The sequence below is a fragment of the Carassius auratus genome, chromosome 32, assembly GCF_003368295.1.
Source record: "Carassius auratus strain Wakin chromosome 32, ASM336829v1, whole genome shotgun sequence".
Lineage (NCBI taxonomy): Eukaryota > Metazoa > Chordata > Actinopteri > Cypriniformes > Cyprinidae > Carassius > Carassius auratus.
Genome location: NC_039274.1, coordinates 18,646,396 through 18,718,484, shown reverse-complemented (window position 1 = coordinate 18,718,484; position 72,089 = coordinate 18,646,396).

Genomic DNA, 72,089 nt, shown 5'->3' with positions numbered 1-72,089 from the left:
GCCTCGGCCGCAACCTCCCCCCCTGGAGCACCGAACAGACGAGAGAGGGCATCGGGTTTGGTGTTCTTAGATCCCGGCCGGTACGAGAGGGTGAAGTTGAACCTGGCAAAGAAGAGTGCCCAACGGGCCTGGCGCGAGCTCAGCCTCTTGGCTGAACGGATGTATTCGAGGTTCTTGTGATCCGTCCAGACCAAGAAGGGCTGCACTGACCCCTCCAACCAGTGACGCCACTCACCCAAAGCCAATCGTACCGCCAACAGTTCTCTATTGCCGATGTCATAGTTACATTCTGCAGGGCTGAGACGACGAGAGAAGAATGCACAAGGGTGGAGCTTCCCATCGTGGAGGGAACGCTGAGATAGAACTGTGCCAACCCCGACGTCTGAAGCATCAACCTCAACAATGAACTGGGCCTCAGGATCTGGAACCAACAGAACAGGTGCAGAGACAAAACGGGACTTTAAAATGTCAAAGGCTACCTGCGCTTCCCGGTTCCATCTGAAGGACACCTTAGTTGAGGTTAGGGCTGTGAGCGGTGCAGCAATCTGACCAAAATTTCTGATGAATCGCCGGTAGAAGTTGGCGAAACCCAGGAATCGCTGCAGAGCCTTCCGGGAGTCAGGAACCGGCCACTGGGCAACAGCTTCAATCTTAGCGGGATCTGGCTTGATCCCCTCCGTAGAAATAATGTGGCCAAGGAACGTAACAGACTCAGCGTGGAATTCGCACTTCTCCGCCTTGACAAACAACTGATTCTCTAACAACCGCTGGAGAACCCGTCTGACATGCTGGGTGTGTAATTGGAGAGAAGAGGAGAAAATCAAGATATCATCCAAATACACAAAGACAAATTGATTGATCATGTCACCCAACACGCTGTTGACGAGTTCCTGGAAAACGGCTGGAGCATTGGTAAGACCAAACGGATGAACCAAGTACTCGTAGTGTCCCGAAGGGGTGTTAAATGCCGTCTTCCACTCATCCCCCTCCCGAATGTGCACCAAGTGGTAGGCGTTGCGCAGGTCTAACTTGGTGAAGACCCGAGCTCCCTGTAATAATTCAAAAGCAGAAGACATTAAAGGTACGGGGTACCTGTTCTTAATAGTAATGTCATTCAAACCTCTGTAATCAATACAGGGGCGCAGGGAGCCGTCCTTCTTCTGAACAAAGAAAAAACCTGCACCAGCGGGAGAGGAGGAATGGCGGATGAGCCCAGCTTGAAGTGACTCACGTATATACTTGTCCATGGCCTCTCTCTCAGGACCCGAAAGGGAGTATAACCGACCCTTAGGCGGAGAAGCGCCCGGGAGAAGATCAATGGCACAGTCGTAGGGGCGATGCGGGGGTAGCGAGGTGGCCCGGGCCTTACTGAAGACCGCCTGAAGATCATGGTACTCCGCGGGGACACCGGACAGGTCAGAGGGATCCTCCTGAGGAACACAAGACACAGAGACAGGAGGAAAAACAGCACCCAAACATGACACGTGACAAGACTGACTCCAGGCTAAAACAGCATTGTTGACCCAGTCAATGTGTGGGTTGTGTTTATGTAACCACGGGTGCCCCAGGATTAAAGGAGCCTTAGGGGAATCAATAATGAACAGTTCAATCAGCTCGCTATGGCTGTCAGCAATATGAAGGCTTATCTTGGGGGTGATGTGAGTGATGGTGGTAAGGGGACGGCCAGCTAAAGACCATGCTGATACGGGACTAACCAGAGGAATAAGCGGTATTTTCCAACGTTGAGCAGAAGCAGCATCGAGGAAGTTCCCCTCAGCCCCTGAATCCACAAGGGCGAGCCCAGCGTGAGATCGACTCTGGAAAGAGAGTTGGAACGGCAGCTGAGTCCGTGCTGCAGGAGAGCTTGAATTAAGAACCGTGCCCACCAGGACTCTCCGCCTCACTGGTGGAACCTGGCTTTTAACGGACAGTGAAGGGCGAAGTGTCCTCCCCTGCCGCAGTATAGACACGCCCCCGACGACAGACGCTCCTGCTTCTGTTGTGGTGTAAGCCGTAAACGACCCAACTGCATGGGCTCCTCCTCCGAGGGCTGTCGGCCGGCAGAACTGGCTGAACTGACTGAAGAGGACTCTAGGTGGCGCCACGGGGCGGGCGCTTGCCGTTGTTTGCGGCGGCGGCTGAGACGGCCCTCAATACGGAGCGCGAGATTAATGAGATTATCCAATTCCCGCGGGAGCTCTATGGCCGCGAGTTCATCAGAAATGTGAAAATCCAACCCCTCAAGAAAACGAGCGCGCAGCGCGCTCTCATTCCAGCCACATGCCGCCGCTAAAGTCTGGAACTGGATGGCGTAATCCGTGACAGAGCTCCTCCCCTGAGTCAGACGCGACAACTGGGCCACCGCCTCGTCTCCCTGAGCTGAGCGATAAAATAACTTTGCCATCTCTCGACTAAAATCAGTGAAGGTAGCACAACAGGGAGCCCGCGATCTCCATACGGCAATTCCCCATTCGCGGGCACGGCCCGAAAGAAGTGTAAGGACGTACGCAACCTTGGCTTCCTCATTTGCGTAACGCCGGGGCTGCAGAGAAAACACCAGCGAGCACTGGGAGAGAAATGCTTGACAGGCGTTAGGATCGCCATCATAGACCGGCGGATTGTTGGCATGAGGTTCGGACTCGTGGGCCATACCGGTGTGAAGAATGGACCCCCGGTTTGTTGCCTCTCGCTGAACGTCGTCCACCCGTGTGAGGAGCTCGGAGACTCGGGCACTGAGAGCGTCCACATCCTGCGCGGTGGTGTTGAGCTGGGTGGCATGCTGTCCTAACAAAACTCCCTGCTGCACGAGAGCCGAGCGGAGTGGATCAGATCCCGCTGAATCCATGATCTGGTCAGACTGTTCTGTCAGGAGAAAATGGGCAGGATTCAGATGCGGGTTTACGCAAGGCTTTATTTAAAGCAGAGGAGGCAGATCAGATGAGTCATGTTCACAGGATTACTCGTAGTGACTGGAAGAATAGTCGAAGCAGATGAATCAAACCGATGAGTAACGTTCCACAGTTATTTGTATGACCACTGAGACCGGAGGGATGACACTGAAGCTTCCAAGAGCTCTGCGCTGGGGAACAGGGGGCAGAGAAAACAGCTAAACACACTGGAGCCTGAGGACAAGACACGACAAAGGTGAGTGCCAAGAATAGCTAGAAGATCGGAGCTATTGATACGAGTAACAACAGTCTGACAATAGACAGAGAAACACGGGGAATGATAAGGGGAAAAAATTAGAAGAACATAGAAAACAGGTGGTGAGTAATTAGGGTTCACAACACTGAAACAAGGAGGGCGGGGAAAACTCAAACAGGTAGATGCGGTGAGCTGACAAGAGACCCAAACACAGACAAAAGGCAGGTGATTAGCCCCGAGACCCGACAGTAACATAATTAAATAGTGCTGGAATTACTGAACAAACTAATAGTAAGGTGTATATATATATATATATATATATATATATATATATATATATATATATATATATATATATATATATATATATATATATATACAGTTGCAATCAAAATTACTCAACCCCTCAGAGACTGCAGTACTTTACAAATACAAGCTTTTCTGAAGATCCAGGATATAATAAAACTTGCATCTATAACAGTTCACTGGCATATTAAAAGTGATATTGTCAATATGTAATAATGTATATAATATATAATGTAATATATTTATAATATATTTGTAATATAATAATGTAATATATTTGAGTTATAAGATTTTTTAATAATACTGCTATGTCATAATTATTCAAACCCTATTCAACATTGCTGTTTTTAAATCACTTATTTGCATGGTGGGGAATAAAACAGTCTCAAAACACAATTAAGCCTTTAGAAACTCTATTAAAAAACAGAATTAGCTTGAGCTGTTACACATACAGTTTGGCCCATGCATGTGCTGAAGTTGAGTAGCAAAAATGTCAACAGAGATCTCACAAAAGCAAAAGAGAAGAAATATTGTATTACTTTAGAAAGGCTAAGGCTATATGATAATTTCTACAATATCATAAAATATTTAATCAGAGCAACTGAGAAAAAACCTGCAATGTACAGCCAAAGACTTGCAAGATGACCCGATGAAAGGAGGAAAACCATTTCAATGCAGTGTGTAAGAAGAACACTAGACAAGTATGGCCTTCATGTTGAGACATCTCGATAAATACCACTCTTGATCAAGAAGAACAAAAAGCCAACTTGAACTTGATCAAATTCATCTGTGTGGAGCTCTGGAGGAATGTTTTATGGAGTGATGTGACCAAACTGGAACTTGAACCCATAGATCAGCGGTATGTCTGCTGCAAAACAGGCAAAGCTCATAAGCAGAAGAACACCATCTCCATCGTCAAACTTGGTGGTGGATCAGTCCTGTTATGGGGTTTCTTTACTGTAGAAGGAAGTGGAAATCATGTCTGTATGAAGGACATCATGGATTCTTTGAAGTATCAGGCTGTTTTGACAAGAATTGTGATGCCTTTGGTGCAAAGACTGAAGTTGATGATCAGAGATTTTCCTGCAGGACAGTCATCCCAAAGTGCACATCCAAATCTACTTCTGCTTGGTTCAGGGATCAGTCATAGAATGTACTTGAGTGACCTGTTCAGTCTCCAGAATTTAATTCTCATTTGCAAATATCTGGCTGAATTTTAAAAAAAAAGCAGTGTCAATGTGAAAACCAAAGATTATCAGTGATCTGGAAGCTCTTTCAGGCGAGGAATGGGCCAGAACTGTAGTAGAGAGGTGAAAGAAGCATCTAAGCACTTACAGACAGCGTTTATTGGTGATTTTAAAGAATAAAAGATTCTGCAAATAATGGTTGAATAATTTTGAACATGAATGTTTAGAGCCAATTTGAATATCATCATGATTCATCAATTTTCCATTCTCAGAATCACTCAAAAGTGTATTAACAAACTTTCTCTAATACTTCACTGATGCCTTTGTTGAACTGAATTCATAAAATGTCGTTCTCCACAACAAAATGTCTTGCAGGTCAAGGGGGTTGAATAATTTTGATTGCAACTGTATATATATATATATATATATATATATATATATATATATATATATATATATATATATATATATATATATATATATATATATATAAAGAAGAGCATGAGACACGCAATGCATGTATTACATTGTTCCATTTTTATGTGAGTTTTTTTCTACACCAGACCGTGTCGACTCGTCTGGTTGTTGACTTCATTTAATTCTAAGGAATAAAATGACATATTTATCTGAAGTTAGATGTACAGGGGCTCTAGAGATGTAATTTCTTGTGTGAGAACACGTGTGTACCGCTCTTACTCTGAGGAGGTTAAGGCGGTCAGGGGCTTGCTCGGTGGAGCAGTCCCAACCGTGTTCCAGCCCCTCGTGCTGGGGGTGTCACTTTTGTACTTTTGAGTCAGAGTGGTGTTTCCAGGCCAAATGCTTTTCTGTTGGAAATGAGTTCTTCAAACCGTTATTTTCACTGGATAGCCTTCATCATAACGTTCTGACGCCTAAGGCCTAGGACGTTTTGAGGGCCAGCTCCCTATGGGGAAAAGTGATGTACACCACATTACACGGTGCCCGTCTCTCCTCAGTGCCCTCAGGAGATCGATCTGCCAACCCTGCCGGTGTTACAGGGTGCAGCGATCTCCAGTGAGCGCTTCTCTCAGTTACTGCCCGGAAACGTAGCGGTGCTAAGAGGCTCGCGACCTCCTGGGAGGTTTCCAGAGCAGCAGCAATAGCCTGCCTTGCCCGGACAATACTAACAGACCCAGAGCTCCCCCTCAACTTCCACTTCACTCTCTTGCCCTCTGGGCGAAGATACAGGACCCTAACATGGGGAAGGGCTCGTTTCAAAAAGAGCTTTGTACCATCTGCAATTTCAATCCTTAATAGGCTACAAAGTTGAATATTCACCTTTTTGTGTTTTTGTTGTTGCTGTTACATGTGTACATGTATGTATGGATTTGCCAGTTGAGTGTGCTGTATGATAATCTGTGAGAACAAATTTCCCGTTAAGGGATAATAAATTATCTATCTATATATCTATCTAGCTATCTATCTAGTTTGGCCATCTCCTGCGGGTGCGCCGCTTAAGGGCACCAAGCTAATTGCTCTGATGCCACCAGAGATCAGTCTTGAGAGTCTGATTCCCTTAGTAGACTATTTGTCAGCGTGAATCCAGTTCTGGTGGGCCACAAGCAGGCTCTGGTAATGGAACAGAAGTAGACTCTCTCTGAGGATGGAGGCCATCGAGGTGGTCTCTTCTTGGGTTGGAGAGTCCGGGTCCTACAGCCGGTACTACACTGTTCCAAGGAAGGATGAGGTGTTGTGTCCTTTTCTAGATCTGTGCTTTTTGAACCACTCAGTCAGGGGACTGAAGTTTAGCATGCCTGCACAGGCCAAGTCCGACAACTGTTGTGGCACGATCTATCAAAAAGATGTACTTATCTCCATCCTTCTTTTATCGGAAGTTCCTGAGGTTTGCTTTTGGCGGCAAAAGCCTACCAATATGGATCTTCCACTGGCCTTGCACTCTCACCCCACACCTTCACGACTCAACCACATTGACAATTGATTGATATTAGCTCAATCTGAGCAGATGATGGTTCGGCACCGAGGTGTCGTTCTCGCTCACATAAAAGATCTGGGGTTAAGACTTAATGCCAAGAAAAGTGTGTTTTCTCCAGTACAGAGAACCACTTATCCGGGCATGGTGTGGGATTCGACCACGATGCAGGCATGTATGTCACCTGCTCGGATCGAGTCGATCCTCACTGCAGTCACGCGAGTGAGAGAAGGCCGGTCACTCACTGTCAAGCAGTCATGGAGATTGCTGGGTCTAATGGCAGCTGCATCCAACGTGAATACTACTGGCTTGCTGTACATGAGACCCCTACAGTGGTGGCTCAAGACCAAGAGGTACTCCCTGAGGGGAAACCCACTTTGCATGCTAAAGGTCATGCGGCGCTGTCTACGTGCCTTGAATATGTGGAGAAAGCCTTGGTTCTTGTCTCAGGGCCCCGTGCTGGGAGCTCCTTGTCGCCACGTTATGCTAGCCATGGATGCGTCCTTCACCGGCTCGGGTGCGGTCATGAGTGGCCACCCTGCCCGCGGTCTGTGGAGTGGTCACCAACTGACATGGCACATCAATTGCTTGGAGGTGCTGGCCGTGCTTCATGCACTTCGTTATTTTCTCCCAGACCTAAGGTCACCATGTGTTGGTGTGCACCGATATCACAGCGGTGGTCTCTTACATCAACCACCAAGGAGGTCTGCACTCACGCCGTTTATACAACTAGCATACCATATACTTGTGTGGGCCCAGGACGAATCCCTCTTGCTCAGAGCAGTTCACATTCTTGGGCATCTTAATATGGAAGCAGACATCCTGTTGAGACAGGAGCTGAGGCCAGGGGAATGGCGGCTTCACACCGAGGTGATGAAACAGAGTTGGAGAGGTTGGCCAGACTCGGGTGGATCTGTTTGCGACTCGAGAGACATCGCACTGTCCCCTCTGGCTTCCTCTGACTCATCCAGCTCCACTGGGGCTGAACGCCATGGTACAGACGTGGCCAAGGCTTCATCTGTACATCTTTCCCCCGATTGCTCTGCTCTCAAGAGTTCTGGGGAAAGTGCGCCGGGACAGATTCTGGCTGCTGTTAGTAGCCCCGTTCTGGCCGGGCCGGGAATGGTTCCTGGGCCTGATTTCTCTTTTTGATGGCACTGAATGGGAGGTTCCCATCAGGAGAGATCTTCACCCCAGCATGGAGCTTAGAGGCTGTAGGTGCCGTCTCTGAGGAGGCACAACTCTTAGCTTCCAGTCTCTCAACCGAGGTTGTAAGACCGATCTTTCTAAACCACCACTACAGTGATTTTTGTGTCTGAAAATAATGGACCCACCCTATTCCATTAACCATTAATTTTCATTAATAACAACACTATGACTTCTGTTATAAGCATGAGCCCCGTCAGACTGGTCGTGGGGGAGGTGTTGCAACAATATATAGTGATGTTCTCAATGTTAACCAGAAAACAGGATACAGGTTTAACTCTTTTGAAATACTTCTGCTAAATGTTACTCTGTCAGACATGCAAAAGAAATCTAATGTATCTTTTGCTCTGGCTACTGTGTATAGACCACCAGGGCCGTATACAGAATTCCTAAAAGAATTTGCAGATTTCCTCTCAGACCTTCTAGTTACAGTTGATAAGGGGCTAATCATGGGAGATTTTAATATTCACGTTGATAATGCAAATGATACATTAGGACTTGCGTTTACTGACCTAATAAACTCCTTTGTAGTCAAGCAAAATGTCACCGGGCCCTCTCATCGTTTTAATCATACACTAGATTTAATTATATCGCATGGAATCGATCTTACTGCTATAGATATTGTACCTCAAAGTGATGATATTACAGACCATTTCCTTGTATCGTGCATGCTGCGTATAACTGATATTAACTATATGTCGCAGCAATACCGTCTGGGCAGAACTATTGTTCCAGCCACCAAAGAAAGATTCGCAAATAACCTGCCTGATCTATCTCAACTTCTATTTGTACCCAAAAATACACATGAATTAGACGAAATTACTGACAACATGGGCACTATTTTCTCTAATACATTAGAAGCTGTTGCCCCAATCAAATTGAAAAAAGTTATCATGGGAACGTAAATAAAAAACGTACTGTACCATGGTATAACAGTAATACTCACTCTCTCAAGAAAGTAACTCGTAGTCTTGAACGCAAATGGAGAAAAACTAACTTAGAAGTTTGTAACGGTGGTTGATTTGTCCCCCACAATATAACCATAAAATAAAACAAACAAAAAAAAATATTTTTAGTGGGAACCGAACTCGGGTCCTCCAGGTGGCGACGCAATGTCGTAACCGCTAGGCCACATGTAAACTGTGATGTCAGCAGCACTCACATTGACCTGATTCTCAAGCCGAAAGCCTCGAAGAAAGAAAAAAAAAACACAAAAAAAAAAAAAAATCAGTTATTGTTCGGGCGCCAGACAGGTATATACTATATGCCTGTCACACTTTAATTTAGTTCATTCCGGATAGCACACCAGACTGACAAAACCATCCGTATACAAAAGAAAGATAACAGAAATTATATGCAATTTAGATTTACTTTAATTTGATGACATTAATATGGACACTTTTCAAATAATTAAGCAACGCAATTTTCAATAACAAATAGAAACTAAATCGAACAAACAAGAAAAGAAAGAAAAAACACTTTTTAACGATTTGAAAATGAAATAGGTGTGTGGATGGGGGTGTGTGTGTGTGGTTCTGTGGTTAGTGAGAGCAACTGACCAAATAAACAGCACGGGAGCAAGTGACCTCGAAACCTCGGCGGCGGCAGCAGCCCATTTTAGCTCCTTCTCCACTCCAGCTCCAAATCAAAGATTTCGGGAGGTGCAAAATTCCAGATTGTTTTTAAAACTGTGAGAATTCGCCAGCCATGCGAATTGCCTGTTAGCAACAGACCCACCAGGTAGCGTAGCACCAACCCCTCTTCGCGAGCTTCCGGAAACACCCTCCGAGATCCAGCATTCACCCGTCAAAGACTGCCTCCACAGAGCAATTGGTCAGTAAGAAAACTCCCCTTTTTAGTCTTTGAACGTGCCCCCTATATACACACTCCTCGTAATTAGTACTGTCCTCCAATCCTAAGATGTTTTAGTTGGAAGGAGGAGTCAAATGAACAAAGGGGCAGTACAAATATGTGTAATGCCACAAGTTTTTAGGATTGCATGGAAAAACAGTTTGTCCAGCTATAGACAGGCTCTAAAAACTGCTAGGGCAGAGCATATACACAAACTCATTGAAAATAACCAAAACAATCCAAGGTTTTTATTTAGCACAGTGGCTAAGTTAACAAATTACCAGACGCCACCTGATTCAAATATTCCACCAACGTTAAATAGTAATGACTTTATAAATTTCTTCACTGATAAAATAGATAACATTAGAAATACAATAGTGAATGTAGATTCTACAGCATCTAACACTTCAGTTTCATCCATCGCATCCAAAGATAAACTGCAGAGCTTTACAACCATAGGACAGGAAGAGCTAAATAAACTTATCACTGTGTCTAAACCAACAACATGTTTATTAGATCCTGTACCCACTAAATTACTCAAAGAGCTGTTACCTGTAGCCGAAGAACCGCTTCTCAATATCATAAACTCGTTGTTATCTTTAGGACACGTCCCAAAACCAATCAACCTGGCGGTTATCAAGCCTCTTATTAAGAAACCAAAACTAGATCCTAGTGTACTGGCAAATTATAGGCCTATTTCAAATCTTCCATTTATGTCTAAAATTTTAGAAAAAGTTGTGTCTGCTCAATTGAGCACCTTCCTACATAAAAATGATCTGTATGAAGAATTTCAGTCAGGTTTTAGGCCCCACCATAGCACAGAAACTGCACTTGTTAAAATTACAAATGACCTGCTCCTTGCGTCAGACCAAGGCTGCATCTCATTTCTAGTCTTACTTGATCTTAGTGCTGCGTTCGACACCATAGATCATGACATACTCATAGATCGATTACAAAACTATACAGGTATTCAAGGGCAGGCTCTAAGATGGTTTAGATCCTACCTGTCTGATCGCTACCATTTTGTTTACTTAAATGGGGAGTCATCTCATTTATCATCAGTAAAATATGGAGTGCCACAAGGATCCGTCCTAGGTCCCCTTCTATTTTCAATATACATGTTGCCCCTTGGTAATATTATTAGAAAATACGGAATTAGCTTCCACTGTTATGCTGATGATACTCAGCTATATATCTCAACGAGACCAGATGAAACTTCCCAATTATCTAAGCTAACAGAGTGTGTTAAAAATTTAAAAGATTGGATGACAAATAATTTTCTCCAATTAAATTAGGATAAGACACAGATACTAATTATTGGACCAAAAAACACTACACAGAATCTTGTAGATTACAATCTGCAACTAGACGGATGTACTGTTACTTCCTCTACAGTCAGAAATCTGGGTGTTATATTATACAGCAATTTGTCTTTTGAAAATCATATTTCCAATGTTACAAAAACTGCATTCTTCCATCTTAGAAACATTGCCAAGCTACGAAACATGTTATCTGTTTCTGATGCAGAAAAGCTAGTTCATGCATTCATGACCTCTAGACTGGACTATTGTAATGCACTTCTAGGTGGTTGTCCTGCTTTGTCAATAAACAAGCTACAGGTAGTCCAAAATGCAGCAGCTAGAGTCCTTACGAGGTCAAGAAAATATGATCATATTACCCCAATTTTACAGTCTCTGCACTGGCTACCTATTAAGTTCCGTATCAGTTACAAATTATCATTACTTACCTATAAGGCCCTAAATGGTTTAGCTCCTGCGTACCTAACTAGCCTTCTACCACGTTACAACCCATCACGCACCCTAAGGTCACAAAACGCTGGATTTTTGGTCGTTCCTAGGATAGCGAAGTCCTCTAAAGGAGGTAGAGCTTTCTCACATTTGGCTCCCAAACTCTGGAATAGCCTTCCTGATAATGTTCGGGGTTCAGACACACTCTCTCTGTTTAAATCTAGATTAAAAACACATCTCTTTCGCCAAGCATTCGAATAATGTATCTTCTAAATTGTGAGTGTAGTTGCATCTGATCAAAGGTGCTTTTTTATTCATTAGCTTGGGTTAAACTAATTTTACTTTGTTGGATCAGCAGCTATGCTAATGATGTCTGTATTTTGTTTCTATGTTTCGCCACGGGATTTACATCCCGTGGTAACTAGGATTTACACAAGCTGCAGTCTGGATCCAGAACACCTGAGAAGAGATGATGCTGACCCTCAGAGGACCTCAGATGATGCTAACCCTGAATCAACAAACAGAACTAACAATTATTGCTAAATGTGTGACTGAATCATATAATAACTTAATTAATAATATTGATAGTTCATCGTCTAGCTTGTATTATTATTATTATTATTATTTTAATTTTTTTCTAAAATCCTGTCAATTGTGCACAAACTACTCGCTACTACTAAATATTATAGAAACATAATTTTCTGTAAAGTTGCTTTGTAAAGATTTGTTTTGTAAAAAGCGCTATACAAATAAACTTGAATTGAATTGAATTGAACTATGAGCTCCCTGAACATCTAAGGTTACTTATGTAACCCTGGTTCCTCGAAGGAACGAGATGCTGCGTTGCAGTGACACACTTCCGGCATCTCTGGCCAGCACTTGCTTCATCCTTTGAGGCTGATTACCGGCTTCGCCGCTCATGCTTTTATGCTTCCTGGTCTCTGACGTCCCCCTCCTATGATGTCTTGCCCTTCCATTGGACTGATTATACATCCCAGACAGCAAGCCAACATTGAATAAACATTGTTTTTCCATCTGAATCATCATTATGGGTGATATTGAAATTTCAATGCAAAATAAATGTTGAATCACCATTATCATATCGATGAAAACCTGATGTTATTAATGTTGATGACAACAATATTGGAACAACATTGATCTATAGTTATCTTTATGATTGATTAAGCATTGATATTTGGTTACCGAATGATCCCTGAATGTGTTGAAAAGTAATTGATTTATAGTGGACAGAGAAACAATGCGGTTGTTGAAAAGTCATCGAAATATAGTTGACCGGGAAATATGATAGAAAATGCATCGAAATATAGTTGACCGGGAAATATGATTGAAAATGCATCGAAATATAGTTGACCGGGAAATATGATTGAAAATCCATCGATTTTTGGTTGACCGGGAGAGTTACTGTCACAACCACACCTGCTACACTCCCAGGATCAGACACTCTAGCCACACCCACTCGTCCCCAATCACCAGAATTCTGAACACCTGTGCATCATCACCAGCACCACATATAAAGCCACCAGTCACCAGCACTCAGTGTCTGGTCTTGCACCGATCTCCTCACTAACCTGAACGACATTCGTCTACCTTCCTGATCTGCCTTACCCTCTTCATCCTCATCGGAATTCCCTCCACCATCGTCTTCGTCTGAGTCACCATCTGTACCACCGTTCACCTAAGGAAAGTTGTGTTGTCTCAGTGTCTTCCACGTGTCAAGATTCACCTGTGTCTGAAACCTCTGATTTATAATAAACACTGTTTCACTGAATCCTCTGTGTCCTCGTCTGTGTCTGACAGAAGACCAGACCAAATGCAGAGCTCTCCAAATACAGGCGAGGACCGCACCGCGGATCCCTTCACGGAACTGGTTCACGCTGTACGGTCCTCATTAATACAACAAACTCAACTTTCTGCACCTACTGTCAACAGTTCTATCACCTCGACACCGCCGGTCACTTCTTCAGTTGCCCCTGCGAGTCCCATGGCCAAACCTGCGACATACAGCGGCACGGCGGAGGATTGCAGCGGGTTCCTACTACAGTGTTCCCTCTACATGGAATCCAACGCTCATCTATTCACCACTGAACGCAGTCGAGTCGCATTCATCATCAACCTGCTCTCAGGTAAAGCTCTTCAATGGGCTCAATCTCTCTGGGACTCTAACTCCTCAGCCATCGGATCAGTCACAAATTTCTGTTCTCAGTTAAAATCCGTCTTTGGTCAACAAACTTCGGCATTATCTGTCCACGATCAACTATTTACTATTCGCCAACAGAGAGATGAATCCGTGAGTGATTATGCCGTACGCTTCCGTGCACTCGCTTACATAAGCGGCTGGAATGAGACTGCCTTAATTACAGCATATCGCCACGGTTTGTGTGACAAAGTACAAGGGTTGATTGTGGTATATGAAGACTCACTGGGACTTGAGTGTCTAATCCAAAAATCCATTAGAGTTGCCCAGAGACTCACTGCCTGTCATCAGCTCACTCCCGCTGTACTTCCTCCGCCCGCTATACCATCTGTCGCTCCTCCAGCACCTGAGCCCATGCAAGTGGATTCTAACCACCTATCCACATCGGAACGTCAGCGGAGGATTAACACCGGGCTGTGCCTCTACTGTGGGGGAGATGGACACCTCTTACCATCCTGTCCAGTTCGACCTCCACGCCCAGCGGTGAGTACCATCCATATTCCACCTCTAACTGCTCCTTTGACTAAAACCTGGGTTACTCTAAGACATCTCCATTCTTCCGTTTCAGTACAAGCCCTCATCGACTCCGGTTCGGCGGGGAACTTCATCTACCGGCAAACATTAACTTGTCTAAATGCCAAACATCATCGAAGCCCCGTCGAACTCAAGATAACAACAATACAGGGAAATCCGCTGTGCAAGTGTCGTGTCCACTATTTCACCCCCACAATCATCCTCCGCGTGGGACTCCTGCATGAGAAAGACATCACATTTATGGTGCTGGAGGAATCCACCGCAGACATCATCCTGGGACGCCCCTGGTTAAATCAACACCAACCTTACATCCATTGGCCCACTGGTGAGATCCTGAAATGGGGGCAATCCTGTCATCTTACCTGTATCACTCTCCCAGCTAAAATTCCCAAGGTCATTCCTCCCATTAAGAAGTCATCCCTACCGGTCCAGTCCACATCAGTGGAAAGCCCCGACACCAAGGCTGATCATATCATCCCTCCTGAATATCAGGCGTTCCAGGATGTGTTCAGTAAGCGGTTGGCAAAGAAACTTCCACCTCATAGGCCATGGGACTGTGCCATCGACCTCCTGCCTGGAGCAACCCTTCCTAAAGGACGAGTCTATCCACTGTCCATCCCGGAGCAGAAGGCCATGGAGGAGTACATACAGGAAGCCCTCGCTCAGGAGTTCATCCGACCATCTACTTCCCCTGCCGCTTCCAGCTTTTTCTTCGTGGCCAAGAAGGACGGAGGCTTGAGGCCGTGTATCGACTATCGCCACCTCAACTCTCAAACCATCAAATTCAGCTATCCTCTTCCCCTGGTCCCAGCGGCATTAGAACAACTACGCGGAGCCAAGATCTTCACAAAACTGGACTTGAGGAGCGCCTACAACTTAATCAGCATCCGGAAGGGGGACGAGTGGAAGACGGCTTTCATTACTCCTTCCGGGCACTATGAATACAGGGTCATGCCGTATGGGTTATCCAACAGTCCACCCGTCTTCCAAAATTACATGAATGAAGTCTTCAGAGAATACCTTAACCAGTTCGTAATTGTCTACATCGACGACATCCTCATCTACTCCACTTCCAAGGAGGAACACATTCAACATGTCACACTCGTACTCCGAAAACTCCGGGAACACCACCTCTACCTCAAATCTGAAAAATGTGAATTCCATACGCCCTCAGTCCAGTTCCTGGGATACATCATCGACCCACAAGGCGTGAAGATGGACCAGGGGAAGGTGGACGCCATTACACACTGGCCTCAACCCGGTTCCATTAAAGAACTCCAACGCTTCCTGGGCTTTGCCAACTTCTATAGAAGATTCATCAAGGACCACAGTTTACTCAGCTCCCCTCTAACTTCTCTCCTCCGGAACCGGCCCAAGTCTCTGTCCTGGAACCCCGACGCCACAGAAGCCTTCCACCTACTCAAGCAGGCCTTCAAGACTGCTCCGATCCTAGTCCACCCTGATCCCAAGCAACAGTTCATTGTGGAAGTGGACGCCTCATCAACCGGGGTCGGAGCAGTCCTATCCCAGCGGCAGGGGGATCCTCCTAAACTCCATCCATGCGCCTTCTTCTCGAAGAAGCTATCCTCAGCGGAGCAGAATTATGACATCGGTAACCGTGAACTACTGGCCATCAAGCTGGCTCTGGAAGAATGGCGTCATTGGCTGGAGGGAGCCCAGTTCCCTTTCGAGGTAGTAACAGACCACCGGAACCTGGAATACCTCCGTGATGCTAAGAGACTGAATCGTCGCCAAGCCAGATGGGCCTTGTTCTTCACGAGATTCAACTTTAAGGTCACTTATCGTCCTGGCTCCCTGAACAATAGAGCCGATGCCCTCTCCCGTCTTCATCAAGCAGATCCTGAACCTGAATCTCCGGAACCAATCCTCCCTCCAGCCATGATTGTAAGTCCTATTGAATGGAATATTGATCATCTGATTGAACAAGAAAACCTTCAACACCCTGCTCCGCCGGGAGGTCCAGGAGGGAAACTCTTTGTCCCTCCTCAACATCGGATTACCCTCCTGGACTTAGCTCATACCTCTCCAGGATCTGGACATCCAGGCAGGAGGCGGACCCTCTCGCTCCTTCAACAACGTTACTGGTGGCCATCGATGGCTCGGGATACTGTCCGCTACCTCAAGGGATGCTCCGTCTGCGCCATAGCAGACACCCCTACAAGACTCCCGGAGGGTAAACTGGTGCCTCTTCCCATTCCTGAACGGCCATGGACCCATATAGGTATAGATTTCATGACTGACCTCCCTCTTTCACAAGGCTACACCTGTGTGCTGGTAGTGGTTGACAGGTTTTCAAAGTCATGTAAACTCATCCCTCTCAAAGGGCTTCCCACTGCATTTGAAGCGGCAGAGGCACTGTTCCACAATGTATTCCGCCACTTTGGCATTCCTGAGGACATCGTCTCCGACCGGGGTCCCCAGTTCATCTCCAGAGTCTGGTCTGCTTTCTTCCGTCTTCTAGGGGTGTCCGTCAGCCTCTCTTCCGGATACCATCCACAGACCAACGGCCAGACGGAGAGTAAGATACAGGAGCTCGGGAGGTTCCTGAGGATATACTGCCACCGTAACCAGGACTGTTGGAGCCAGTACCTACCCTGGGCCGAATACGCTCAGAACTCCCTCCAGCAATCCACCACCGGGCTCACCCCCTTCCAATGTGTCCACGGATACCAGCCTCCACTCTTTCCATGGTCAGGTGAGCCCTCGGAGGTCCCAGCGGTAGATCACTGGTTCCGACAGAGCGAGAGGGTATGGGACTCGGCTCACGTGCATCTCCAGCGGGCAGTGCGGAGGCATAAGGAGCAAGCGGACGCTCGTCGAAGACCTACACCGCAATACCAACCTGGACAGCGAGTCTGGCTCTCGACGAGGGATATCCGCCTCCGGCTGCCCTGCCGTAAGCTGAGTCCCCGATACATCGGACCATTCACAATAGAACGGCAACTGAATGAAGTGACCTATAGACTCCAGCTACCTGCACAGTACCGCATCTCACCCTCATTCCATGTTTCACTCTTCAAACCCTTCACTGAACCTTTGTCTCCTCCATCCACAGAGCCTGGTGATGATGTCGTACCTCCTCCTCCAGCCATTGAAGAAGACAACGACATCTTCCGGGTTAGAGCTATCCTCGACTCTCGACGATGGGGTCCTCAATTGGAGTACCTTATAGACTGGGAGAATTACGGCCCGGAGGAGCGTTGCTGGGTTAATCGTAACGACATCCTGGACCCCAGCCTTCTCACTGACTTTCACCGAGACCATCCAGACCGCCCCGCTCCCCGTGGCCGAGGTAGACCCCGTCGTCGTACAAGATCCCAGCCGTCAGGAGCCGCCCGTGGAGGAGGGGGTACTGTCACAACCACACCTGCTACACTCCCAGGATCAGACACTCTAGCCACACCCACTCGTCCCCATTCACCAGAATTCTGAACACCTGTGCATCATCACCAGCACCACATATAAAGCCACCAGTCACCAGCACTCAGTGTCTGGTCTTGCACCGATCTCCTCACTAACCTGAACGACATTCGTCTACCTTCCTGATCTGCCTTACCCTCTTCATCCTCATCGGAATTCCCTCCACCATCGTCTTCGTCTGAGTCACCATCTGTACCACCGTTCACCTAAGGAAAGTTGTGTTGTCTCAGTGTCTTCCACGTGTCAAGATTCACCTGTGTCTGAAACCTCTGATTTATAATAAACACTGTTTCACTGAATCCTCTGTGTCCTCGTCTGTGTCTGACAGTTACGGGTGGTATACCCAACGTACTGCACCGGACACAGCTCATTTCTGGAGCCTTGGCACAAGCGTACAGGTAAGCTTGCTTAATGTTCGATATGAACCCAGACAGCACAGGCACGCGGTGTGTTTTTATACAGTGGGCAGCTGAAGAGACTGGCTCATTTTCAAATAATGTTACCGTTAACTTGTTTAGACAACGGTCACAGTAAATTAATGTTAAAGCTAAAAAAACTAATTTTGAGCTCTTGTTGATGAAACTCTGGGCTTTTCATCAAATCTTCGTGTGTGTATGAGATATTTTGATGGCTCTGTGAATGTTTTGCTGGTGATTTGTCAGTGTTTTTTTTTGGAAAAGGCCGATTTACTGAATCGATGACGTCACTTACACTGAGAGTGTAACGTTCATCGGCTGAAAACAAGTTCACATGAGTTTTGATATTTCATGATAAACAGATATTAATACAAATTGTTCTGTGATTTCAGGAGGACAGAAAAAAACTATACAGAACAAAGTGAAACTCCAAGATTTTTGAAAAGAAAATTGGTGAAATATATTCTGAAAAAGGCATATTAATGTATTTCATGAGCTTCTTCAGTAAATCTGTATTTCTAAGTCAGTAACGTTAACTCCCTTCAGAAATGTGGCTGAAGGGAGATACTGACTTAGAAATACAGGTGAACTCATGAAAGAAGCTCATGAAATACATTAATATGCCTTTTTCAGAATATATTTCACCAATTTTAAGAAGTCCCTGACATCAAAACGTAAGTCACACTCAACCTAAAATTAAAAATATAGATTCTGTTATTTTAAGATTATATTATTAGTAGTAGAATTTGTATATTACATATGTTATTATTGTTGTTATATATATTATTCTGTCTTTTATCTGCATTTTACCTCTGCTATCTTGTTTCCTTCTAATGAACCTGGAACTGCAGAATAAATATTGTTGTCTCTGTGTCAGATGGCTTGTTTTGTTCCTGGACTCTTCAGTGATGATGAGCAGAGTCTGAGTGAACCTGCTGTCAGATAGTAAGTACCCTGAGTACCCTGGGGTTTCAGTCGGGGCCTTCAGTAAACAACTGAATCAAACAAAATCCTTAATGGTTAATAGTTACTAGTTAATATATTATTAATCACTTATAAATAATTGAAATGTCAACATTGTACTATTATCTCAATAAACATTATAAATAATTTACAAAGCTTTCTGCACCCCCTAATCTAAAGTGTAAACTACTCATCAGTTGTACTCATCGGATTTCATTTGCTTTTGGATGTTTGCGTCGCAAGTGATACAGCATTGTACTTGCACAACTATTGTACTTCATTTTAATACCCAAACCCGGACCTCTGACACGCCAGGCAAAAGTTCTACCACTGAAACATTTGAGCTGACAAACAGATATATTGTAGCTTGATATTCACTATAGGAAGAAAGTGCAGCATAAAAAAATAGCATATTTTAGCATTAAAATCCCTTTAACATTTATGGTGATCTGAGAGGCCGGGGGAGTCCAGTTAATGGGGCGTAATTCATTAGCTTTAATGAGAATTGTATATTTTATAGGCCTACATTAAAGTGTATTTCGTTTTTTATATTTTACATTTATTTCTTGAATGCTACTATTACATCAACTGTAGCTGAAAAGAATAAACCACTGTATATTTAATTTGTATATTATGTTGTTTATATTCTTTGTTTTTATATTTTTAATAACAGATTGGTTACCTGAGTACATTTGTATAAACTACAGTCACACTGTATGATTGTGAATTTTAATTGCTGTTTTTAACAGAGATTTTTGTCTTTTTATGTTCCTTTACAGATCACTATTGCACACCAAGTAAGCAAAACAACATTTCTGATTTCATTTTATTTTATTTCTGCAAACAACTTTTTTTTTTCCAGCCCAAAACCTCATCAAAAACTGAATGCAACGGTTTTTGTCTATGATTATTTTGTCAAAACATCTTTTGTCTATGGTAACTTTAATCTACATTAACTATTTAATTAGTATCCAGTCATTTATATTAAATTTGTGGAGTTAACAACTACTTCTGAACCAATAAAATAATAAACATAAACATTTTTGAGTCAATTGGCCTCATACATTTTCCTTATGAAAGAGGTCACTGCAAGCTAATCCTTTTTGCCTCCCTTTAATTCGAATACATCCATGAACAGGCAGTTTTGAAAAGTGCTTTAAGGGGAAATACGATCTAGCCTACAACACGAGGACTTATTGCCTTATCCGATCATTGAAAAATCATAGGCCTAGGCTACTGAATTTGTTCAAATATATGTTCTGTTTAACTTAAATGCTATATTTGTTTTGCATTGTGATTTTATCTTCTGTTTTAGATGTTCTTACTCAGCAGATGGGGACAGCTACCATCACCCAATTTTCACCCAAAAGTGGCTGCGCTATGCGCCAGACCAGGCAGGAGGGACTGGACGACAACTTATGCAGGCATCAGATGACAATGAAGTGTAAATAAAGAGTAGAGAGGCTAATAAACATGAATTTGATTTGAAATAGTGTGGTGTGTTCTGTGTTTTATACAAGATTTTAAATGTTCCATAAATGTTTTACATCCTGCCTGTAGATAAAGCAGGCTATTTAATTTATGGCATTACATTTAAAATTAACATTTAAAAATGATTGAAATTCCATTGAAATCACGTTGATCCTTAGTTCAGTTGAAATTTCAACATTGTTTCAATATTCCTGATAATTGAAATCCCATTGAAATTCCGTTGATCTATGGACAGAATTTCAACATTGTTTCAATATTAAATCAGGGTGTAAAATGATGTTGGATCAACATCAGAGTTCGATGTTGATTCAATGACTTAATGTTGACAACGGGATGTTGATTCAGCATAGTTTCAATGACTGTTTGCTATCTGGGATGTTATTCAAAAAAGTCACGCAGGACGCATTCCCCATTCGTTCTCGATGCAGCGTCTCGTTCCTTCGAGGAACCAGGGTTACATACGTAACCTTAGACGTTCAGGAAGCTCATAGTGTTGTTATTAATGAAAATGAATGGTTAATGGAATAGGGTGGGTCAATTATTTTAAGACACAAAAATCACTGTAGTGGTGGTTTAGCTGTACTTTTTAGAAAAACTTTAAACTAATTCCATATGAGACAGAACATGTTTTTGAGGTACATCTAATGAAAATAACAAAAAAAAAAAAAAAATGGTTTTAGTTTTCATAAACGTGTATGATCCTGTTGTCGGTCCTGAAAGGCTGTTATTTTTGATAAATTAAGTAAGATTTTGTCAAACTGTAAAGAGGTTGAGTTCATATTTGTTAGAGGATACTTTAATTGTACAGCAAATGATGGAATGTATAGGAATCATAAAGAGCCACATCTAGCTTCTCAACATGCTTATAGAAGAGCATGATTTGTATGATATATGGAGAACTTTATATAAAAGGACAAAGGCAGTACACATGGGTGCAAACAAGAGAAAATTATATTTTTATGTCTAGACTGCATAGGTTCTATTGTTTTAAACAGGGGTGCTGCACAAGATCCTGGGCCCTATGCATAGGCAGTCCTAATGAATAACCTGGTTGCTTCAGTTTTGTGGCATCGTTTGGCCTGCATTGACCCTCTAAATAGACTTTTGAGTGAAATTCAAGCCAGTATTGTGGACTTTTTTTGGAGTACTTTTCACTGGATTCTACAGAGCATACTTTTTCTACCCAGAGATGAAGGAGGACAAGGAATTATCAATTTGCCCAGCAGGAGGGCAGCTTTTTGGCTTCTGTTTATTCAAAGGTACCTCACAGGACCTAAAGATCTAGTCTGCAGACTGGGATTGAACTCTGTTTTGTTTTTGATAGACTCTAGTAAGCTGCAGTGCAACAGACTGACTCCTTTTTATAAAGGGGGTCTTATGTGAAAAGTGGAGGTTGAAGCCAACTTCCTCGTTGTACTGGCTTGTGGAGGAAACTCTTGTTCATGGAGCTCAGTACGATGTTACTTGTGAAGTTACACCTGGACTGACTCATTGTGTTATTACCACTAAGACTTTAAAACTACATCAATTATTTGATTTTGCTTGTTCTGGCTTGTAAAATACTCAGTCCATGGCCTCACATCTAGCTTTGTTTAACTCAGTACTATCTCTTTCAAAAACATTTGAAGATCCCCCAATAATGTATTTTCATGAAGCAAAGAATTTAAAAAGCATTTTTAATTAAGCCCCTATAAGGCCCAATCCCAATTCTACCCCTTAGCCCTTTACCCTTTCGAGCGTTCACGTGAAGGGGTAGGGGTGTCTCGATTCTCTTTTGGTTGGAGGGGTAAGGGGAAGTGGAAGGGCCAGATAGCCTTTCAAACTAATCCCCCCAATAATTAGAAATCGTTAAACCATTTTCTCAAATATTGCCTATTCGAGAGAGAGAGAGAGACAGAGAGAGAGAGAAATGGAAGTTTGTGGTCTGTGCGTTTCTCTTTTTAGAGTGAGTTTACTAAAAACAGTGATTGTATCCTCTCAGTATTTAAACTGTATTTAATAAAAGTCATGGGGCAGCGTTGACAAGTTTATTTTCTTCGGGATGTGTGAGCTGCGCGATTTCTGATGTATCTGTGTGTCAATAAGCAGCAGAACGATAATTAAAGGCTCTAATGCACATCAGTATATGTGTGGGCTAGACGATGTATGGTGGAGTGTGACGTCATGTGACGTCATGGTAGTGGTGCCCCAATCCTTAGGGGAATATTTTCACTCCTACCCCTTAACACTCTGTTTCAAGGGACAAGGGGAAGGGATAGGCGGAGGGGTAAGGGAAGGAGAAGGGGTATAAAATAGAATTGGGATTGGGCCTAAGCCTTTAGCATTTGTAATTTCTATGGGTAACTGCAAATATTGAAATTGCATTCGATGTCAATAAACCAGAACAGGTAAAGATGTATTTATATATATATATATATAAGAAAATGTAATCATTTGACATTCATGTCATTTTTATTCTATACGCTGCCCATGTGAAATGTTGTCTTTTTGGTGAAATATCAAGAGAATTAAGAACTAATTTATGTGAATCATAGTGCCATAAGCCATTGATACATGAGTAACCCAGTAGCACAACATTTTTTTTTAATAGGCAAAGAAGCACGTCTGTTGATGAGTGTATAAGCAATGTTTGTTACTGCTGTTCTTGATGTCTGATGAAGGCCTGGATAATGGCCGGAACAGCACATGTATTTAAACCAATAAAGTTCAATTTCATGTGAGTGAGTGTTTAACCATTTCTAACTTACTAAAAACAAAATGACTAATTCTTCTCGAGCAGGTCCTGTGCAGCGCTGAACAAATTCCATAACCAGAATGAAGAACGTTGATGGGCTTCTCTCACTCTGGCATATTTAAATCCACAGTTTTATATCACCAAGCTACATGCATTTAGCTGTTTTCCAATCAGTAGACAAACATAGACCCATTTACTCTGTAGCACACATGTGGCAAAATGTGCGTGTGCAATTTTTAAAAAAAAGGATAATATATTTAAATCTGCTGTAAACAAAAAATACTATTTGTTTCAATTTGTAAATTCATTGCTTTAAGGGAAAAACAGAGAGGGGATAGCTGGAAATAATCTATGCTGGAAATGTACTGTATGAAAGCTTATTTACATGTGATTTGGTAATGTTCTTTAGTTCAGTTTAGTTCAGTGGCATAATATTCTAAGAATACTTGAAAAGTGTTTGTGCTGTAGAACCACAATTATGTCTACTTTGAGATACATTAGTGGTACCCAACATAGCAAAAACATGTATTTTCCCTTATTACGGCTGGCTGCTGCATCAAAGCTGCCAGGACAATCAACAGGATAATTAATGAGAAAATTAAATTAGAAAAAAAATCTCACCAGAAAGCATGAATAATTGTACAATGTTAATCGTATGACCATGTACAAATTTTAGAATAAAAGTAAACATGACAGTTAAAAGAGAAACAGACATAAGAGAAAGACACTAATAAACATGACAGTCAGTAAGAAAATAAGTCTTAATAATTAAAATATTTAATTAATGTTGGGTACCACTAATTTATCTCCAAGAAGTATCATATGAAAACAAATTCAGCCACAAATTCATGAATAAAATGCATGAAATACATGGCTATGAATTGCCATGTGTTAGAAAAGTGACGCACGGCTCATGCTTCAGTTACCTATTTCTACCTGATTTACATAAAAAATAATGTTTGGTTGGTATTAATAAATGTATTTAGGTGTATTCAGTGATGTTAAATAATATTTTTGGCGTGAATAAAACCTAGATGTTATTTTTTCTTCAGTGCAGTGGTTTCTGGTTGTCAGTTTTATCCAGTGGTTTGTGCTCAGTGTGGTTTTAGTTCTCATCTCACGGCTCTGACTGTGGTTTCAGTAAAAGCCCTTTTTACAAGAAGTGGAAAATATTTAAATTAGTTAAGTTAGTTCTGCTATAGGTCTACACCTAAATACACATTTATATATTAACTTACCCCTAAGTTGATGTACATTTTTCAAGGAATCTTTATTTGCTTTATTTAATTATTATTATTAGGGGCCAAGCCCAAAGGGCTGTAGCCCCTATTGTATCTGTATGTTTTATTAGGGGCCAAGCCCAGAGGGCTGTAGCCCCTATTGTATCTGTATGTTTTATTATTATTATTATTATTATTATTATTATTCTTCTTCTTCTTCTTCTCGTCTAATGGGAGTCTATGGCAGCCCTATGAAGGGAAAAAGGGAAAATGATGAAATTTGGCACACTTGTAGAGATGACCATTATTAGTGATCTGACCAACTTTGGGGTCTCTAGGCCAAACTCTATAGCGCCACCACCAGCTCAAAAATTCAACATTCAAACATTAATAACTCTTGAACCACTAATTCTATTAAAATAAAACTTAGTACATCTGTTTTGTCTCTTCATGGAGATTCCATTCCATATCTTACATTAAGACTCCTCCCATTACAGTAGCGGCCATTTTGAAAAGTACAGTATTCAGTCTAAGCACTACTCCTCCTTCAAAATTAGTCCAATTCTTCTGAAATTTGGCTCAGATGTTCTTTGGACTGAGCCGCACAGAAATGACTCAACAGAATTTTTTGAACACTAGTGAAAAAAAAAGTTATGATGCTGTGAACTTACTGAGGTTGACCTCAAATGGGTTGAGATGCTGTATCTCGGCCAAACATTGATCAATCGATACCAAACTTGGTTCACTTCATCTACACCATAACTTGGGGGTCCATGCCAAATTTGGGAACAGCGCCACCTATGGGTGTTGAGATACCAAAAATGCACTTTTTTGCTTATAACTTCTGAACAATTCATCAGAAAATTATGATCTTGATGTCTATGGTTTCTGTAGATCATTTCGAATCTGTGGATGTCAATTTTGTCAAGACCACCTGGACCACCCGTCCGCCATTTTGAAATTTGTCAAAAATTGCTCTAACTTTTGAACTACTGTACAAATCTTCACAAAAATCGATAGGCATCATCAACACCATGTGCCGGAAGTACCCCGGAAGTTGGAAGACAGCGCCACCTAGTGTTCAAGAGATATAACGATTCTTGCAAAACCCCTTATAACTACTGTAAATGTTGATCGATTTTTGTTATTTTTATGTCATTTTATTCCTTTGGTTATGCCGATTCTGAGGATGTCTCAATTGTCATTTTCCAACATGGCGTCTGTCCGCCATATTGAATGGAATGAAATACAGTTTTTTCACTACTCCTCCCTGAAATCTTGTTCAATTTTGTTAAAAATTTTATCAGATGAACTTCAGACCGGGCCTGACAGAAATGACTCAACAGATTTTTGATATTCACTCCCGTTCCAGAGATGTACAGCTCCGAAGTTGACCGTGCCTGTGCTTGTTGATTTATGCTAGTTAGCTTAGCATGCTAATGAACTAAAATGCTAACACTTTTCTATTCACTCTAATGGGTCTCTTGAGCAATCTGGTTAACTTTGACAATGTTAGCATTTTTTAGCGTAGCATGCTAATCTGGCTAAAATGCTACTTCGGGCTTGTGAGAGAGATCATTCTCACACCTTAACCTCTCTTCTGTGCCGTGTAAGTTGTGTGTCAACTAATGTGGCACACTTAGCTAAGGCGTTGGTACTGAACCTGTGAGGTTGTGGGTTCGAAACCTGTATGGGAAAAGTTTAAAATTGGGTATAAAGTTGTCATTTCAATTCCTTTATTACATGGGTAAGAGCTGTACTAAAGTTTCTTAGTATGGGATCAAAAATAAGTGTGTTTTTGTAACTTCATTCTGCGTTCGTTCTCATCAGACCTTCTGATTTCACCTTATCTGTAATTCTGAATCTATCTGTTCTGTAAAAAGTGCTGAAAAAGTTGCTTGAAAAACCCTTAAAAGCCAAAGAGCAATAAGGGCTTGGCCCCAGAAAGGCTGCTTGCAGCTTTAATTCTTCTTCTTCTTCTTCTTCTTCTTCTTCTTCTTCTTCTCGTCTAATGGGAGTCTATGGTAGCCCTATGAAGGGAACATGGGAAAATGATGAAATTTGGCACACTTTTAGAACTGGTCATTATAAGTGATCTGACCAACTTTGGGGTCTCTAGGCCAAACTCTATAGCGCCACCACCAGCTCAAAAATTCAACATTCAAACGTTAATAACTCTTGAACCACTAATTCTATGAAAATAAAACTTAGTACATCTGTTGTGTCTCTTCATGGAGATTCCATTCCATATCTTACATTAAGACTCCTCCCATTACAGTAGCGGCCATTTTGAAAAGTACAGTATTCAGTCTAAACATTACTCCTCCTTCAAAATTGGTCCAATTCTTCTGAAATTTGTCTCAGATGTTCTTTGGACTGAGCCGCACAGAAATGACAGAACAGAATTTTTTGAACACTAGTGAAAAAAAAAGTTATGATGCTGTGAACTTACTGAGGTTGACCTCAAATCGGTTGAGATGCTGTATCTCGGCCAAACTTTGATCAATCGAAACCAAACTTGGTACACTTCATCTACACCATGATCTGGGGGTCCATGCCAAATTTGGGAACAGCGCCACCTATGGGTGTTGAGATACCAAAAATGCAATTTTTGGCTTATAACTTCTGAACAATTCATCAGAAAATTATGATCTTGATGTCTATGATTTCTGTAGATCATTTCGAATCTGTGGATGTCAATTTTGTCAAGACCACCTGGACCACCTGTCCGCCATTTTGAAATTTGTCAAAAATTGCTATAACTTTTGAACTACTGTACAAATCTTCACAAAAATTGATAGGCATCATCAACACCATGTGCTGGAGGTACCCCGGAAGTTGGAAGACAGCGCCACCTAGTGTTCAAGAGATATAACGATTCTTGCAAAACCCCTTATAACTACTGTAAATGTTGATCAATTTTTGTTATTATTATGTCATTTTATTCCTTTGGTTATGCCGATTCTGAGGATGTCTCAATTGTCATTTTCCAACATGGCGTCTGTCCGCCATATTGAAAGGAATTAAATACAGTTTTTTCGCAACTCCTCCCTGAAATCTTGTTCAATTTTGTTCAAAGTTTTATCAGATGAACTTCAGACCGGGCCTCACACAAATGACTAAACAGATTTTTGATATTCACTCCCGTTCCAGAGATGTACGGCTCCAAAGTTGACCGTGCCTGTGCTTGTTTATTTATGCTAATTAGCTTAGCATGCTAATTAGCTAAAATGCTAACACTTTACTATTCACTCTAATGGGTCTCTTGAGCAGTCTGGTTAACTTTGACAATGTTAGAATTTTTTAGCGTAGCATGCTAATCTGGCTAAAATGCTACTTCGGGCTTGTGAGAGATCATTCTCACACCTTAACCTCTCTTCTGTGAAATGTAAATTGTGTGTCAACTAATGTGGCACACTTAGCTAAGGCGTTGGTACTGAACCTGTGAGGTTGTGGGTTCGAAACCTGTATGGGAAAAGTTTAAAATTGGGTGTAAAGTTGTCATTTCAATTCTTTTATTACATGGGTAAGAGCTGTACTAAAGTTTCTTAAAATGGGATCAAAAATAAGTGTGTTTTTGTAACTTCATTCTGCGTTCGTTCTCTTCAGACCTTCTGATTTCACCTTATCTGTAATTCTGAATCTATCTGTTCTGTAAAAAGTGCTGAAAAAGTTGCTTGAAAAACCCTTAAAAGCCAAAGAGCAATAAGGGCTTGGCCCCAGAAAGGCTGCTTGCAGCTTTAATTATTATTATTATTATTATTATTATTTATTTATTTTTTTATTTTTTGCTTCTTGTTTTTAATATCTTACACTCAAATGTGATGTGGATTCACTAACAATCAATTCATTAACAATCAATTATCTGCTCACCTCACCATAGAATGTTTATATATTAGATAAACGTGTTCAATTGAACCCATTTGCAAAAACAAAAAATAGTTCTTAAAACATATTTAGACTAGATGATTATATTCAAGAATAATATGATATAAATGTGCTAAAATAGGCATCAAGTGTTGGCTGTGTTGTAATGGAGCAACCGTTGTGATGTTATCTTGTGAAGCATAAGGCATTAGGATTTCTGTGTTCCTGAAAACAAATACACTTATTTATCTTTAAAAAAAGACAATTGTGTCCTGAGCTGTTGTCTGAATATCCAGTTTGTCATCAGCACTATTCTGGAGAATGTGTGTTGTGTTAAACAGGGTGTTTGGTGACCCCAAGGGGGGTATGTTTGTTGAGTTCTCTCTCCCTCTCTCTCTCTTTGCATGTTGAGCTTGACAGGTATTTTTACAGACTGTTGGCTCACTCAAACATGTGATAAGTCGGTCAATCGCAATCACTCACTTTTTAATATATTTGGTCTTTCAGCAACACAAAGTGATCATACAGGAAACAAAAACAGCTACACTGATCGTAACATCTTGAACACCAGATCCTTTTTCTATTCTTTTATACATCCTTTGATCTTGCACCTGGTCAAGACTTTTTTTGGATGTGCGTATCTTGATTTTTCTTTTTGTAAATCTATATACAGTTACATAACTAGTCACAGCATATATACATTGATACCATTACATGCAATACCAGTTTTGGTCAGTATTAAGTTTGTATGGTTTTCAAATGCATCAGCTGGAGCTAGAGGTTGACAGTGAAACATCCACTGTGTTCTGCTCATGTTTTCTCATGCCTGTGTTGTCCTGTGTGAAACTGAGCGGTGTTAGAATATTACTGCTGGATACTTAGCAACACCCAACCAGTCATGTGGCTCATATTCCCGTGCTTCGGACAGCCACAGAAACTCAGCACGTTGTGTAAACAGTCGTTTCATCCTTTGAGGAAAAAAAGTCAAGTATTGTGGAAAACACGTAAACTGGAGTAAATATAGATAAGATGTGGTTGTTTAACATTGAAATAGCCCCTTAATGTATTCGTTCAAAGGTACCATTAAATGTTTATGTACAACTTGTTCCTAGCACTCTACTTGCTAAAGCATCAAAGTGTCAGTGTCTGGGTGATTAGTAATGATACTATATAAATCACACACAGGAGGAGGCACTACATGAACAATTAGCTCTCATCTCAATTTAGGACTTCCATTATCACACACGCACACACGCACGCACACACACACACACACACACACACACACACACACACACACACACACACAGATATATATATATATATATATATATATATATATATATATATATATATATATATATATATATATATAGTGAATACTAAAGTTATTTTTTCTTCAGTGCAGTTGTTTCTGGTTGTCAGTTTTATCTGGTGGTTTGTGCTCAGTGTGGTTGTAGTTCTCTCATGGCTCTAACTGTGGCCTAACTGCTAACATGCCTTTTTACAAGAATCTGGAAATATGTAAATGAGTTAAGTTAGTTTAGCTACAGATCTGTGCCAAATATATTAGTATACTTTTTTGTATTTTGTTTGGTTCCCGAGTTGTTGATGTATAATCGTCAATTAACATTTAAATGGCACTGAAGCTTGTGTCAAACTCACATTATTTGTTTAATACCAAGGGCTGGATTTATGAAACATATTGTAAGTATACTATTCTTCATATCTGCTATCGTCGTAATGATATATGAATAAATATTTTTCTCAAGATAATTTTAATTCCTAAAATAATCCTAACAAATATTTCTGATCTTTTCACGTTACTTTTCATATTAAATATCTGTATTTGGTTTGATATGTTAAGCCAGACTACAGTTAATTTACAGAAAAATAGATTTAATTTTTACTATGGAAATAAAAAGTGCCAAGGACAGGATTCATATTTTAATATTGTATTACACTGAAAAAATGCTTGTGAAACAATTTCCACTTAGAAATTGCTAATACATTAATTACTTAATTAAATTGAATTAAATTTGATATTTTGAAGTGGAAAAAACAAAATAGTATTTTTCTATAAAACACCAAGCTAATTTTTTTTACACCTTTTGAAATATTTCTCATGAATAAATGCAAGTGCTCTGAAATTAAACCCAACATTATCCAATTTAACAAAACAAAAAATAACTTTCAAACCATATTACGTCTAAGAACATCTACAATAACTCAATCTCCTCCTTGTAATTTAAATATATACATGTATATTTTGTGTATTTTTTTATCATTTATTATAATGACTAATAATACTTTGTCTATTATTTATATCATGTGATACTTTATTTACTGCTGTGTTTCTATTGTATGTGTGTATCAAATTGCTTGGGAACTTACTGAAATTGTTTATTAGTTCGAAGTAACAACTATACAAAAAAACAAAAAACAAACAATGAACAAATAAACATTTAAATAAGGGGTCCTTGCAATACAATGTATAATTACGACAATTGTAGTTTATGTAACCGGGTGTAATGGATGAAATATAGACCAGAAGCAAACTATGTTTTTTTTTTTTTTTTTTTTTTTTTAATCAGGGTTTAAAAAAAACAAACAAAAAAACTCAATCAAGCTTAACCAGTGGATCAATGCACTAATCCACAGAATACTTAATGCAAACTAAAATGTAATGCACTGCAACAGGTCAGATTTCTCCAAACACACGCACAATTTAATATATATATATATATATATATATATATATATATATATATATACATATATATATATATATATATATATATATATATATATATATATATATATATATATATATATATACATAAGTGGAATACGATAATACAAACTGGAATACGGCAGTGGCTGAGGTACAAGATAATAAAAGCACATTAACAAAGCCACAACCCACGTTTCACAAATTAATCAAGCAGTACTAGAAATATGCTTTAAACCAAACAGTTATACTGTATACATCACAGAATATAGCTTAAACTCATTAACAGATTTATCAAATAAACATGGCATCAGTATTTTACACCATAAGTCATGAAACGTACATAACCCAATCCTTTACCAATCGCCACAAGGTTCACTCATCACACATGCGTTCCAAATAAATCTAAAAACAAATGTACACCCACAAATGTTATTTTATACTTATTTGTGCATATTAAGATATTGTAAGTAATATTTACCAAGAAAGATGAACGCAGTAAATCTGATAAATGCACACACAACCACGTGGAGCTCCTCTGTACAATCAAAATGGCTTCTCTCGTCGCACTCACGCATTTCAGCGCAAGTGAATATTATTATGAGAAGAGAGGGATTTACAGAAGTTCTAAGCGGCCATGCATTATATTTTTTTTTCCTTTTTGTTTTCTCGTTATAATGACTTAATTTTCTCGTTATCTCGACATAACGAAGTTTGTTTTCTCGTTATAACGACTTATTTTTCTCGTTATCTCAACATAACGAAAGTTTGTTTTCTCGTTATAACGACATGACAGTTTTACTGTTGCTATAGTAACGAACTCAACTTTGACAGGCATCTGATGGACCACGCAGGCGTTCTTACTATAGCCTATATTTCAGCAAATTTAGCTTCGCATAGGTAATAACGTCTACAATACTGTATATAAATAAAGGCTGATGAATCACTGTTGATTTCTCCAGAGACAGTACAACGAACGTTTTGTTTTTGTAATTAACATGTTTAAATGGCAACACTGCGCCATTAGAGCTGCTTGGATTAAACTCACTTTCCCTTTATTTGAAATAAAACTATTTATAATTTGTAGTAGTCATTATATGATGTGGCAGATATCATGTGTGTTACAAGCTTCTGTTTGAAAAGAGCGTTCATGTGTACGTTACGTGTAGTGTATGTGTGTGTGTGTCTGTGTGTGTAGAAAAAAACGATTACAACATTATAGAACAAAACTGAATTAAATTAGCCTATGGATTTTACATATACATCACATTTCTCATCAATATGGTTAACAATAAGGATTAGTTATAAGGAAAAAAAGCACATCAGCCTACATCGTTAAATCCCGTCCTACTGTAGATACAACCTTGGTTTTCATAAGCAGTTATTTTATGACACAGAACGCGTTGGTGAAACTCATGCATCTAGCAGGAACTTAATACACAAAATATTCATATTGATTCAAGCATTTAACATTTATGAATTAATTAAATGTCAGTAGTAAACAAGACTGCACAAATTGTAGTGATCACTAGATAGGTCCACGTACAGTAAAGTGGACAGTGTACAACACCCATCAGTTATATTCAGGTCTATAGTGCCACCTGCTGGCGCAGTTTTGTAACTTCTTAGAGAAAATTAAGTCGTTATAACGAGAAAACGAACTTCATTATGTTGAGATAACGAGAAAATTAAGTCGTTATAACGAGAAAACAAAAAGAAAAAATATATATAATGCATGGCCGCTTAGAACTTCCGTAGGGATTTCTTAAAGGGGCCAAAAACATTTTTAATGCAAAATAGAAATGAGGTATATTCACACTACTTGGCCATATTTAAATAATAATAAAATAATACACTTTGTTCAAATCTACACTGAATTTATAAAGGTGCTACATGTGGTAAAAACATTCTCTTAACTGTTCTGCATATTTTTTTTACGAATATATATATATATTTTTTTTAGGAAATATTATGTATGTCACTTAATGTAACTACATTCAGAGCTCAGATATGAGATCAAACTATCAGATAAACCAGCAACCAGAACCAGCAGTAAAAGGAAGAAAGAGCAAGACACAGACAGAACGAGAGAAGAAATCAACCGAGATGGTAAATGTTCTTATATAATCAGCACAGTACTGTAGAAATCTCCTGAATATATCTAGGTAAGACAATTTTTTTTTTCTCTCACTTTATCATTAAATATGATAAAGAAATATTATAATAGATTTGAATAGACTAGAATGATTTCACGCTGATGATTCTAAGTCATTGTTTGTTTAGCTGAAGTAGTGAGATTTGTGTATCCTGAAATTTTATCACCATTTATGCAGCATAGATACAACTTTCCCACCTTATTTATTTACTTACATATTTGCAGTAATATCGGAAGGGGATCAAAAAGAGACTAGGATATGGAAAACTATACATTTAAATGGAAGCTGGAAGCTGACCAGCTGGAGATAAAGGTCAGATTGTCCATCTTCAACATCATGAGTGTGTGTGCAGGTCTACCAGCTCTTGTTTGGTCTGTCAGTGATCTGATTCATCACAGAAGGAACAGACACCGGATTTCAGTCTTCATCATCCTCCTCCTCCTCACTGACTTTGTTGAGCTTCTCTTGAGTCCCTACATACTGTTAAAATATCTTCTAGATGAGTTCTCCTGGAATGCAGATTGGACAATTTGGGTTTTTAAATCTTTGTGACGGTCATCAAGAGTCTGTGGTCTCCTCCTAAACCAGCTGGTGGCGCTAGAGGCAATTCTCTCAGTGAAATATCCACTGTATACTGCTTCTGTTTTCTCTTCACTATGTTTTATAATTCTGCACATACTTGTGTTTCTCTGTATCATTATTGTTCATATGTTTTTATATTGGGTTGATTATTTCTTTACTGGTGTACTTATGTTGATTGTGCCAGTGATGACATGGATAATATCTTGTAGAGCTTCATGTTCTGCTGATCGTCACTCTCACACATCCAGGAAACCAGATCGTCATATAGTGGTTATATTCATATTATCTCAGCTGGTGTTTTATCTGCTGCCTATTTTATTTCGAATATGTTTAATCGTTGGGTAAATTTGAACCCGGCAGTATAGTAAAAACAAAAATAATAATAATAACAAAAATAAATTTATAAAAATAAGAAGAAGGGAACGAGACGATGCATTGATAACGCCTTGGGAACGCATTCTGTGTGAGTGCGTCTGAAGCATCCATGTCAACTAGTCCAATGGCGTGAGTGAGCATCAGGAGTGACGTCACGACCAGGAATTGATAAAAACCCCAACCCAGGGGCGCAGATGGAATTTTTTAACTGGGGCGGACCAAGATGTCGAGCAGTCAATTTTTTTCAGTCCAGAAAAATAATCAGCTCAGTCATAGACGAGGTCTTTATTTTTTGTAACAATTCAAAATATATTCTAGATTAATTGCACACAATCTGAAATATATATATATATATATATAAAAAAAATGTTATATTCTATTTTGAGGTTGATTAGTTTGGTAAATTTTGATTATAAATACAGGGTACCTCCTGTGCTAACTAAGAACATGCAACCACAATTATGGGAAAGACTACTGACTTGACATTTGTCCAGAAGAAGTTGATCAACACCCTCCACAAGGAGGATAAGCCACAAAAGGTCATTGCTGAAAGGGCTGCTGTTCAAAAGTGCTGTATCAAAATATATTCATAGAAAGTTGACTGGAAGTAAAAGGTGTGGTTGGAAAAGCTAAATAAGCAACAGGCATGACCACAGCCTTAAGAAGATTATCATGAAAAGCTGATTAAAGAACTTGGGAGGGTCACAAGGACTGGACTGAAGCTGGAGTCAGCACATCAAGAGTCACCACACTCAGACGTCTTCAGTAAAAGGGATACAGCTGTCACATTCCTAGAACCAAGCCACTCCTGAACCAGAGAATAACGTCTGAAGCATCTCACCTGGGGTGAGAAAGTTTGAGAAAAGAGAAAGTAAGAAAGTTTGCTTATTTGAATTAAATTACAAAAAAATAAAGAACTTTTCCATGACATTCAAATTTTTTGAGATGCACCTGTATATTATGACTATGGTTACCGCTACAGGCACAATTAAGGCAGCTACCAGCTCTTCGTAGGACCCCGGGGTAAGGAGTCATAGCAATACACACACAGAGAACGTAAACATCAGTGGCAGGCAGTACCATCATCATGTGTGTTTATTGACAAAAGAACAGTGTGTAGTGAGAATGTGGGTAAAGTAATGATAAGACTATTATTGTGCTTCAGCCTGCATCTGCCCAGACCCGATTCTTTAGCACCAAAACAAACACACTCATACTCCAACAGGACCTGCTACAATGGGCGAGAGAGCTTAATGTCTTTTGTTTATTTTAACAATCCTGGTCATACGATTCCTTAGCTTTATGGATATTATTAGCCTAAATAAGCTGACTAAATACACAATTTCTGTACCTGTGAAATGTTATGTAAGCTGGCTTACTTTACAAAAACTAACCATAGCCTGTGGTTTTACTATTGAAATGAATTAATAAATAAATAAATACATTTATTATATAAAAAAGCAACACAAAAAAAAATGGTTTCTGTAATCATTAACAAATTATCCATGGATTTACTAATATAACCATAGTTTAACTATGGTGTTTCTACAAATATGGTCATAAAAATGGTAATCAATACTCAAAAAAATTACCCTTTTTGCTGGGGTAATTTTGTTTGGTTTGAGTATTTGCAGAGCGTTTCAGTATTTGTTTGTGTTGTGAGCATTTGTAGCTTGTTTCTGTATTTCATTGTGTTGAGTATTTGCAGCACGTGTGCTGTCTAACTGATGAAGATGTTTTCTTAATTTGCTGGTAGTTTTTCTATTTGAATGTGTTTTGTGAAGTTGAGCCCTCTTGGCCACCGTGCATCACCCCTATTTTGAAATCTTTACCCCACACGTACATACGCAACCATGGCAACAACGATCTCAGAAACAAGCGGAGATGACACACAAGCATATTCAAACAAAAGCCAACATGGATAAGTTGTGTGAAACAATGCAAAATCGTTACTCACCTATCAAAAAGAAACTAATAAACCTCTGTGTCCGATTCGAGCCCCTCCCAATCCTTGAGTTTCTCTCCACCGCTGGAAAGCTGCTCCGATATTTAGGCGGATCCTACCTCTTGCGGGGAATTTGAACGTGCATGAGTTATTGTATTTAATCTGTGTTATTTTAATGTTTGGGTTTTGTTTGTTTTTACCTACAATTGATGTGTCTGCATCATCTGCACTCGAGCATTTCAGTGGGCTTAAATAGATCTTTACAACAGACAACTGACAGTTTTGACCTAAATATGATTTTCAGTTACAATAATTAATCCAAAATATAGACATTTATAAATTACGATCTGATTTAAAAGTTTATTTTGAAAAGACTCAGCCCGTTCATGATGAATCAGACACCGCTTCTGCGTGTCGGAGCACGTAATATATTATAGGGAGTAACGATGTGTTTTATCAAATGTAGTGAAGTTAAAAGTACGGTTTTATGCTTTGGAATGTAGTGAAGTAAAAGTAAAAGTTAGTCAAAATAAAACTATTCCAGTAAAGTACAGATACTTGAAAAATGTACTTAAGTACAATAACGAAGTAAAGCTACTCCGTTACTGTCCACCACTGTGCTGGGGACATTCGTTCATTGTCACCTGTTAATGCTGAGCGTCTTGTTTTTTTTTATTTTTTTTATGAAACTCTCATTTCATGTGAAAGTTAATGTTCAATTACATTCATTTCAATTAAGTCACCAAACATATTCTGATTTTTTAAAAGAAAAGAAAAACACTTTTCTTAGCATTGCTGCACTTTTATTGAAAGGTTTTGGTTGTTTACTTGGGTAAGCATAAGCTTGGTAATTGTCAAAAAAGTTTTTCTCGCTTGTCATCCTGGCATAATGTTGCTGTCATGGCAGTGATCCAATGAGGCACGGAGATAGAACCAATTGCAGGTAAGTCGTTTATTTAGGGATAATCCAAAGGGGTAAACAGTCCAGGCAGGGGTCAAAACCAAACATAATCCAAATCCAACATAAACAAGACACGAAGACAAAGCAAGGCAAGACAAGGCAAGGCAAGGCAAGTGTTTACGGACATGAATAATACACGACATTAAACAAGGACTCCGTAACACAGACTAAGACAGACTGGGTATAAATAGACAGAAGGATAATGAGGGAACAAGAGAAGGGTGGGGGACAATCAATTACATAACAAGGAGGAAGGTGACCAAATAAGGGAAAAGGAAGGGATCTGGTGACAGACATCGTGAGAAAGGAGGACAACTAGTGGAACCACAGGGAACAACAACCCAGACACTGTGACAGTACCCCCCCTCTACGGAGCGGCTCCCAGACGCTCCATGACAAGACACAACACAGAGAACAGGAGGGAGGTGGACAGGTGGAGGCTCAGGAGGAGGGACGGAAAAGAAAAACATGCGGAACAAACACCAGAAATGTAAACATAAAACAGGGAGACCAGGAGGGAGGAGGACCGGAGGAGGTTCAGGGGGAGGGACGGAGGGCCAGACTAACTGAGGGGAACAGGCAGAAACATAACAAAAAACAAAAAAACAAAACAGAAGTCCATGAAGGACATAATGTGGCGCCCACCAGGGCGTAGCCGAAGACCACCACAGCCATGTGGTCGAAGCCAGAGCCCTCCAGGGTGGAGCGGAAGACCACCACAACTGTGTGGTCAGGGCGGAAGCCCCCCAGGCTGGACCAGAAGACCACCACGTCCTCGTGGTCGCCGCCAGTGTCCCCCAGGGCGGAGTGGATGACCACCACGTCTTTGTGGTCAAGGCCGGAGTCCACCAGGGCGGAGCGGAAGACCACCACAGCCATGTTGTCGAAGCCAGAGCCCTCCAGGGTGGAGCGGAAGACCACCACATCTTTGTGGTAGAGGCTGGAGTCCACCAGGGTGGAGCGGAAGACCACCACAGCCATGTGGTCAGGGTGAGGGCCCCCCAGATCAGAGCAGAAGACCACCACAGCCATGTGGTCAGGACGAGAGCCCCCCAAGGCGGAGCTGACCTCTGTGCGGCCGGACCAACGGGACTACGAAACTCCGGTAATCCCCTGGTATCTTTACTGGACTCCAGAAGATTGGTGATTTGACCTGACTCTGGAGGGTCAGCGGTGACTAGCCTTGACTCCGGAGAGTCCACCGGAACCTGACTCGACTCCGGAGAGTCCACTGGAACCTGACTCGACTCCGGAGAGTCCACCGGAACCTGACCCGACTCCGGAGAGTCCACCGGAACCCGACTTGACTCTGGAGAGTTCACGGGAACATGACTCGACTCTGAACTGTCTGTGGAAACCTGAGGCGCCTCGGCTTTGGGCACTGCCTCTGGAACGGCATCGGGCACCACCTCGGCCTCCGGAACAGCATCGGGCACCGCATCGGGAATGAACTCGGGCACCACCTCGGCCACGGCATCGGGCACTGCCTCGGCATCGGGTACCACCTCGGCCTCCGGAACAGCATCGGGCACCGCCTCGACCTCCGGATCAGCCTCTGGCACCGCCTCGGTCACTGCATCGGGAACGACCTTGGGCACCGCCTTGGGGACGGCAGCGGCCCACTCGGGAACTTCCCCCTGTACGGCAGTGGTCCGCTCGGGAACATCCCCCTGGACAGCAGTGGTCCGCTTGGGAACATCCCCCTGGACGGCAGCGGTCTGCTCGGGAACGTCCTCCTGGAAGGCAGCGGTCTGCTCGGAAACGTCCCCCTGGACGGAAGCTTGTCTCCTCGTCCTCCGCCCTCTATGATGGCGAGTCAGTGGCACCTTGACTGGCGACTCAGACGTTGAGGCGGCCATTTTGGGTTGTGGCGCTGGACCGGTGGCATATTTGGGTATTGGCGCTGGGTTAGCGGCTCTCTTGTGCTGTGGCACTGGGCTGACCGTTATCTTGTGCTGTGGTGCTGGATTGGCGGCCATCTTGGGTTGTGGTGCTGGCTCGGCAGCTTTGACATGCACAGTCCTGGGAACCTCCAGGATCTGTGACAGCCTGGAGAAATACTCCAAGAATGAGTCAGCGGCCATCTTGGGTGTAGGCTCTGAGCTGGTGGCCATCTGGTACTGTGTCTGAGGCTGGCCTCCATCTTGCCTCATGGTGTGGGGTTGGTGGCCATGCACCACAGCGGCGCTGGGTTAGCGGCCATCTTGTGCTGCAGCGCGGGGCTGGCGGCCATCTTGTGTTGTGGTACTGGGCTGGCGACCACTTGGTGCTGTGGCGCTGGGCTGGCGGCCATCTTGTGCCGTGGCGCTGGGCTGGCGGCCATTTTGCTTCATGGTGCTGGGTTGGTGGCCATGCATCGCAGCGGCGCTGGATTGGCGTTCATTCTGCCTCTTGGCACTGATCTAGCGGCCATCATGGGCAGTGGTGCCACCATGGCGGGCGTGCGCTTCCTCTCACCTCTCCGCTCGCCATGGTGAGACGGTGGCTCTGACCCATTCCACAGGAGCCCCGGGTGAAAGGGAGGCCATGGTTGAAAGCGATGCTGAGTCTCCTCTCGACCACTCCCTCCTCGGCGACCTCTCCTGGTCCCCCGGAAAACCACCAGGCAAGTTCCCTCAAAACCGCCTCTCTCCCGCTCTGTGGCTGGGGATGAGACGTTGGCAGACATACCGCTGGTTCTCGTTGTTTCGGAGTCCTTCTGTCAAGGCAGTGATCCAATGAGGCACGGAGATAGAACCAATTGCAGGTAAGTCGTTTATTTAGGGATAATCCAAAGGGGTAAACAGTCCAGGCAGGGGTCAAAACCAAACATAATCCAAATCCAACATAAACAAGGCAAGGCAAGGCAAGGCAAGGCAATAGTTGACAGACATGAATAATACACGACATTAAACAAGAACTCCGTAACACAGACCAAGACAGACTGGGTATAAATAGACAGAAGGATAATGAGGGAACAAGAGAAGGGTGGGGATAAACCCTGATTCCTTCTTCATGTTTCTGGTATCAGGCGGCCAGATCAAAGGTTGGATCACAGTCACCATGAGGGGCTTCCTGGCCGCTTGGTTGTTGCTGACGCATCAAGCGGGAAGTGGAAGTGGCAGTTATGGAAGTCTTCTTGTACTGTATATGCTGCCTCAGGTGATGCTCTCCTTGCCAGAGGTTTGTAAATCTGCAATGCTTAGGAAGCTTTAAGTACACACACTAAGCTCTGTGTACTTTCTGAGTGTTTACATTGAACACTTTGCGTAGTTTTACTAAGATAAAACCTTGTTTTTATTTTTGAAAGGGTTGTGGTATGCAAATTATTATTATTATTTTTTTTTTTTTTTGAAGAAGAAGCAATTAAGTGTCATCTAAAGCAAAAAGGTGGCCACAAATAAAGATTAAGTGAATATTTGAATTAATGTTTGGTCAGTAGCCTAAATAAGGATTTGATTGTCCTGTAAGTGTAACAACAGCAATTACATGGCATTTGGCCCCTTTACAGGCATTTGTAATAGCATGTACAGTACATAAATTGTTATTATTAAACAATCATTATTGCCTCATTGTTTTTTTTATATATATATATATATATAATGTATTTTAAGTAATTTTAAAGTCTATTGATGGCTTAGGTATATTAGGATATATTAGGTATATTAATACTTCCATGTAAATTATTATTTGAAGTAACAAAACCATACATTAAAAATGTATAAGGTGTGCATTGTAGCTGACACCTAAATTAATACATTACAATTGTTTTATGACTGCAAGTCTTTCTCCTTAAATGCTATTGAGCTTCAAATTTTTGAGCCCATGTGAAAAAGTAGCATAATTTATATGTGATTTACAGTTTATTTTAATAAATATCAAACATTCAATTCAAATGTGCATTATAGCTGACACCTAGATGAACAATTACAGTTGTTTTTATGATTATAAGTCATTCTCCTCAAATACTGACGTAAGAAAAGTGTAAATCAATATAGCATGTAACTTCAGAGACGGTACCTAAATTTGAGACTCTACAACGTCCAATGTCAAGCCAATTTTCCGTCTGTTTTTTTTTTTTTTTTTTTTTTTACTTTCTTTAGTTTTCTTTTCTCTGCACCGGATTGCTGATGTTCTTTACCCAGGCATAGATTTCCATCCATCAGTTATGAACATTCAGCCGCAAACATGAGGTGCGAGCGGTTGTGAGCGTGGATGGGAAAGTGGCGCATGTTTTTTTTTTTTTTTTTTGAGCAACTGGGATGGAGCCCCTCTGAGAGTTGGTGCCCTACGCAGACTGCGTACTCTGCATATAAGTAGCGGCGGTGCTGACTGTAAATATACACTATATACAATGGAAGTATAGCCAGGAAGTTCTGGACATATTAGGAGCACACTTGGCTAAGGATACCCCATCTCTAAGCAGAAGGACAGAACAAAATCAATAATCTTTGGGCCTATAGCCCTCATCCTGGTCTGAACATCTAAACTCATGAGGAAATATACATGTGTGCACATACATTGAGATAGAGAGAGAGAACACATAAGGGAGGAGGGAGTGAGATAGAAGAAAATGATTAAGAAGGGAGGAGGGACTGCAGAGAGGCAAACTCACATAAATATTTGCTAGAGATTATGATATAATCTAACAGTTACCCCATTTGTTTATCTATTAAACAACCTAAAGGCTGTCTGCCCAATTCCCCTTCTCTTAGCATTTACTCAACCTTTTTCTCATTCCACTTAAGATCAGCACATTCAACAGTTCTTATTCATCAAAGCACTTAGGAGCATCCTTTTCCAACTTGCAAACTAAGGCAAAAATCATTCCGAGTATTCACTACTTCCCTTGCACTACAATTCCTAAACATTCGTAGACATATTCAGTAAACCTATATCAATCAGCATCAATCAACCTTTATCAAACATTTACCATCCACCTCATTATGAGGGTTATCTCTGCAACATAATATTCCCATTATAACACATTCTCCCTTTAAACATAATCTGGTCATTTTGCATTGCAGGTAACTGTTAGCCTTGTAGCTTTTCCTTGGCCTCAGTCTTAACAATGTGGTTGGCTAGTCACTACCACATGTTCTTAGCAAACGTATGGTGTTTCTGCATTATCTAGTCAGTTTTCCTCACCCATTTACAAGGAAATATGTACAGGTGAGAAGGTAACCAATACAGCCAGGCATATTACCAGTTAAGCAGCCATGGCATAATCATTTTAGTATTATTCTTACAAGATCTAGTTTCCTTCACATAATTCTTTATCAAAGCATAATATAGAATGCAAAATTTTAAATATCTTTGGTTTCTGAATTTTTTTTTTAAATAAAATAAAAAATCTTTATCCCGAACCCGATATGCTAAATGTATGAGACCTTAACCAGGACAGTCAGATTCGGTCAATATAAGAACTAACACCTAATGTCACCTGGATGTCTGTATCACACACAGAAGACTACAGAGACAGAGGTGGAATCAAAGCTTGAATGGTTTATTGAATGGGTGATGGTATATGGTAGATTAGGGATGGATGGCAGTCCAGAATTAAGCCACGGGTACACAGAGACACACTTCAGAGTCACCAGGGGGAGAAAGGTAGTTGGTTTCCCAACGTATACAGTTGACAACAATGAGAGAATCCTCCAAGAGGCAAGACAGAGTCAGGTTTAGGCCAAACATATATTCAAAGTTGCATAGACAAGACCGTACTGTGACTGGATGTCTGTGGCTGGCTTTTGTAGTGAGTGCATGATGAGGAGTGAAAGGTGCTGCAAATTGAAGTCAGGTGATTGTGATCGGGGACAATTGGTTGTGGGTGCAGGAGGACCTGGCAAATCCGTGACAGTTTGCTGGGTTGAGGATTTAATAAAGCTCTCAGGCTTTTAATGGCAGGTGGACTTCTAGATGTGGTCCAATTTTTCAACTCATCTCCTTTGTGCTACACTTTTAATTTTACCTTATTAATAATTATATTGTAAAAATCAAGTTAATTTAACAAATTAGCTTTTAAAGTCTATATTGGTGCTATAGATCTATGCAGCAACTCGAGATAACTAGAACAACATTATCAGTAATGTCAAACAAATAAACAAAAAAATAAATCTTCAGATAAATGTAAAGCACATCATAATCTCTTCATCCCATGCTGTTTCAGAATGAGGTCAGGATCAGGATGATTTAATCAGTCTCTTTTTCCTGCTAAGAGTTGCTTCTCAATCTTTTCTTGAATCCGACAGGCTCTTTATCAGCTGAAGCACACAGCGGGCTTTTAAGCCACCAGTTCAGTTCGCTCTTTCTCTTTGCTGGTCCCCATAAGGAATTATTCTGCCCCTGCCAGGGTTAGAGACATGCCTGGTGTGAATTTAGGATGTTCGTCCTTTCAGTGACATTAAGGAACACCATGTACACCGAAGCCATGTAGCTTGCTGTCCCTCGGATAGTCCAGATTAGTGGAGTAAACCATCCTTGATATTAGAAAAACTACCTATACCTGTGATAAGAGATCTTAAAATGTTTTTTTTTTTTAAAGACAACATGTTTACTCATCATCCAGTCGATCCTTATCATAGTGACCTGTGAGAAAAAAAAAAACTTGTGTGGACTGAGGGCTGTCCATTTCCCAAATAACACAGGTAAAGTGAGAAGACTAGAACTCATATCATTCCAATTTCGAACAATATTATTTATATATATATTTTTTTCATCTGATTCCTTTCCTCTTCTTCCTGTATATCACGTCTAAGTGGTATACATTAAATTTCAACTCAACTATTTATGTGTTGTTTCAAGGTATCTCACTATCATCAAATAATCTCTTAAACATGACCTTTTTATTCAGGCTTTTAACCTACTAATATCAATTTTCTGTGAAACACTCAGCCCACATGTAACATCTTAACAATGTATTTCTTACACATGACACATAACCAGTTTGATGAAGTTCGTCATGACATCCTGAAAGGGAAAAATAAAAAGTTAAGTGTGGGGTGGACAGGTGTAGCATGTCAGACATGAACCAGACAAATTAAAGATTCGAATGGGAGCATGGTTGAAACATGAGACGAATTCCACAGAAATGCAACTTTAGATTATAAATCAATGCCTAGCACCACAGTCTGAAGCAAGCTAACCAACCAACTCTTTCACAGAACAGCTTTTAACATTAACGCCATTAGAACAATTATTGACAATTTCAATTTGGAGAAGAGATTGTCAAATTTGGTGCAAGTAATCCAGATTGATGGTCAAAGAGATGCATATCCTGACCATCACATGTAAACTCATGATAGTAATCATGAACAAAAGGTCTTTGGACTGACTTCCCCCACCTTGAAGAACCAGACTAAAATGCCTCTAAGGGGAGGGACCTTTAAACCTCTTGTATCCACAGAATGTCCTTATGTCAGAGAATGGTACAGAAACTTTGGTTGCACTTTATTTTACAGTACGTGTACTAACATGTACTTATAGTGTATTTATCTAAGAAAGTTCTGGTAATACAAGGTAACTACATGGGGTAGGGTCAGGTTTAGGGGTAGGTTCAGGGTTAGTACCTAGTTATTACATAGTTATTGTAATTACTATAATAAGTACATAGTATGTACATGAGGAACAGGACTGTAAAATAAAGTGCTACCGAAACTTTTTATAGATACAGATTCACCAAAATGAACTCAAAAAGACTTGAGTCTTTTTGCATTATTGGAGCACTGTTCCAGCGTGCTTTGGCCTGTAGGCCTGCTGCTACTTAGCCACAATGAGAAGACACACCACCTAGTCTCGTCAAACTTTACTTCTGTTCTTTTACTTTAGTTTAATTTCTTTTCCATTGAGAGTTTCATGTTTTGAGTTAAGTTTTGTAAAGCCATGCCTCCGAGTCCGACCTCGAGTGTGCGCCTAAAACTACAACCAGCCCACAACTCCATATCATTAGCCAACACCCAACCTCTGGCTTCCCAAGACGTCACTTCAATGACTACTGAACTTCCAGCCAATCCGCAACCTCTGGAAACCCCCTTGCCAACAACAACAAAGGGAACCCCTTTACACAGGCAATGAAAGTAACTACCTCCAGACTCTGATCTAAATTGATGTAGCTATCAAATATAATTGTAACCTCATTGAGGAACTCAATGTGAGGGTTAATTAAGTGATTGATGGTTGTTCATGTCTATACAACTTGGGATTTCACATTTCCATTCTCTTAAACTCATTATTTCCCAACTTTCTATCTTCCTGCAACTTGTGTAAATATGTGAGTGCAAGTGCTTATGTGTTAGATTAGTTTATACACTCACCTAAAGGATTAATAGGAACACCTGTTCAATTTCTCATGAATGCAGTTATCTAATCAACCAGTCACATGGCAGTTGCTTCAATGCATTTAGGGGCGTGGTCCTGGTCAAGACAATCTCCTGAACTCCAAACTGAATGTCAGAATGGGAAAGAAAGGTGTTTTAAGCAGTTTTGATCATGGTTGTTGGTGCCAGATGGGCTGGTCTGAGTATTTCACAATCTGCTCAGTTACTGGGATTTTCACGCACAATTATTTCTAGGGTTTACAAAGAATGGTGTGAAAAGGGAAAAAACATCCAGTATGTTGTAGTCCTGTGGGCGAAAATGCCTTGTTGATGCTAGAGGTCAGAGGAGAACTGAGGGCTGACTGATTCAAGCTGATAGAAGATCAACTTTGACTGATATAACCACTCATTACAACCGAGGTGTGCAGCAAAGCATTTGTGAAGCCACAACACACACAACCTTGAGGCGGATGGGCTACAACAGCAGAAGACCCCAACGGGTACCACTCATCTCCATTACAGATAGGAAAAAGAGGCTACAATTTGCACAAACTCACCAAAATTGGACCGTTGAAGACTGGAAAAATGTTGCCTTGGTCTGATGAGTCTTGATATCCGTTGAGACATTCAGATGGTAGAGTCAGAATTTGGCGTAAACAGAATGAGAACATGGATCCATCATTCCTTGTTACCACTGTGCAGGCTGCTGGTGGTGGTGTAATGGTGTGGTTGATGTTTTCTTGGCACACTTTAGGCCCCTTAGTGCCAATTGGGCATCTTTTAAATGCCATGGCCTACCTGAACATTGTTTCTGACCATGTCCATCCCGTTATGACCACCATGTACCCATCCTCTGATGGCTACTTCCAGCAGGATAATGCACCATGTCACAAAGCTTGAATCATTTCAAATTGGTTTCTTGAACATGACAATGAGTTCACTGTACTAAAATGGCCCCCACAATCACCAGATCTCAACCCAAGAGAGCATCTTTGGGATGTGGTGGAACGGGAGCTTTGTGCCCTGGATGTGCTTCCCAAAAATCTCCATCAACTGCAAGATACTATCCTATCAATATGGGCCAACATTTCTAATGAATGCTTTCAGCACCTTGTTGAATCAATGCCAGGTATAATAAATATATTTGGGAATAACGTTATATGTGCGAAGCAAATGAGCATATCTGTCCACTAAAGACACGTCCGATTTGCAAATTAATGACTTATTTGAACCAATTCACTTTAATGAATGCTTAAAACTGTTCTGGGTCGAGTTTCCCAATAACGATGTATCTGAGCTCTGAAGAGCGCTCTCTACTTGCAGGGTTAGATACGCTCGTCGCAATTCCACACGCTTTTCCCCAAAAAATTTACTTGACATGAACGCGTTTTACGTGCAACTTAAGAGTCGCTGAAATATAGCCTATGGAATTGTATTCTGAACCTAATAATCGTCATCTGTTTTGGATTAGCAATCATAGAAGTCTATAATAAAGCACATACCTACAGACGGAGACACTGACAAAATGGCTGAACAAAAACACAAGAAAAGATATCTTTCAAAGTATAGAGGGAAATAAATATGTTATTTTTTATAGCTATAAAGGACACCATAGAAATAAGGGAAAACAAAGCATCTGGGAGGACAGGAAATGCCCAATAAATGGATAGTTTTCTTGCACATCAGCAGCAAGTCATTGACAGATTTTTTTTGGAATTCATCCCAATTTTGTCCTGCAGGTGACCTCATAAATCTCTTTTCTCACGATGCACTTTGGGATTTATAACTACTGTAGAGCACTCGTAGTTCTACGAAGATTGCTACTTAAGTTACGATGCTTCTGGGAAACAGACCATAATATTGAGATCAGTCATACGATCATTTTTACAAACTTCTTAGGCTTACAATGCTTTTGGGAAATGCTGCCCTGTCCAACACTGAACTCACGAGACTTCTGAATCGGTGTATCATAAATAGGTAACACTTTAAAATAATGTTCCATTTATTAAACTGTAGTTAATTACATAAGTTAACATTTAATATTAATAAACTGCACTTTATTGTTAATTAAGGCAACTAATAAGCTACATTATTGAAATCAACATTTATTCCTATTCTTACTTACCTAAGTAAAATTAATTTTATTCTTACATTCCCAGCATTCATTTAGTCATGGCCAAACTTGCTCTGAATAGCCCAGATGTAAAAAAAACATTGATGGGGGGTGAAGAATTGGTTTATATGGAGATAAATGCAGGAGCCTGTCCAAGTCCAAGGAGAGACCACGCCAATGAATTGTTTCAGCAAAATTAGGGAAGCAGGCAGGGCAATCTGTGACACTTGCAATCAACATATAAATTACGGAAAAAGTGGGAAGTGTGTCCTAAAGAAGCATGTGGAGCAAGACGCAACAGCAGAACATGCATATCAATATAACACCATTGGATAATATAATTGCTGCAGCTTCACCCAACAATCCAGTGCAACCCAGAATTCCTCCTTTATGCAACAGGATCAAGTAAGTGCAGACTAATTTTTTGGTTTTGGTTTAATGTGGCATAAGTAGAAATGACAATGAAAAACTTGCTTGTAATTGCAGCAGAGTGTAGAGTATTAAATATATTTTGAATTTAAAGGTGCAATCAGACAGGACCAGACAGGGTATCATTTGTTTTTGTTTGTGTGTATATACTGTATAATTACTAAGCATAAAATTATGAGGGGTTTGTTGCAACTGAAAACACTCTTACTTTTTTTCCACGTTACATTACAGGCACTCATTCTTGGATTTGTTGCTGAGAACTCAGTTCTTCTATCAATCACACCATGGCTTAATGATTTAGCAAAGGTGCTTGCAAAATACCCTAAAGCTATTGCAGAACTATCTATGGACAGGACCTCTGCCTCATACAAGCTCAATTATGGTGTTAAGAAGACAATTAAAGATGAAGTGTTGGAGGAAATAAGAAGTGTCCCCTTCTCCCTCAACATTAATGAGACAGCAAGCAAAACGTACAAGAGGGTATTGGGTGTGCTTGTTAGCTACTGGTCTGAGGAACTTCAGAGGATGGTTGTGCAACACTTAGCAGCCTTGGAGGTACTGTCTGTAACTGTGGAATCCCTTTTCAATAAATTGGGTGATCTCAGAGAAATTTCCATCATCCTTGGAGTCCATGCCTCACGGCCTAAGCGATCCATCCCACACCAGTGGCTGTCAGTGCTAGATGTGAGCCCGGACACATTGCGGTTATGGGATGCATTCATCATCTTTTACTATGCCTTCCTGGGCAATTAAGATAGGGTAACATACAAAGACATAATCAATGGCATCCTTGAAAAGTGTGGGGTACAAGAAACTGGCTGGACCCATGTAAAGGAGTTGTGGAAGAGTTGCAAATCATGTCCAAAACTTCACAAATGAAGGGAAGACGAGAAAAGCTAGAATTTACAAAAACATAATAAACGGCACACAATCCTCAAATCTTAAATTATGCAGAAGAGGCAAAGCTCAAGAAGTAGATAGTCACTAAATATGATAAATATACTTATTGTCAGTATTTTTTTATAAGTTGGTTTGTCAAGAATTACATTAATTGTAACCATTATAGTGATTGTTTTAAACTAATAATGCTCTTCTATGCTTTGGGCAGGTGTTTTTCGTGAAGAAGAGAACACAGCTTGAGCTACACTTTTATGCGTCTCTCCAATGCTAAAACAATACCCTTCTCTTTCAATGCAAGGAGCCGAAGATCCAGAGACTGCATGATTGTCATGCTGTCAGTCTCTGTTTTCCTGGGTGTTCCCTAGTGAGCTCACTTCTCCTTAGGCACTTCACCATAGGCACTTTAATTCTTCTAGTCTGGTCCTGTCTTCACAGTAATTGCACTCCAATTAATCGCACAGGTGCAGACAATCCTTTGTCGTTAGTCTCCTTTTAAATAGCGGTCCTTCTCTATTTTTTGTATGGAGTCCTTACCTTTGTGTACTATGTTCTCTTCTCCCGAGACTTACCCTTGCCTTCTCGTTCTTCTGAGTTCCCATTCCGTTTAATCCGGTTCCCTCTTTTGTTTTGTTTTGTTTTGTTTTGTTTTGTTTTGTTTGTCACCTTGGACTGTTTGTTTTTGATTTACCCTTTTTGTTAATAAAAATACCAGCATTTGGATCTACCCTCTCCTTGTGTTTTCCTAACACACACCGTCACACCATCCCCAACAGATCCAGCGGTATGTCATTTTGTGTCTCATCCCCAACCAGCATGGTGGAGCGGAGGGAAAAATATTTAAAGTTGACCTCCTTCCACCAAGAGGGCAATGACGTGGGTGCCATGGCACTGGTGTTCTGGTCCCTGGCCGAGGGCATGGGGTACAATGATGCGGCCCTGAAAGACTATTTTAATACTGGACTGGATGACCCGGTTCCTCAGAAGGAACTGGATCAATTGGACACATTCTGGTTCTGGGAGTTTGTGTGCTACCTGCAGCATCGGCTTCCGTGGGATGCCCCAGCCAATCCTGTCTCTTCCGGTAGGATGGCCGCCAGTCCAGAGCCACTGCCCAAGATGGTCACCAGCCCAGCGTCACAGCACAAGGTGGTCGTCAGTCCAGCGCTACTGCCCAAGATGGCCGCCAGCCCAGTGCCACAGCACAAGATGGCCGTCAGCCCAGTGTCACAACACGTCATGGCTGCTGAGCCAGCGCCTCAGCACAAGATGGCCGCCAGCCCAGCGCCACAGCACAAGATGGCCGCCAGCCCAGCGCCACAGCACAAGATGGCTGCCAGCTTACAGCCACAGCACAAGATGGCTGCCAGTCCAGCGCCACAGCACAAGATTGCCGACTCAACGCCTGAGTCTCCAGACAAGGTGCCACCGACTTGCCATCATAGAGGGCGGAGGAGGAGGAGACAGGCTGAGAACCAGTCACCCTCCAGAGTCCGCTGGAGAACATCACCCTCCAGAGTCAAGGCTTGTTCCTGTTGAGTCAGGTTCCAGCGAACTCTCCAGAGTCGTGTCAGGTTCCAGCGAACTCTCCAGAGTCGAGTCAGGTTCCAGCGAACTCTCCAGAGTCGAGTCAGGTTCCAGCGAACTCTCCAGAGTCAGGGCTAGTCACTGATGACCTTCCAGAGTCAGGACTAGGTACCATGGACTTTCCAGAGACAAGGCTAGTCACCGGTGATCTTCGAGGACTGAGTCAAGTCACCGGTGATCTTCGTCCTCCCGTTGGGCTGACCACAAGGACGTGGTGGTCTTCCGCTCTGCCCTGGGGGACTCTGGCATCGACCGCAGGGACGTGGTTGTCTTCCACTCCGCCCTGGGGGACTCCGGCCAATGACCAGGAGGAGGTGGTGGTCTTCCGCTCCGCCCTGGGGGGGCTTCTGCCTTGACCACATGGTGGTTATGGGCCACTGCTCCGCACGGGGGGGCATCACGTGATGTCCTTATGGAACCATGTTTTTGTCTTTTTGTTTCTTTTGCTTTCTGTCTATCTCCTTTCTAGGACTTGGCCCTCCGTCCCTCCCCCTGATCCTCCGCCGGTCTACCACCCTCCTTTACTCCTTGTTTTGTGTTAAACTTCTCCTGTCCCTGTCTTTCCATTTCACCTGATTGTTCCGTCTCTGTCTTTCCATTTTATCTGGTTGTCTCTGTCTTTTTCTTTCCACTTTACCTGGTTGTCCTGTCTTTGCCTTTGTATTCTATCTGGTTCTCGTGTCTCTGTTTTCTGACCCTCCGTCCCTCCCCCTAGTCCGCCGCCGCTCCACCTCCCTCCTAACTCTTTATCTGTTGGGTTTTACTGGGTTTCAGGTGGAGCATCTGGCAGCTACTCCGTAGGGGACGGGGTAATGTCACGCTGTCAGTCTCTATTTTCCTGGGTGTTCCCCAATGAGCTCACTTCTCCTTAGGCACTTCACCATAGGCACTTTAATTCCTCTAGTCTGGTCCTGTCTTCACAGTAATTGCACTCCAATTAATTGCACAGGTGCAGACAATCCTTTGTCGTTAGTCTCCTTTTAAATAGCTGTCCTTCTCTATTGTTTGTATGGAGTCCTTACCCTTTGTGTACTATGTTCTCGTCTCCCGAGACTTACCCTTGCCTTCTCGTTCTTCCGAGTTCCCATTCCGTTTAATCCGGTTCCCTCTTTTGTTTTGTTTGTCACCTTGGACTGTTTGTTTTTGATTTACCCTTTTTGTTAATAAACATACAAGTATTTGGATCTACCCTCTCCTTGTGTTTTCCTAACACACACCGTCAAAATGATGAACAAGAAATACTCCTTAAAGAGTTCTTGTCCTGTTTCATCAAGCCAGATAAACTCGTAAGAAAGGGGAACACTTGTTGGGATCAAAGATGAAGCTTCTTGATTTAAGGGCAACTGAGACCCATCTGCCAGAGCCTGGAGTGCCCGTGCTAATGATCGTAATATAGCCCCCCCATGGAGTGCCCGTGAACTTCAGTAGAGGGCAGTCCACTCAGGACCATTCCACCCATCAACCACCAGATATCACCATATCATCACTTGGATACTAGCACCTCTCTTTTGTTGCACCACACCCAAACTACATCTCTCATGAATCACTGAGGGTTGCTACCTTTGAACTGCAGGAGGGCGGTCATTACCCTGCTACCCAGAAAAGGTGACTTAATTGAAATAAAGAACTGGCGCCCTGTTTCACTTTTGTGCTCTGATTTAAAGTTATTTTCTAAAGCGTTGGCCATTACGTCAAGGGAGTTAGTAAGGCATGCTATTCATTGATCAAACTTACTGCGTGCCTAACAGGTCTATTCATGATAAAGTTTATCTAATTCGGCATACTTTGGTTGTCTCTTGGCTATTGGATATAGACACTCATTTCTGTAGACCAGGAAAAGGCATTTGACTGCGTTGACCACATCTATATGTGGCGCACGCTGGAGGAGTCTGGGCTCAGCTCTTGTTTTATCGCCATAATAATAGTTTTTTTGTACCAGGATAATGAGAGTGTACTGAAAATTGATGGTGGTCTTAATAGTGCTCCTTTTCAAATCAACAGTGGCATTAGACAAGGATGTGCACTTTCAGGAATGTTGTATGCTCTTGCCATTGATCCTTTATTGATTAAGATCAGAGAGAGCATTGAAAGTTGGACCATACCTGGCTCTGGAGCCAATTTTAAGATATCTGCATATGCAGATTATATTATTGTTTTGGTTAAAGGGCAAAATGATGTTGATCTTTTTAAAGACACTTTAAGCAAGTTTGGTACAATTTCCTCTGCCAAAGTTAATTGGTCCAAAAGTGAAGCCATGGTGAGGGTTAAAGGGTATCATGGTCTCCCTAAATTAACAAGCTGCTTGTGCTAGAAAAGAGATGAGTTAAAGTATTTAGAAGTATATGTTGGCAATGACTCAATTATAAATTATTGGGAAGGAGTTAAAAAAAAAGATAGGGGCGATTGGAGAAATGGAAATGGCTTTTGCCAAAAATGTCTTTTAGAGGGAGGGCTATAATAATGAATAACCTGGTTGCTTCAGTTTTGTGTCATCGTTTAGCCTGCATTGACCCTCTAAATAGACTTTTGAGTAAAATTCAAGCCATTATTGTGGACTTTTTTTGGAGTACTTTTCCCTGGATTCCACAGAGCATACTTTTTCTACCCAGAGATGAAGGATGACAAGGAATTATCAATTTGCCCAGCAGGAGGGTAGCTTTTCGGCTTCTGTTTATTCAAAGGTACCTCACAGGACCTAAGAATCTAGTCTGCAGACTGGGATTGAACTCAGTGCAACGGACTGATTCCTTTTTATAAGGGACTTTTAAAAGTGTGGGTCTTATGTGAAAGGTGGAGGTTGGAGCCGACTTCCTCGTTGTACTGGCTTCTGGAAGAAACTCTTGTACATGGAGCTCAGTACGATGTTACTTGTTGTGAAGAAGTGACCTTCTTCAACGCTGTAAGCGGCAGCACTGGCACGTATTATATGAACACGCACACACATATACAATCATTACTCATCCCTCCTGTTTCAGTTTGTGCTGCTATCGGCATAGCGGGTGCACACGCTTGCTTGGTGGCACTCGGTCAGTCATCCACCCTACTTTCTCTCCCTCAGTTATCATGCCATCCATATAAACCACACATAAACTTTGTCTACTGTTCTATGTTTTGTTTAATCATCTACGTTACATGTTCCCATAGCCGGGTTACTAGATGCTGTGCTGGCGAACTAGAGGGTTTGGAAGGCGATCGCTTTTGACGTCATCGGCTGGTGACGCGCCAGCGCGGCAGCCTAGGATCCGGTGAAACCATGTCTGTTTGTGTGGTGGGGTACCCGAGTATTTTGATCTGTAAATAGAAACAGATTGGTGACAACTAATATATGGTGGTTTTGTATTGTGGTTGCAAATGAGTGCTGATTTGTTTAAGATTTTGTATAAATCTTAAAGTGGATGATTAAATAATACTGGTGGAACTTACCTATTAAGGGTCGTGCCTGAAAATGGGCGGAGTCTGGTCTTTAAATCTTTGCGCTAGACTTCAGATGGGGCTTGTTAACCAAGTCGAGCAGACGTGCTGTTGAGGTGCCATGAGCTAAGAAAAACCCCTTTGTATATTGGTAGATACAAGTGGAAAATTTGTGTATATTTATTATACCGTTATTTTGTTATTTTGTTTATATATATATATATATATATATATATATATATATATATATATATATATATATATATATTGGTTTGGACTGAGCACTGGTCAATATCTACACTGCTGGACTGTTGTTTTATCGGTGCACGTGTGAATAAAACACCAAGTTACACTGAAGAAAATCTGCGGGTTAAGTCATCTCTTTTGCTCTCGTTTTGTTGGGGTTTTTGAACATTAACACGTCCCGCAGTAGATTGAGGAGACCCATTCTGGGCCTATCATAGTCTGCTGCATCACACTTGTGAAGTTACACCTGGACTGACTCATTGTGTTATTACCACTTAGACTTTAAAACTCACATCTAGGTGTGTATTTGGTACAGCATGTAGGAAAAATTCTAGACTTGATTAAACAGAATTTGACTTTGGTAGAAAATAATCTGATAATTTATTATTATAATGGGAAACTGGTTCCTAATAGTACAGATACCTGCGGACATGAAAAACAACTGCAGACTTGGCAAAACTGGTTGGCCTTTACTACACAGAGCCGTAGTTCACAGAAAATCGACACAAAATCTATTTCACAATCGAAGGCGATCTTTGTCGATTTTGAAAGCGATTTTGAGTAGCTTGTCAGTGGACTATAGCTGTGTCCAAATTCAGGGTCTACATCCTTCGGAGGACGCATTTGAAGGATGTTACGTCACAGCGCCGCGACGAAGGCTGTCCAAATTCGTAGGATCCTACAAATGCGTCCTCCTTTTCCCCGAATTCGAAGGATGGGTGTGGTGGATCCTTTCGCGTCCTACCTATCCCATAATTATTTTCGCCAGGACGAAGCGAGCGGTAGCGGAGTGGGGGAGGAGTATTATTTTCGATGTTTTTTAAAAACTGGCTTTTCAAAAATATATATTTTCAGTGGTTTTCTAGTTAGGCATTTTGTTTTAGCGTTAAGCATTTTTTTTTACATGTGTACGTGTATATGTAAAAAAAAAACGTTTACTTTTGTAAACTAGCTTCTTCCTTACTGCCTGTGTGAATATCCCCTTACACACAGCTTATTTGTTAGTGATTGAAGCTGTTTTAACGCTTTAAGGACGAAAGAGCAGACAGAAGTGTTTATAAAGCTCCGGGGAGAGAACGATGAGCTCTTCACCGGCGTCTTGCTTGGCGCTGTCACGGTTGCTAAGCGACAGGATATGAGCAACGGTTAAGGGAGGGAACTTAAAGAAGGGTAGGCTGTCCAAATTCACAAACACCGACTTCCGGTTTTTGCGGTCGTCGGAGGACCCATCCTCCTTCAACCGGGTAGGAAGGATCCTAAGGAGGATGCAGACCCTGAATTTGGACACACATTATGGCTCTTTGTAGTAAATGCCGCTCCACCAGAACCAGTGTTGCCAAGTCCGTGGTGGTTTTTCATGTCCGTGGGTTGAAGCAACACCAATACAAATAACGCAATGTTTTTACCAAGGCAACCCTGCCAAAAAAATTGTATTTTAACCCCGGGACACAATTTTTATTGAGGAACCTCCTGGAAACGCGATTGGGCTTGTTTTGGACTAGTTTTGAGAAGCAAGTGGGCAGGATTTGTTTTGAAAACCTGGCAACCCTGATCTGAATGCATGAGATGCATAAGATGTACTTCAAATCACAGGACCGCCTTTACTGAGGAGATGCGCATGAAAATCACATTAGATTTTTTGCACAGCCCTAACTAGAAGGTTTACATTTGCAGGATGTCCAGAGTATTTTAGATGGTGATGTACCTCAGGCTTAGCCAAGACCGAGGTGAGGTAAGTTAAACTGGTTTACTGTGTCCTTTGTCGGATTACAACTTTAAAGGGTTAGTTCACCGAAAAATTTAAATTATGTCATTAATGACACCCTCAAATCGTTCCAAACCCTTAAGACCTCCGTTCATCTTCGGAACACAGTTTAAGATATTTTAGATTTAGTCAGAGAGCTTTCTGTCACTCCCAGCTTCTGTCCATGTCCAGAAAGGTAATAAAAACATCTTCATTGTAGTCCATGTGACATCAGAGGGTCAGTTAGAATTTTTTGAAGCATCAAAATACATGTTGGTCCAAAAATAGCAAAAACTAAGACTTTATTCAGCAATGTCTCCTTTCTGTCTGTTGTGAGCGAGTTCAAAACACTGCAGTTTAGTGAAATCCGGTTCGCGAACTAATCATTCAGTGTAACCGGATCTTCTTGAACCAGTTCACCAAATCGAACTGAATCGTTTGAAACGGTTTGTGTCTCCAATAAGCATTAATCCACAAACGACTTAAGCTGTTAACTTTTTAATGTGCTAATGTTATGAACATGGGTAAACTGAAGGCTTGAATCAAGGGTAGTCATCGCCAATGACGTCATTACATCAAGCGCAAAAGAACAGGTGAACCGTTTTCTTCAACCGGTTTATTGAATCGAACTTTCCGAAGGAACCGGTTCACAGAAAATAACCGAACTTCCCATCATTACTGGTTATCCGAAAACCATCATTTGTGGATTAATGCTTATTGGAGATGTGAACCACTTCAAACGATTCAGTTCGAGTGATTTGTTCGCAAACCGGATATCACTAAACTGCAGTGTTTTTAACTCACTCACTACAGACATGTAAGAGAAGACAATGCTAGCAACATGCTAATCATGTTAGCAACATGCTAATCATACTAGAAACATGCTAATTATGCTAGAAACATACTAGCGATATTCTAGAAACATGCTAATCATGCTAGAAACATGCTAGCAGCATGCTAATCATGTTAGCAACATGAATCTAACTTCTATCTATTTGTCTCTATTTGTCTATCTCTTTCTAAGTAATCTATCTTTCTAACAAATCTATCATTATTTATTTTAATCTATCTATCTATCTATCATTCTTTCTTTCAAACTAATCTATTCATCATTATTTTTTTGAACTAATCTGTCATTCTTTCTAACTAATATACCTTTTCAACTAATCTATCAATCTAACTTTAAACTATTTTAAACTTCGAACTACTTTAAACTTATTACTTTTTTAAACTTCTTCAAACTTTCTTGTCAGGCTTTCTCAAGCCAACTTAAAGTTTTTCTCAACAAACTTTTTTTTTTTAGTTTTAAATATGTTTACATTTTTGATTCACACATTATTTGTGTTAATTTTTTTTATGATTTATCCATGACTGCACTGTTTGTTATAATACCGTTTTGTGCGTTATTATTTTACACGTGTTTTACACATATTTTACACGTGTTTTTAAATATTTGATTTATGCTTATTATTTTCGATCTGTGACTGCAATACATTTGGCGGGATTCTGATCCCATACACACTTGCTGTTTATATAACTAGGAAAAACTAAATAGAAGGTAGACATGGGAAGGACATGTTTTTAAAAATATGTTAAAAGCAAGGGTTTTGTTTGATTTCAAGTTCTATAAACTGATGAATGGCTTAGAACGTTGTTTTGCCCAATTTGTACCTGTTTTTATTTCCTGGATAATGTGATGATTTGCTGATGTTTTAATGATATAAATGAAGTTTGTTGAAAACACAAACTCTCTCTCTCTCTCTCTCTCTCTCTCTCTCTCTCGTGCACATGTGTAGGTGTTTGTTGAGTGAGTCTTGTAATGAGTTTGTGGTCTTTTGAGCCCAAAGTTTCAAAGTTGGTTCAAGTTTTTAAAGTTTCCTGTGGTTTAAAGTTTAAATTATGCATAGTTTAAATAGTTTAAATTATCAGAGAAGCATAATTCCTAAGTGAGCATCAAAACCAGTCTTTGTACATTCACACTGTGTTTAACCCAGTACTATCTATTTCAAAAACATTTGAACATCCCCCAATAATGAATTTTCATAAAGCAAAGTGTCACGATCCTTAGATGGAGTGCCCATGAACTTCAGTAGAGGGCATTCCAATCAGGACCATTCCACATCAACCACCAGATGTCACTAGAAACTCTAGCACCTCTCATCTGTTGCACCACACCCAAATTACATTCCCCATGAGTCACTGCATCACAATCACTCTGCCACACCTGCACATCATTCATCAGCCAATTTCCTTGCCACACATGCACCTCATTTACACACACATATAAGCAGCACACTCACTCTCAGGTCACCGTTGATCAGGTCCCCGTTGATTTCCCGGAGTCTAGTCAGGTCACCGCTGACCGTCCAGAGACGGGTCAAGTCACCGCTGACCGTCCAGAGACAAGTCAAGTCACCTCTAACACCCAAGAGTCAAGTAAAACAACAGTTAAACTTCATGAGCCAAGACAAGTCACAGTTGATCCTCAGGAACCAAGTCAGGTCACCAAAGATCTTCATGAGCAAAGTCAGATCACCAATGATCTTTATGAGCAAGGTCAAGTCACCCTTAACCTCCGTGAACTAAGTCAAGTCACAGTTGATCCTCAGGAACCAAATGAAGTCACCAATGATCTTCATAAGCAAAGTCAAGTCACCAATGATCTTCATGAGCAAGGTCAAGTCACCCTTAACCTCTGTCAACTAAGTCAAGTCACAGTTGATCCTCAGGAACCAAGTCAAGTCACCAATGATCTTCATGAGCAAAGTCAAGTCACCACTAACCTCTGTGAACTAAGTCAAGTCACAGTTGATCTTCATGAGCACAGTCAAGTCACCAACGATCTTCATGAGTACAGTCAAGTCACAGTTGATATTCATGAACCCAGTCAAATCACCACCGATCTACCAGAGCCTTGTCACATCTCAGAGCTCTCGTCCTATCCTGTCACGGCCAGGGAGGCCGTCAATGAGCTGTCATTCATTCCGGTCAGGGCTACGGAGACCATACACCAACTCTCTGTCTGTCCTGTCATGGCCACGAAGGCCGCTATTTACCTGTTTATGTTCCCTGTTTCAGTCACACCTGACCAGACTTGCTTTCCTGTGCCATCAACTCCACTGTGGTGGTCCTCTGCTCTGCCCTGGTGGGCCTCTGTCACATCTGTTCAACTATGGTGGTCGTCTGGTCCGCCCTGGTGCGCTTTTGTCCCATCATCTCGGCTGTGGTGGTCCTCTGCTCTGCCCTGGTGGGCTTCGGTCCCCTCTTCTCAGCTGTGGTGGTCGTCTGCTCCACCCTGGTGGGCTCCAGCTCCACCTGCTCCGCTCTGGTGGGCTCCCACGCCACCTGCTCTGCCTTGGTGGACCCCTGTTCCCGAGTTAGGCCCACGGCGGGTCCCTGTTACCAAGTTAGGCCCATGGTGGGTCCCTGTTTCCTCTGTAAGGCCAAGGAAGGGTCCTTGTTTCCCATGTCCGGTCCAGGAGAGACTCCGGATCTCCATGTTAGGCCCAGTTCTGCCTGCTCTGCCCGGGTCCTCGACCACTCCAGTTCCTCATGGACCTGGCCCTCCATCCCTCCCCCTGTTCCGCCTCCGCTCCACCGCCCTCCTAGATTGTTTTGAGCGTCTGGAAGCCGCTCCTTTGGGGGGGACGTCAATGTCACGATCATTAGATGGAGTGCCCATGAACTTCAGTAGAGGGCACTCCAATCAGGACCATTCCACATCAACCACCAGATATCACTCGAACTCTAGCACCTGTCATCTGTTGCACCACACCCGAACTACATTCCCCATGAGTCACTGCATCTCAATCACTCTGCCACACCTGCACATCATTCATCAGCCAATTTCCTTGCCACACCTGCACCTCATTTACACACACATATGCAGCACACTCACTCTCACTCTTTGTGAAGTCTTGATTTGCTGTGTCTGTCATTTCCGAGCGTTTTCCTTGTGTTTTCTCTGTCTGTACCTGACCTTTTGGATTGTTTATACCGACTCTGATTCTCTGCTGCCTGCCCCCGACATTTGCTTGTTTCTGTTATCGATTCTGGTTTTCCCTATATACCTGATGCCATTGCTGATCATTGCCTGTCTGACCATTCTCATTAAAAGTTCTGCACATGGATCCGAACCTCTCTGTCTCATCATTACACAAATAATTTAAAAATTCATTTTTAGTTAAGCCCCTATAAGGCCCAATCCCAATTATACCCCTTAGCCCTTCCCCTTTTATCTCTGCAACATGGCTGCTGCAGTGAACAAAAAGACACACAAATGTAAGCTTTTTTTTGGCTTAAATAAAGATTTTAATGAAAAGTTATCATTTGTTTTATGTTACATTCAATTGTGAGTTCATATTAAGTCATGTTACTCAAAGACATGTTAGCAAAAAATCGCTAATATTTGCCAACGTCATATCATTACAGACTGCATGATAGTGCCACAGCATATGTCTGATCAGGGCGATAACTGCCGTAGACATTGATCGGGGCTAATCCCCCCAATAATTAGAAATCGCTAAACCATTTTCTCAAATATTGCCTATTCGAGAGAGCGAGAGATTGAAGTTTGTGTGTATTCGCGTCTGTGCGTTTCTCTTTTTAGAGTGAGTTTACTTTAAAACAGTGATTATATCCTCTCGTTGCTGGAAAATATAATGTAGCGATTCAGTATTTAAACTGTATTTAATAAAAGTCGTGGGGCAGCGTTGACAAGTTTATTTTCTCATGGATGTGTGAGCTGCGCGATTTCTGATGTGTGTGTGTGTGTCAATAAGCAACAGAATGATAATTAAAGGCTCTAATGCACATCAGTATATGTGTGGGCTAGATGATGTATGGTGGAGTGTGACGTCATGTGACGTCATGGTAGTGGTGCCCCAATCCTTAGGGGAATATTTTCACTCCTACCCCTTAACACTCTGTTTCAAGGGACAAGGGGAAGGGGAAGGAGAAGGGGTATAAAATAGAATTGGGATTGGGCCTAAGTCTTTATCATTTGTAATTTCTACAGGTAACTGCAAATATTGAAATTGCATTCGATGTTAATAAACCAGGAGATTGAAATTGTTTTTACATCCCAGAACAGGTAAAGATATATTTATATATTTTTTTTTAAAAATGTAATCATTTGACATTCATGTAATTTTTATGCTATACGCTGCACATGTGAAATGTTGTATTTTTGGTGAAATATCAAGAGAATTAAGAACTAACTTATGTGAATCATAGTGCCATAAGACATTTATACATGAGTAACCCAGTAGCACAACGTTTTAACAAATATTTGAAAAAATTATTATTATTATTATTATTATTATTATTATTGTTGTTGTTGTTGTTGTTGTTGTTTTTTTATTATAATTTATTTTATTATTATTATTTTGGAAGCCAGCCCCCTATTTGGCAAAGTAGCATATCTGTTGCTGAGTCTATAAGCAATGTTTGTTACTGCTGTTCTTGATGTCTGATGAAGGCCTGGATAATGGCCAGAACATCACAGGTATTTAAACCAATAAAGTTGGATTACACGTGAGTGAGTGTTTAACCATTTCTAACTGACTAAAAACAAAATGACTAATTCTTCTCGAGCAGGTCCTGTGCAGCGCTGAACAAATTCCATAACCAGAATGAAGAACGTTGATGGGCTTCTCTCGCTCTGGCATATTTAAATCCACAGTTTTATATCACCAAGCTACATGCATTTAGCTGTTTTCCAATCAGTAGACAAAAATAGACCCATTTACTCTTTAGCACAAATGTGGCAATATGTGCTTGTGCAAATTTTTAAAAAGGATAATACATTTAAATCTGCTGTAAACAAAAAATACTATTTGTTTCAATTTGTAAATTAATTGCTTTAAGGTGAAAAAAGAGAGGGGATAGCTGGAAATAATCTATGCTGTACTGTATGGAAGCTTATTTACATGTGATTTGGTAATGTTCTTTAGTTCAGCCATTCTGGCATAATATTCTAAGAATACTTGAAAAGTGGTTGTGCTGTAGAACCACAATTATGAGATACATTAGTGGTACCCAACATAGCAAAAACATGTATTTTCCCTTATTAAGGCTGGCTGCTGCATCAAAGCTGCCAGGACAATCAACAGGATAATTAATGAGAAAATAACTTTAGAGAAAAAATCTCACCAGAAAGCATGAATACTTTTACAATGTGAATCATATGACCATGTACGATTTTTTTGAGAAAAAGTAAACATGAAGGTTAAAAAAAGAAAAAGACATAAGAGAAAGACACAAAAAACATGACAGTCATTAAGACCATCCTGGCAGCTGTGATGCAACCAGTCTTAATAATTAAAATAGTTAATTAATGTTGGGTACCACTAATTTATCTCCAAGAAGTATCATATGAAAACAAATTCAGCCACAAATTCACAGATACATGAAACAGTTATGAATTGCCATGTGTTAGAAAAGTGATGCAAGACTCATTATTCAGTTACCTATTTCTACCTGATTTACATAAAAAAATAATAATGTTTTCTTGGTATTAATACATGTATTTAGGTGTATTCAGTGATGTTAAATAATATTTTTGGCGTGAATAAAACCTAGATGATATTTTTTCTTCAGTGCAGTGGTTTCTGGTTGTCAGTTTTATCCAGTGGTTTGTGCTCAGTGTGGTTTTAGTTCTCATCTCACGGCTCTGACTGTGGTTTCAGTAAAAGCCCTTTTTACAAGAAGTGGAAAATATGTAAATTAGTTAAGTTAGTTCTGCTATAGGTCTACACCTAAATACACATTTATATATTAACTTACCCCTAAGTTGATGTAGAATTTTCAATGAACCTTTATTTGCTTTATTTTATTATTTTAATAAAACATTTTTTTTTTTTTTTGCTTCTTGTTTTTAATATCTTACACTCAAATGTGTTGTGGATTTTAACCAGCTCTTATGCCATTAACAATCAATTATCTGCTCACCTCACCATAGAATGGTTATATATTAGTTAAACCTGTTCAATTTAACCCATTTGTAAAAACAAAAATAGTTCTTAAAACATATTTAGACTAGATGTTTATATTCAAGAATAATATGATATAAATGTGCTAAAATAGGCTTGAAGTGTTGGCTGTGTTGTAATGGAGCAACCGTTGTGATGTTATCTTGTGAAGCATAAGGCATTAGGATTTCTGTGTTCCTGAAAACAAATACACTTATTTATCTTTAAAAAAAGACAATTGTGTCCTGAGCTGTTGTCTGAATATCCAGTCTGCCTTCATCACGAAATGATGAGCCTATCATCAGGACTATTCTATACCTAAACTAGGTAAGCAGGGTATTGTAATAATATGCTAAACATGTGATAAGTCGGTCAATCGCAATCACTCACTTTTTAATATATTTGGTCTTTCAGCAACACAAAGTGATCATACAGGAAAAAAAAAACGCTACACTGATCGTAACATCTTGAACACCAGATCCTTTTTCTATTCTTTTATACATCCTTTGATCTTGCACCTGGTAAATACTTTTTTGGATGTGCGTATTTTGATTTTTCTTTTTGTAAATCTATATACTGTACAGTTACATAACTAGTCACAGGATATATACATTGATACCATTACGTGCAATACCAGTTTTGGTCAGTATTAAGTTTTTGTGGTTTTCAAATGCATCAGCTGGAGCTAGAGGTTGACAGTGAAACATCCACTGTGTTCTGCTCATGTTTTCTCATGCCTGTGTTGTCCTGTGTGGAACTGAGCGGTGTTAGAATATTACTGCTGGACACTAAGCAACACCCAACCAGTCATGTGGCTCATATTCACGTGCTTCGGACAGCCACAGAAACTCAGCACGCTCGTTTCATCCTTTCATCCCATAGCTTTGTTTACGGTAGGTTTTCCTCTTGCAGGCTTTGTGGTGAGTATGGGATTGAGGAACGATGGAGATCGTCGGAGAAGGAACTGCTGGACATGTTTCCTGGAAGCGATGTGCAACAGGGTTTGAGACATGTTTACTCTTGTTTGGTGGGTGTGTCAAAAATGTGTATGTATATATGTATATAAACCACTCTGTATTAAAGAGACAGTTTGCACAATGTAATTAACATCAAAATAATTCACAAGAGCAAATATATTGTCTGCTCATTTATTTACATTGAACTAAAAGTAAATTAAATAATAAGAGCACAAATATATATATCTGGAACTTATTTAAAGTGTTCAATCACAAAATGAAAATTGTCATTAACTGACATGTCATTAATCACTTACCCCCATGTCGTTCCAAACCCGTAAAAGCTTTGTTCATCTTCGGAACACAGTTTAAGATATTCTTTACGACAACAGGGAGGCTTAAGAGTCCCATAGACTGCCAAATAATTAATAGTGCCAAGGTCCATAAAAGTATGATTCAACCGTAACATTATGAAGTGATGAGAATACTTTTTGTACAAAAAGAAAACAAACTATTTTCCCCATAGTGACACCTAGAGGACGCAGATCTAAATTCCCTTGAAAGGGAACATCATTGTTTGAGTAAAGATGATTCATGTCTCTTACCAAAACCGCAGTCAGAGCTCAGATATGAGAGTTGAGATCAAACAACCAGAAACCAGCAGTGAAAAAAAGAAAGAGCAAGACAGACAGAACAAGAGAATAATACTGTACTTCTCAGGCTGCCAGTGTATTTTATTATCATATTACAATAAATCTCATATTCATGTAAGTAAGGTTTAGAGATAGAAGAGCATTTTCATAAAAAATATTAACATAATGCTGTTTTGTCTGCTGGTCTCATTTTTTACACTGATCATTTCCAGGTGGCAAATATTGGTCCATAAAAATAAAACGAATGGTTTCTGATTCTGGTCTCTACCATATATGTGTGAGTATGATGATTTCACTGCATAGTCAACATACAAAAACACAAGGACAGAAATGTGTTATTTGTGTGAGGTGCTCATATACTGTAGTTGTATTTGTTTTATCTTCAAACATATGCTAATGATCTCTCTGAGCATCCTTATACAATATTTTGCAATTGCTATATAAATCTTTCATATATGATGAACATGACAAATTAAGATTTTATTTGAAACTGGATCCATTGTGATAGGAACACAAAAAAAAAAAAAAAAATGCTGTTCTGAATGTTGCTCTAAAATAAAGTACAGTGATTGAAATAGCAAATTCGGACCTGAAGACTGAAGAAACTCAAGTTCAGACTGACGTCTCATCAGTGTTGGGTTCTGTGTGTGTTTGTGGTGTCTGAACATCTCTGAGATTTCCTCTGCAGACCAAAACACACAGGAGAGAATCTGAAATCACTCTCAAACTCATCAAACAGAGACACATCACATACCAAGACATATGGACGCCACCCATAGTGGAATTGACACAGATGAACAATATGAATGGAAAGTACAGCATTACAAAGGTAAACATGGCAACAGTGAACACTGAACCAGTGTTTTTGCTGTCTGGGGTGGAAGAGTCTTTACAGGTGATTGTGAAAGTTACAGCTATTAAGCTCAGAGGAGCCAAACAGGTGCCAAGACTTAATAAAGAAATGTATGTATTTCCAAATGTATCCATGAACAAAATATAAACGTTAGCTATTGAAAAAGCAAGCACAAAAATAAAGATTATGACAAAACAGGGGAGTGAGAAAATATGAGCAGAAAACTGTGGATATTTCAGTGTCAAAACCCTCTCTATAGCCACCAACTGATGCAGCTGAAAACCACACAAATGTAACCCTGGCCAAAAGTTTTTAATGTATGTTCTCCAGTATAATTTTAGGAGTAACTCCAGCAGTGCATATAGATTCAGGATCAGTTCTATCAGGTCACCGAAGAGGAGGATTGCGATTAAGACTGAGATTCGACCTCTGTGGTGGTGCATATGATGAAAAGCCCAAACCAGAGCTGGTAGACCCACACAGACACTAGAGATGAGGAAGATACACAGTCTGGTGACTGAATCTGAAGAAAGATCATGTTGATGAAAATCCATTTCATCTGTATACAGTCTTTGTAGAAATATGTCACAATTACTGTAGTTCTTTTTCTCCTCCTTGGTCAGTTCGAGTTGCTGAAAGAAAATAACGTTAACACTTCATCTGTGAACCTCTCTTCTCTACATTGCCATAAAATGTCCTTGTAAAAAAAAATACCCTTAACTGAAAGGAATGTGCAAGTGTAGTTTTACTTTCGAATCTTAAAAGCATATTAAAAAAATAAATAAAAAAAATAAAATAAAAAAAAACCTCACTTGCAGATGTTTCTTAACACTTTTTAAAAGTGCACTTTGTGTTATATTTTAATATTTTGTCATGCTTTATGTGTGTTTATTAACACAATAAAGCATATGGATTACTTGATTATAATATTTAGTGTGTTGTAGTGTGTACATTTAAAGCTAATATGCTTTAAATGTATTACATTTATAATCACAAGTTTAATTATTATTATTATTATTATTATTATTATTATTATTATTATTTAAATCTTGTCAGTATAAGCATCGGTGCACTTTAACCATATTTTAATGAAACTTTAAATTAGAGCTAATTGCATTTATTGAAAAAGTAAACCATAGTAAACCTTCATTTAAACGCATTTAAAATGTATTTGAAATGTCGAAAAACATTACATTGAGTTTGCACACTTTATTGGCACTTATATGTAGGGAAACATAAAAAGAGAAAGGCTAAGATATTTACTGTGACTTAAAGTGTTACATTCATTACTAAACAGAACAATATTCTCTACACTGTGAAAAGAAATGTAATAATAATGCAATGTGTAATGTATTCATTAAGTCTTACCTGAATAACACTGACAAATTAGCTGTCTCGAATTCAGTGACCGTGTTACATTCAAATCTTTCTTTCAATCTCTCATTTTCCCCACCCTGCACTTTAACAGTTTACAAGTGCAATAATGTGGGCTGTGTAGTCTACTCAACTTTTACACTGTCAAAACGTCTTAGATTACGTGTGTAACTCTGGTTCCCTTGGTAGGGCATGACATGCTGCATCAATTTCTGATGCTACGGGAACACATCCTGCAAGCTGATGTCTAAAGATCATATTTAATCACATCTTATTGGCTGATGCAAGTCATATAATATCATGTGGAGCAGCCTTTCTCAAACTTTTTTCAGTCAGGGCACCTTTGAAAAGTGCATAAATCTCAAGGCACCCCAGTGTAAAATATAATTTAAAAACACTGCATGAGCCAAATGTAAATGCAAATGTCCTGTTTATTTAGACAGGACAGTAATGAACAGAGCATAATACGAACTGTAAATAACAACAATAACTTATAGCAACTTTATAGCACCTTTAAAAAAAAAAACAGGTTTGCAAAGTAATTCACAAAAAAATTAATCAGAGACACAAATGCCATAAAACCGTAAGAGGTGGACCTCCCAATACAAGAACCCAACAACATAAGTTTTAAATATTCTGGCTGACCCCCCAGCGTGAGTTTTTCAAAGCGACCGTTATTAATGTGTCACTTTATGGTTTCCATGGTGACGCATCATTGCTTGTCACGTGACACACCGCAGCGACAACAGAGCTGAATGAATGATGATCTGCTTTTACGTTTTATATTTTTCCTTTTTTATACAAAATGTTCAAATTTGTTTGATTTTCCGATTGTCAAATATATGCAAGTTGATGTGTTATGTCATTTAAACACCTTTATGACGATCGCGTTAGTTGAGCTGTATGCTCGACGGCATTAGTTTGTGCCGCAGATGCAGTTCAGAGAATCGGATCGGTTGGATTTACAACACGTGAATTCATCCACGTCTCCCAAAATACATAAAAGTAAGTGGCAGGTGAACTGGGAGAAGAATAGAGTAAACTTTAAAGTTACTTACACAATGTGTATCTGATATGAATAAAACAAATTATAATGGAAATTATTATTATTGCCTCTTCCTTTGACATCAGTGTGTATTTTACAAACTCTGAATGTATTTTTTTATAGTACTTATATGTCTGAAACTAAAAATAAACATTATGTGGCTGAAAACGATGAAAAGTTGTGATATATGACAGCTCTAAGCGCGCCTGTCTCAGCTCAGTGCCAGCCAACGAAAAAGCACATTTGAATTTAGCAGTTGATCACGTAATGCACTGACCGTTCTAATCACGTGTGTGAATGTGTGATCGTACGTGCGAAAGGGTTAAAAGAAGAAGAATGTATTTATGTAGATTCAAATATATCTTATATGTTTTTTTTTTTTTTGGCGGCACCCTTGACACAGTCAGGGGGCACCCCAGTGTGCCGCGGTATCCGCTTTGAGAAAGGCTGATGTGGAGCATATTTGTGTACATACAGAACCTGAGACGTCTCCTTTCATAAGGAACTCTAATGCAGAATCAGGATGATAATACCCAGTGCACCAAACTGACCAGTGCCTGCCTCTGTGCTCTAATGGTCACCTGAACTTGATAGGAACTAGCCTAGGTCACATACTGTGACACCACATTCTTGCTCCCTAGAAGTCCCACGGTTAAAGGCACTAGAAACAGGGCCCCAAAGCTTCCATGCTCAACCATTTCCAATAAGGGAACTCTAGTGTTAGAGCGGCCTGAGCCACAGCTACAGGAGAACACAGAGCATTTAAGAGCAGAGGGAGCTAGCCTCAGCTACGTCTGCAATAGTCCACCCAACAGCCAAACCATGTCATAGATATTGTATAGAGTTACCCTATTGAAGCAACTCTACATACTATCAAACCGGCTATCATACCATATTTTGTCTCACGTGTTTTGAGCTCATTGTTCCCAGGTGTTTCCTATGTTACTGTCTATTAGTTCCAGGTGTCCCTCGTCTTCCCCTCATCAAGTCCCATGTATCTATAGTGAGTTCTGTGTCTGGTTCTTTGTCAGCCATTAAATGCATCCTGTCATCCTGATGTGTCGAGTCCGCCTGTGATCCCTTGTGTGCCATTGCAAATAAAACAATTTGATTTGTTTACTCTGTGTCTCCTTTCTTCTTAGTTCCTGTGTTTCTCATGTGTACAACGTGACAGAATGGCTGACCTAGACAGTAAGCGTTGCCCTTTCTCCTGTGTTTTGTTTTACTTTTTGAACAGTCTTTTGTTTTCCTATTTGTTTGTCTCAGCAGTAAGAAGATCGCTCTTCTGTGAAGCATGCTGGCTGCACCGTTTTCATGCCCGCCATCTGCGGCTCACTCCAGCCCACTGGCTGCACCGAAAACAAGCCCCCCGAATGCTCAGAAGTCAAGTTAACCTGCCACATTGAAGTGTGCAGGCCGTGCTGTGGTTTAGATCACTGGCTGTCTTGATATTAAACTTGCTGTCCATGACGAGGCAAGTTCGCCAGACGTTCAGCACTCTCACCCGCTGACTACAAGCCTTTCCCCCGATCCAGAAGAGCAGACTAAGAAGAGAAGAAGGGTGTTGGCTCCAGCCCCAGAACTTGTTCCAGTGATGGCTCCACATGCCTTTCCCCCCGATCCAGAAGAGAAGACTAGAAAAAGAGGAGAAGGGTGTTGGCTTTAGCCCCAGAGCTTGCTCCAGTGTCAGCTCCAGCCCCAGAGCTCACTCCAGTGATGGCTCCGCATGCCTTTTCTCCTCGATCCAGCAGAGGAAACTAGAAAGAGGAGAAGGGTGTCGACTTCAGCCCCAAAGCTCACTCCAGTGATGACCCAGGCCCCAGAGTTTGCTCCAATATGGCCCAGGCCACAACTTTTCCCCCTAATAAAGAAGAAGAAACTAGGGCTGAGAAGAAAGATTTTGGCCTTGGCCCCAGATTTCGCACTAGTGTCAGCCAAGACCCCAGAGTTCCCTCCACAGAGGGCTCCAGATCCCCAGTTCAGCCCAGGAAGGGCTCTCAAGCCTCAAGTAAGCCCAGGGAGGGCTCCAGGTTTCATGTCATGGCCCACAGAGGGCCTCGGAACCCGTAAGCATCCCCAAGTAATATTTTTTTTTTAGTAGGGTAGTAGGGCTCCAGCTGTAGAGGCTAGCGGCCTCTGAGGCTACTCTGTCTTGACCCCCTGAACTGCTTGTACCACCATATTGTCCAGTATTCCCTACTCAGTTATGTCCTCCTGTTCCCTACTCTGCCTTGTGCCCGGAGCTGACAGATCCACCATGGCGCCCGCTCTGGAGTCCTCTTATCTGGTAACCTTGCTCCTGGAGGACTCCAGAGTCCAGTAATGTCAGACTCTGGGCCAGGTTTTGTGTGTATGTTTGCTCACCATGTGCTCTGTTATGCCGTTTCTGTCTCGTGTTTTGAGCTCATTGTTCCCAGTTGTTTCCTCAAGTACCATTTATTGATATTGAGTTCTATATTTTGTTATTTGTCAGCCAATGAACGTCATCCTGATGTGACACGTCTTGTGATCCCCCACGTACCCTTGTAAAGAAAACCCTTTGTTTACTCCATGTCTCCTCGCTCCTGCATTCTTGTGTTCCTCATGTGTGCAAAATTACAATATGACAATTGGGGGGGGGGGGGGGGGGACAACAAATGAGCTTCTATACCCAATCCCAACTGCCAAGTGCTACTCGTAACCTCCTGTCAAAGAGCACAGAGGTTTAGAGATCTGACTCATAGTTTTAAGGGGGGAAAAAGATCATTTGTTTGAGTGATCTAGGGAAGAAAACATTATCTCAGCAGAAAACATTCTTATTTTTAAGAGGTGCTGATTTTCTAAAAAGTTTTACTACGTGAATCTTACAACCATTCACTGTAGATTTAAAAAAAAAAAAAAAAAAAAACATTCATGAAGTTCACTCCTAAACATAACCATCATTAAGGTGTAATACTGTATGAAAACATATGAGTTAGCCACAAAAATGAATTTGTTACAAACTGCCATGAGTTGGAAAAACTGTAATAAAAAGGTCTTCAGTTTTTGACACCTTGCTTAGGAGTGAGAATGGATTGTTCCTCCACACTGATAACTTGCAATTGTTGCCTTAAAATATGTTATTAGATTAGATTAGGTTAGATTAGATTAGATTTAACTTTATTGACATTGCACATGTAAGGTACAAGGCAATGAAATGCAGTTAGCATCTAATCAGAAGTGCAATAAGCAGTAAGTACATGATATATAGTGTCTACAATTTGTTAAAAATGTACAATAAATATACAGATAAGGTAGTACTATGGCCATAATTTACTGATTTTTAAATACAAGCAGCATGATATACAGATAGGTGTACTATGAAAATACTATACAGATGGATTATGTAATAAGTGTATATAGACTATAGGCAAAAACTATCAACATAATTTACACTAGATTAAAAAAGTGCATAGAAAAATATTCCAGTGTGCAAACTGATTATTCTATTTTTGTCTGATTTAACACATAAAATGAATTAATTAACGAATAATGATAATATACTGTATATATATATATATATATTGTTTGTCTGTTTACATCAAGGTATTTAGCTGGATTCAGTGATGTTAAATAGTTTATGTTTATATTTTAATATTTTCACATGTATAAAACCTGTTTAGATGTTGTTCATTTTTTTCTTCAGTGCAGTGGTTTCTGGTTGTCAGTTTTATCCAGTGGTTTGTGCTCAGTGTGGTTGCAGTTCTCATCTCACAGCGCTGACTGTGGTTTCAGTAAACAGGCATTTTTACAGGAAACAGGAAATATATAAATGGGGTAAAGTTAATTCTGCTACAGGTCTACATTACAGCTCTTTTCTAAAATAAATGTGCCTTGTTTTGTTTGTTTCCCAAGTTGTTGAGGTACAATCTTCAATGAACATTTTAGTTCTTTGTGATTTATATGGCCTCCCAGATTATGTTTTTTTCTTTTATCATATCTTACATGCTTTTTTTTTACCAGCTCCTGTGTCATTAACATAAATTTATTAATTCAATCATTTATCTGCTCACTTCACCATATAATGATGCATAGTTTAAAACAAAAGCAGTATATTTAATCCTAGTATTGTTTGGTTTTTTTTTTTTTTATGAGTAGCACTGAAGCTTGTGTGAAACTCACATTATTTGTGTAAGAGCAGGGGTCGGATTCATGAAACGCTGCTATGCTTAAAATGCTTTATTTATTATTTTACTTTCTACTTTAAGATTTAAATTATTTTGTATTTAAAACAACAACAACAACAAAACCTTAAGAATATTTTTTTTATCTTTTACTTAAGATAATTGGAATTCCTAAAAATAATGTTTTAAAAAGTCCTCATAACCACTTATCATTAAGATAAGCTCCAACTTGTCTTAAATCTCCAATGTGAAGTTGCTTAATGCATTTATTAGGTTGTTTTATATATTAAGGACTACAGCAGGGGCTGGCAACCTTTTTGGCATGACATGCCATTTTTAATTTTCCTGGTTAA